Source organism: Melanostigma gelatinosum, assembly GCF_949748355.1.
Source record: "Melanostigma gelatinosum genome assembly, chromosome: 7".
In the NCBI taxonomy this organism is placed as follows: Eukaryota; Metazoa; Chordata; class Actinopteri; order Perciformes; family Zoarcidae; genus Melanostigma; species Melanostigma gelatinosum.
Window position 1 is genome coordinate 9,631,938 of NC_136640.1, and position 72,089 is coordinate 9,704,026.

At 43.2% G+C, this 72,089-nt stretch overlaps 3 protein-coding genes across 3 annotated transcripts; 2 read left to right on the plus strand and 1 right to left on the minus strand.

The window, feature by feature from the left end:
* The first annotated feature begins 1,106 nt into the window (after positions 1 to 1,106).
* Positions 1,107 to 7,598, plus strand: ctsc (cathepsin C). Its single transcript, XM_079271213.1, has 8 exons — positions 1,107 to 1,395; positions 2,067 to 2,212; positions 2,870 to 3,024; positions 3,806 to 3,961; positions 4,582 to 4,700; positions 5,852 to 5,983; positions 6,171 to 6,403; positions 6,573 to 7,598. Exons 1-8 carry the CDS (start codon positions 1,236 to 1,238, stop codon positions 6,837 to 6,839), a joined length of 1,368 nt encoding a protein of 455 aa, XP_079127339.1. The 5' UTR covers positions 1,107 to 1,235; the 3' UTR covers positions 6,840 to 7,598.
* A 776-nt stretch (positions 7,599 to 8,374) lies between these two features.
* On the plus strand, positions 8,375 to 14,208 carry rab38a (RAB38a, member RAS oncogene family). Its single transcript, XM_079271410.1, has 3 exons — positions 8,375 to 8,618; positions 10,826 to 11,106; positions 13,942 to 14,208. The coding sequence occupies exons 1-3, from the start codon at positions 8,417 to 8,419 to the stop codon at positions 14,095 to 14,097; spliced, it is 639 nt and encodes a 212-aa protein (XP_079127536.1). The 5' UTR covers positions 8,375 to 8,416; the 3' UTR covers positions 14,098 to 14,208.
* A 19,818-nt stretch (positions 14,209 to 34,026) lies between these two features.
* fzd4 (frizzled class receptor 4) lies at positions 34,027 to 42,779 on the minus strand. The gene is made up of 6 exons (XM_079272247.1): positions 42,120 to 42,779; positions 38,982 to 39,119; positions 38,408 to 38,794; positions 38,033 to 38,178; positions 37,295 to 37,542; positions 34,027 to 37,144 (listed from the first exon to the last, which is right to left on the minus strand). The coding sequence occupies exons 1-6, from the start codon at positions 42,381 to 42,383 to the stop codon at positions 36,726 to 36,728; spliced, it is 1,602 nt and encodes a 533-aa protein (XP_079128373.1). The 5' UTR covers positions 42,384 to 42,779; the 3' UTR covers positions 34,027 to 36,725.
* Positions 42,780 to 72,089: the final 29,310 nt, after the last annotated feature.

The window sequence follows — 72,089 nt, forward strand, 5'->3', positions numbered from 1 at the left end:
AAAAGGGATTCCTACCCAGAACGTACTCTCAAGCATAAATATTAAAGAACGCATATTAGTGTAACAGTAAAGAAATATGATAAATATAGTCACAATATTTGTTTTTTATTATGTATTTATTTTTCTAACGTTAAAATATATAGTTATGGTGTCATTTTAAGATTTTTCTTATTTCAGTTTTTGCTCATATCCTTTTCAACTAAAAATATCATAAATGAACAGCAGCAATGCAAAAACATTTTTTTGAATCACATGTTTTTAATTACATGGGATGAGGTCACACAAGCAACACCTATGTTTTTCTGTTTTATTTCCGATGCCTCCCCCACATGAATGTGCTCTCCTGATGACTCCCCACAGCGCCAAATTTACTCAGCTCTTTCTCGCGTCTACTGCGCATGCCCACAGCTGCTGGGTCTTCACAGACGATGAAAAACGAAACCAAAAAAGCGAAGGACAGACAAACGACGAGAGGTGTCCTGCTGCGTTGTTCCTTGTTCGCTGAAAACCTACGTATCTTTGTATGACAGACCGGAAGAGGGATAGATAGATCGATAGATAGATAGAGAGATAGATGTAAACTTTATTTATCCCCAGGGGGAAATTCGTTTGTAGCAGCAGCAATTGACAGAGTAAAATAAAATATAACATATGGAATGCACAATATCTACAGTACAATAAAATACCAGAGCAGATATTGAATTGAAGGAATAGATTAATAAAAAAAAATAAGCTGGAATAGAAATAGAAATGCACAGTATATACCATGAATATAGTGGTATTAATTAAATAAAATTAGCAACTAGTAAACTAAACTAAACAACCTGGACAGTAGGGCCAGGATCACCAACAACAAGCAACAGTCACGATAAAGTATATATAAGAGCATACACGTGTATACATAACATACATAAGCAGATGTGTCGGAAATACTCTTGATAATACCCAAAAGTAGTCAACGTTATGTGAGCTTTAAAGACAACGTTAGCTAGCCGGCTACATTGCTAGCTACGTGTGCGCATGCGCGGTGTGCTATTGGGCGTAACGTATTTATCTTGACCGTAGAAGTTGAACTGTCTATCTTTGTAAAAAGTTAGCATAAATTGGCAGGCAGAGGACTTGTGGGGGGAGTAACAGAGAAGTTCACGTGGGACAGGTGGCGCAGGAAACAACAATCAGGGTCTGGCAGCAGTTGTTTCGTGTGTTTAAGCAGCTAAACTGAGCTGTGTGTGAAGATGAGGCTGAACGGAGTGCTCGTGTGCTTGTTCCTGCTTTGGGTGGAAGGGTCTGTGGGCGACACACCAGCCAACTGCACGTTTGAGGACCTGCAGGGGACATGGGTGTTTCAGGTGTCCAAAGGAGGCCACGACAAGTCTATCAACTGCTCCGCTGAAGGTAAAAACTCCCATTAAACAAGTCGCACTTAGGACTCGTTAGACATGATGGAAGAAATCAGGTGACATCTTAGGGCGATTCAATAATCACTTCCTCTTTTCGTGACGAAGTTTGGTTTGAACCACCTGCGTTGGAAAGTAATTTGTCTTTCTTTTAATTAACGTTACCAGTTTTTAATACACAAAGTTACTCTTGTTGCTGACATAGTGTGAGTATTTACTGCTGCCAGTGGTAATAGTGTGTGAGTATTTACTGCTGCCAGTGGTAATAGTGTGTGAGTATTTACTGCTGCCAGTGGTAATAGTGTGTGAGTATTTACTGCTGCCAGTGGTAATAGTGTGTGAGTATTTGCTGCTGCCAGTGGTAATAGTGTGTGAGTATTTACTGCTGCCAGTGGTAACAATGTGTTTTTAAGTGTGACCTGCAGATGACAACTAGCAATAAGCTAACTCTCTCTTACAATACAATGAATGTAAAAGAATCCCAACCCTTCATGTCATTTGTGAATCTGCATCAATTTAGACATTAAATTATGTTTTTATTGCACCAGGAGTGATACTTCTAGTAGGCCTCACTGCTCACATTGTTGAGGACTGATGGTTGGAACTTTAATCTACAGGTTTAATTAGTCCCGGCAGATAAACTCGTGTACATTTTGTGTTCCTCCTCAGCTACAGGCAAGAGCTCGCTGACTGTGACCCTGGAGAAGCTGTCTGTAGCCACAGATGAGCTGGGCAACAGCGGCTTCTTCACCCTCATCTACAACCAGGGCTTTGAAGTGGTCATTAATGGGTACAAGTGGTTCGCCTTCTTCAAGGTATGACAGGCATGTACACGATTTAGTTTAAATGAGGGATGATTTCAGTATTTAGTCATGGTAATCCTGCATAAACTACACATTTGCTGGGTGGGTGAAACAGTTTTCAGCAGGCTAGTTCATATCACATACTTGTATTATGCCCCTTACTGTAAACCAGCTGATCACAAACTATGTACTCAAAGTACATCGTTCAACACTCCCTGACATTAACAGTTAATCACTTAATTTCTCCTCATCTGACATGGTATCTGGAAAAACATGCATATCTGCAAGTCACCTAGGCCTCTTTGACTGTAGATATACTGAAGTTCAGTCTTTCAGTCATGTGTTATTGTACGTCACTCACATGACTCTGAGATAAGGGAAGAGTCTTCTAGCCAATGTTGTGGGTCATCCATGTCTAGTTCAACTTTCCTATTTCCTAAAATTGATTCCTCTTAATGTCGCAATATGAGAAGAAAGGAGAGACTTCACATAATTCCTTCTCTCATTTATAAGCCAATGATTGTCTGAATAATGTACTGGAAATATCTGGCTTTATATGGAATACTCTATTGCTTTGATTAATCCTGAGTGTTTGTATTTGCATGAAACTACTTTGCTAAATTGTATTGGATCACAAGCCCTCATCTGATTGCCTCACTACACGCTCAGTACACCGACGATGGCCATAAGGTGACCAGCCTCTGTGACCAGACCCTGCCAGGGTGGGTCCATGATGTCCTGGGACACAACTGGGCCTGTTTCGTGGGGAAGAAAGTGAAATCGGTACCACCCCGACTAGATTACAAACCATTCCTCAGCAACAGGTATGTACATGATGATGGCTCGGTACGTTCCTCGACCTGTAAAGTGGCCAAACGCACGCTAACAAGCGAGATATCAGTGGTACATGGGGGGGGGGGGGGAAGAGAGAGAGAGAGAGAGAGACTCTGGGTGCAGGCGGTGTTGCTGATCTGTGCTTTCAGTGTACTGTGCAGTTTTGACTTCTGATTTAATCTCCACTTTCATTTCCTCCCTCGGTCCTCTGATGTGAACTGAGTTAGCCTCACTCACCCGCGGGAATCTTTGCAAATTGCCTGATCGCTGAGAAATCTGATATGTTTGAAGCACACTTTGGTGAACAGGCGTGACAAAAATAATAACTGAGTTTATAGCAACATAAAGCTGCTGCTCTCTCTTTGGTTCCAGTTGGCTTTAAACCAGGTTACAGTTTATTGTAGTTTAAACCATGAAGTATATCTGAACAAAACCTCTTTTCTCTCAGCACCAGAGTGATTTAATTATTTGTATCCACCGTGTTGTCTGAGCTACCCACCAAAATGGTAACAGTTTTATTTACGATTTTAATATATTTCTTAAATGCGTTTGCATCATAAAAGTAATCAAATATTTAGTCTTTTGAACGTTCACCCAGCTTCCTCCTAAACATTGATTAAACTAGTATTTGCATAATGAGAAGAACTCACTCTCTTGGCGTATGCAAGCGTGTCTTAAAGTCGACACTAACCCTTTCCTTCCGATTTGTGTGGCAGACGAGCCTTTTTTTATTAAAAAGCAACCTCACGCGTGTCCTCATTCACCCTCCAGCCTGCTCCACCAGCTGTACAAACACAACATGGACTTCATTGAGGCCATCAACTCTGTGCAGAAGTCCTGGAAGGCTTCTCCCTACCCAGAGCACGAGACGTACACTCTGAAGGAGCTGCACTACCGATCAGGAGGCCCCGCCTCCCGGATCCCTGTGTGAGTATTTACTTATTTCCCATACTACTCAATTTAAATGGCTTTATTGGCATGACTGTATCATTTTATAGTTAAACGTATTCAAATTAAATAAATGCTGGTTGGAACAATACAAACTGGAAATAATATGTAACTAACAAAAACAAGGTGCAGGAGTCTCACTTTAAAAACATATGAAAGCTCAGAAATGAGTCATTTGTGCTCCTAAATACATTTTGTCCATGTATCCCGCTCGGCTCTGTCCTGTTCATTAGGTTAGAAGGTTTATGAAACTGCTTCTATATGAACAGTATCTGTTCAAAGTAGCTCAAAGTATTCTTCTTCTGGTTTTTACGGGGTTTGGCCTCCAGCCTATTTGTGCATTACCAAAGTCTGTTGGCTACCTTTTGCACCATCAATCTGTGCAAAATCAACACATACTTGAACCAACAAGAGAAGGGAGGCCGGCACAATCGACATCTGCTTGAACTTCTCCAATCAGTTAAAACCTACCTTACGGTGGCGCTACATGCAATTTATTTCTATAGTATTAGGCTTTCTGTAAATTGTCATTGCAAAATGTCTTACAGAAAATTCCCTTGTGATTCAAATGTGATTTTTATTTCATTTTTTTACTTTAGGCGCGTTCGCCCAATGCCTGTGAAAGCTTACGACGTCAAGGTGGCGGCGGCTCTACCTGAGCACTGGGATTGGAGGAACGTTGACGGCGTTAACTTCGTCAGCCCTGTGCGAAACCAAGGTGCCGTTTGATTGCGGTCCTGTGCGCGCATGATCTTAGAGCTTCAAAGGACTTGCAGGAGGCAGACAAAGCCGTACCACTTGAGCAGCTGTCTGTAAGGGCAGACGCTGAACAGCAGCGCTCCGTTGCGTCCGGCTTGGCAGGCCGGGTCTCCTTCCTGCTCGCCTCCTGTGTCTCTGCACAGCCCTGTGTGTGTGTGAGTGGAGAGATTATGCGTGCTGAGTAGTTTGAGTGTCTGAGAGGGCCTCTGTAGTGCTGGGTTTAAGGATCTGGAGAGGGCTGCAGAGTTTCAATGGAAGCCCTCTAAGCCACTGTGCAGTGCTGCGGGGCTTATTTTTGCTTCAGTGTTCCAGTCAGAAAAAATTGCTGTGATTATTTCCTACCAAGCCAGTTACACCTGCAGCTTCCCTGTAAGAGTCCCTGTTGGTTGCAGACGTCCTGAGAGAGCTCTGACTTAAGTGAGCTGTGGGTCCAACATGACAAACTTCTTATCTCTGAAACTGATTAAATCCTAAATTATAAGACCGCAAAGTGTTCCCACTAGCACAGATCTTTAATTTAAATAGTTGTAGCACCGTCTTGCTCTTAGGAGACGTTACGTTTTGGACCCAAATGAAAACTGTTCTGTCACCCTGACTTGACTCATTACTACAATTAAACCTCCCTGTGAATCCCCACCGCCTCTCTTCTCTGACCTGATTTGTTTCCGCAGAGCATTTTATTAAGAACCTGGTGCCTCACACTATTAATGGTAACAAGTGTCTCTGTGCCTTGCTCATTATTATGCATTACAACTGATGCAGATGAGTGTACTGGGGCAGGAACTTTACCTCTCCACTTTAAATAAACTGCTGTAATTTATTATTGAACAAATGTGCTTAATGATTAATCAGGGTTTTAGTTCAGGGGTGTTGCAGCAAATTACATGTGCAGGTGCACCGACGGTATCTGAAGCTGGCGTTGCTTGACAATGTCAGAGTTGACATTATGGTAATTATGTAGTAGTGTTGCGGCATTGCCTTATATTGAAATTACTGCCAATGTTCTGTCAACTTCATTTACATGCACGAGGACAGACTATGCACTCTAGAACAGGTAACGTGTGCAGCTTCTCAAGGTTCTAGTTGTAACTCTGTGATGTTGTGTTTCAGCGTCGTGTGGAAGCTGCTACTCCTTTGCCTCAATGGGAATGTTGGAAGCTCGGGTTCGAATCCTCACAAACAACAGCGAGACGCCCATCCTCAGCCCCCAACAAGTGGTCTCCTGTTCTGAATACTCTCAAGGTAAAATAACTCACTATAAAAGCTTGTTTTCAGACCATATCCGTTAATTCTTCAATCTTGGACCACAAAACACAATTTCACCTCGTTAGAAAGTCATGAAATCCTCCCAACAGTCCTTTATTTAGTTTAATGACATTTGCCGACCTATTGAATACACCAGATTTAACCGCCATCTCTCCTCTTTAAGGTTGCGATGGTGGCTTCCCTTACCTGATTGGCAAGTATGTACAGGATTTCGGCATTGTGGACGAGTCGTGCTTTCCGTACACTGCGACGGACTCTCCGTGCGGCGTTCCTCAAAACTGCCGCCGCATGTACGCCGCGGAATACAGCTACGTCGGTGGATTCTATGGCGGCTGCAGTGAGATGGCCATGATGTTGGAACTGGTCAAGAATGGACCAATGGGAGTGGCCTTTGAGGTAAAACAGCTGCTCACTGGTTGCCTGCCTGCTATCTCTTTACAGTCTGTGTTCGCGAAACAATTGAGGTTGTTGCTCTCTCGTAGAGTTTTAAGACCCGCCTTCTTCATGGGTACAGCTTGTATTCGATGTGATCAATTCAAAGTAACTCGTCCCCGTCCTTCCTCAGGTCTACCCCGACTTCATGCACTATAAGGGGGGCATCTACCACCACACGGGCCTCGCAGACCCCTTCAATCCCTTCGAGCTGACCAACCATGCCGTGCTGTTGGTGGGCTACGGCCGCTGCCGCAAGACCGGACAGAAGTACTGGATTGTCAAGAACAGCTGGAGCGCAGGCTGGGGCGAGGACGGCTATTTCCGAATCCGCCGGGGCAGCGACGAGTGTGCCATCGAGAGCATCGCTGTCACAGCCAATCCCATCCCCAAACTGTAGAGGCTGTAAACCAGGGGTCTCAAACTCCCGGCCCGCATGCCGAATCCGGCACTTTTTATTTTTTTAATTTTTTTTATTAAAGTTAGACTTGATAATAAAAATATCCCCATAGTTGAAATTATGAGATAGAAAGTCAAAATTATGAGATTGAAAGTCAAAATGATGAGATACTTAAACAGTCATAGAAGCAGCTCTTTGGCTGGTTACTGTACATTTAACATGGAAATGTATTGTGAGTACATTGAAGACTACTTTAAACTGTGAATGCAGAGTTATCTAACAATATGTTACGAGTAGTTACATTTACAACCGGCCCTTTGTGGGCGACCATGATGCTGATGTGGCCCGGAGTGAAAGTGAGTTTGAGACCCCTGGTGTAAACCAAGGAGGAGAGGAATGTGTTGCTCTTTTGATGACATGCATTCAGCACGTCGGCCTACAATGTTGCTTACATTTTAAACTGTTTCTGGATTTAAACAATCACTGATTAGCTGCCTATGAATCATTTAAAGTCACGCTGTAGCTGCCAACTCAAATTCTGGATGAAAATGCATCCGTACAGAATGTGACGCGTTTGCGTGCCGGGTGCAGGGCCTTGGTTCGTTGTCTCAGGGAAGCAACAGCGGAGAGTTGTAATATATTCTGTCCTTGCATCAACTTGAAACCGTCACTGCCATATCTTTCTGTGAAGCACTTTGTATGAAGCTCCCTGTGGAGCTTTTAAAGGGAATTCTTAATCAATAAAGGGATGAAACTCACTGCAGCGCCTCTTATTCTTTTCAACAGAATGAATGCGTTTCAAGATGACTTTTCTGTGTGAAAAAGATGGAACACTATTTTATAGCAGTCTTTTTATTTTATTGTGTTTTGGCTTCAGCAAAAACTACTACGCACAAAAACAAAATGAGGTTACATGGAAGTGAAACGGTACAACTCGACTGCATAAGGGGTTGAAGGAATGATTCAAGCAAATGGTTGATTTACTCAAACGGGAGGAAACTGCCTTCAGGCCTTTAACAGAAATCTGAGGTTTCAGGCAACAAACTGTTAGGTTTAGGAACGCGCATGGTTTGAATTAAAAACAACCCTTATCTGCTAGAAGACCCTGAAGGCAAACTTCTTGTGTGCTTGATTTACTGGCACATGGGTGAATGTTTAATTTTCTGACTTTCACTGATGAATAAACTTCCTTAGTTACTTTCCAACTACTGTAATTGAGTACATTTGAGGCACTTTTGGGTGAGCATTTCCATTAAATGCTACAGTTTTAATTTAATCTAAAAGTCTTTCACTGCTTACTTAATACTGAGAGTTTATCCTCTCCTGTTTTAAAATACTCCCAGGCAGCTCCCCCGCGTGCGTCACAGGGTCTAGGCGTCTCTGCGCCACTTCCCTCTGTGAACCAGGGCGTACCTCACCCCCCCCCCCCCCCCCCCCCCCCTCCCCTCTTCTCTCCGCCACTTTCCCAACTCTCGTCGGTCCTCTCCGCGCTGTCCTGTGCTGCTTCTCTCCTTTCATCCCCCGGCCCTCTCCCATTACGGTGGATTCATGCTCAGCTCTCGCCTTCCTCGGTCGCCATGCAGAACAACCACAATAAGGAGCATCTCTATAAGATTCTTGTAATCGGGGACCTCGGGGTCGGCAAGACCAGCATCATCAAGCGGTATGTCCATCACAACTTCAGCCCCAACTACCGAGCCACCATCGGGGTGGACTTCGCACTGAAAGTCCTCAACTGGGACCAGGAGACGGTGCGCCTACAGCTGTGGGACATTGCAGGTACAGTCCAACTTTTACGCACGAATTAATAACGGCTTATTTAATGTCTTTAAAATACATGTATTTTTATATGACTTACTGCCCAATAATACATGGATCATGGTGTATTTGTCAATTTTTTCAGAACTTTTAGTTTTTTTTTTTTTTTTTTAGATGAAGCTGAAAATGGAATGCACTTTGGTAGACAGATTATATTGGCAGTTAAATAAATCCACTCGGTCGATGGTAAATAGTCTTTTTAGTGAAATTAGCTTAAGGCTACGTTTTGAAGTTCATTGTGACCAGCTATAGTCCTGAGAGAAAATGTTTGTAATTATGTGTTTTTTGCCCTTGCCCTGAACGTCACTTGATTGAATTGATCTGCTAAATAATTACATAAAGTGGTGGTTATGAAAATCACCTTTTCCATCCTCAATGAATGCCATTTTTAGATAAGAGACAAAACTTTCCAAACAATATGAAATATGTATCAGAGGTCAGCTGCTCAAGTGAAAAATATAGATGTTTTCCTTCAGGAAACGCAACAAGTTGCTTCAAGTCAAATATGGAGGATGGAAACTTGATTACTATATTGTAAAGTAAATGTGTATTTTAGATCCACCGATAGTTTGAGGTTCCTGATAAAATGACAACCATGCAGGGAAGGAGCATGAGACCATGTCGTCACAGTTGGAGTTATCCAGGGTTAATATTGCTCACTCATGTACCAGCTGACCTGCTGACATTACTCACTTCAAATCATTTGGCAACTACATTTCTGCATTTACATGTTTCTCTTTAATTACACTCACAAGACAGGAGCAGTCCGTTCGATAATAAAGTAGAGAATTCCTTCTGTGAAAAGGAGGAGTTCTAATCTCAGTATTTAAATGCTTTGATTGTCTTTGGGGGAACACAGAAATAAGGTAGCCAAACAAACCTAAAGGCCACAGCAGTCTCATCTCACGTGAGTGTGGGCTGAGGTTTAGAAGAATCCTCTGAGCTGCTGCTCTCTCCCCTCCTGTGCGCCCTCTCCAGTAAGCACAAGCAGTCATGTGTCTCAAACTCATGTGAGGGAGATTTGAGGCCCAAGCTCTTGTATACAGAAAAGCTTTTATTGAGCGCTAAGGATGAGTGTCTCCCTCTGTGAAAACTGCTAGAAGGCTTTATTGTTCAGCCTTTTTGAAATCTCATCGATATACATGTTGAGCTGTGGAAGTCAGTGGCTGCAGAAGCCATTGGCAATCCTGACATTAGGTAACCTTAAAGGCCTTCAATACCTACCCCTCTATTCAGCTTCTTACTATGACCTCACGCTTTTCTGCCACTTAGTTAAACTGTTAAATGAACCAGTTTTGGTCATTTTACAGGACACATTTCTGTGTTCCTTCTTTCAGTTTGAGGTTGGAAAGACTCAGTTTTAAAAAGGTGCGGTCATGTAAACCTATGCACCAATCAGCATTCGGTCAAATCTGATCAAACTACACCCACATACTGGGTGTAGTGATCTGATCCACCTGTGCAGGAGAGCAGGTGAAGAGCAAATGTTCCTTTGGGCCTCATCACAGTAGCATGGAAATGAATATCAACCCCTTTCTTCTTCACTGCGATGCTTTGGGAAGGATCAGCTGAGGGTTTAGGTTCAGTCCTCAGTGTGACAATGTTTGGTACCGATGGTGCTCTAGCACACGTTATGGATGGGAAAAATCAGCGTGGATACAACATTCCTACAGAGCTTATCGAATTAATTTTACCCTCAGGAATTTCGACAGTTCACAGGCAAGCGCACACACACACACACACACACACACACTAACACGAAAGACTCCACTCCTCCTCCAATCATGCCTCTATCCGTGTCTCCATCTTATCTCTCTCTTTCTGCAGCACTTTTACCAGTAAAACATGCATGTCATTTTGTGTGTATCCGTGTTTGTGGTTGCGAGAGTGGGTGAGGTGTGTCGGGAATGCTTGCACGGTAGCACACATGAGACGGGAGTGTGATGAAATGAGTTCATCGGATGATTCATGCCTCTGTGTCGGTTTGTTGCTGAGGTGACACAGCATCACTTGCAGCTTTTTCCGTGCCAGCATGCATTTAAAGGGGTGAAAAATACCAAGATGTGCTTCAAGAAAGTATAACATGTTTCTGCAGCTTTACACCAAAATGCTAATCCTTTTCTTTGTGTGTGTCTACGTCTGTGTCCTTGTCCGTCTGTGCTTTCTAGGTCAGGAGAGGTTTGGCAACATGACCCGCGTGTACTACCGCGAGGCCATGGGCGCCTTTATTGTGTTTGACGTCACAAGGCCTGCCTCCTTTGAGGCCATCACCAAATGGAAGGAGGACTTGGATTCCAAACTGACACTTGCCAATGGGAAACCTGTTGCCACTGTGCTTTTGGCTAATAAATGCGACCAGGGCCGGGACGTACTGACCAACAATGGAATAAAGATGGAGCAGTTCTGCCAGGAGAACGGCTTTGTGGGATGGTACGAGACGTCCGCTAAGGTGAGAAAGCTGGGACACACACACATATAAAATACAAAGCAGTGACATAGCCACAGCATTGTGGTGCTGTGGATAAACAGAGTAGCTTTCAACAGGAGCTCTTAGGCTCAAGCAGGCGTGTCCTTCCTGTTCAAATGTCCGTGAGAAGCATCCGACTCCCGACCAGCTTGACTATATCAGACCCAGCACCTGATCACCCTGTGGAGACGCTACCACAGAGGCACATTCAGGATGTGAAGAAATCCTTTAAAAGTGTTGAATTGAACAGACTCAGGATCTGCTGCAGTCAATTAGCTGTGCTGAGTCTCACAGCAGACATTCCTGCAATGTTATTCCAGGTCACCTGCGCTCGCATTAGCTTCTTCTGGCTTCCAGACAGCATGTCCAGGAATGTTGAGGGAATATATCAGTCCACTGCTTTCTTCTGAGTCACACAGGTATTAAAGGGATAGTTCTGCGTTTATTCGCTTCCTTTCCGAGAGTAAGATGAGAAGATGGAAACCACTCGCATATCTTTTTGTTAACTATGAAGCTGGAGCCAGGAGACGGTCAGCTTGGCTTGGCAAAAAAACTGGGAGTAGGAGGAAATATGAAACTCTAAAACTTAAAAACTTTGATAAACTAAAGTGCAGTATTGTTACTTGTTGATGCAGACAGGAATGAAATAATGTGGTGAGTGAATCCTGATCGTGAGACGAGCTCAGGATTCACCCACCCACACTAAGTCACCAAGACACCAACACAAGCTCTGACAGCAGCTAATGAAGAGAAGGCATCTCACAGCTGGGTGTTAAGGGAGGAAAATAGACCGAGACGTGCACTCACACACTGTTGCAGTACTGAATTTGTATGTACTTTACAAACAGTACAGTCAAATTTGACCAACATGGAAACACTCTCAATTACAGTGCTGTACATAAAAGTATGAATTGACTTACTCTTGTTTTGTTTCGTCCCATTCTCTGGATGTTTGGAAATACCGTGAGGCAATTTCTTTAAATTTGGCACAAACATCCTCCTGTTCTTGGTCAAAACGTGTTTTTGGGCCACAACTTATGAATTCATATGCTTTTTATGAATTATGAATTTCACGCGAATGCTAACACACAGACACGGAGGTAAACTGCAACATTACTCATTGTTGGAGGCATACATGGTAATTCCAGTTAGAATTGAGAGGCTTCACTTAAAAGCACCGCCACCAGTCATGTGACATTTGTTCAAGTTGTAGATGGTCACAGAGTGTGAGCTGGAATGTGAAGAATTCTACTGGTTGCAGTGTGTTAACTGTGGAGTCTGAAGCCCGCACAGGCATTTTGTTTTGTGTTTGTTTTCATAAAAACCTGCCAAGTCATCCTATTTGTAATCGTAAACATGAAGAGCAGTAGACCATAAATATTTCACGACATGCATCTTGATGCCTCAAGTGTCATTTTCCCAAGAAAAGTTTACTTTTTTAGCTGATTGAGTGTATCGAGAGTCTGTACGCATGCACATGTTCTGCATGCACAATAATGCACAGGGAATTGAGTGAAGTTGGCACAGTGCAGAGCAGGTGTTTTTGTTGTCTTTTGTAGCAGATCTAACAGTAAGTATGATAGATCACGACATGGCACAGGGAGCTGCTGCAGTGCCTACTGAGCACACTGTTAGATCATTTGAATATTCAGTATTTCTACTGCTACTGCATCACACACTGTAATGACTTCATAAATGATTATCCCGGTAGACACATTTTGTAATTATATAATTGCAACTGGTTCCAGACCGTTGTTGCAATTCATGTCCTTCTCTGCACCCTGCTTCCTGTCTGTGCCCAATTAAGGCAAAATTCACCAAAAATAACCTTTCATGATGGCATGTGGAAAAAATGCCAAATGACTGTGTAAAGTTGTACCTAATTTAAATTTACAATATGGATAGAGTAGAATCGAATGAGCTGCACAGACAAAAATCATACTGTTGTTGCACTGTTTACTGAAAACGTTCCATCAACTGTATTTAGTTGACACCACTTTCATTCTTGTCAAGTTTACATCAAATCAAAGCTACTCAGCTGACAGAAAACACACTTTTTCACATTATTCAGCACCTCATGCTTTATATTTGTGAGCTTCAGATTGCTGATTAATTAATCAAAATGTTCAATTTGGGTTTGAATATTTATCCCTACAGTTTGCAAGTGCCTGCGTAGATTTAACACATTAGTATTTTTATTTGACAGTAGCGTCTTTGCTGCTGTGAGAATGTAATCGTGTCGTGTTCATATTGTCTGCAAAGGCATTAAGATTGTTACATCAAAGTTCAAAGTTCAAAGTAGCTTTTATTGTCAATTCTTGCATGTCAGGACATAAGGAATCGAAATAACGTTTCCCACTCTCCCACGGTCGACATACATCAGAAATACCTAACTATTCATGGTTACTTTCTGTTTTCTTACACTCCAATGCTATTGTTGTTGAGATTCAACACATTGTAGTGTACTTGTTTGATCACTCATCGCATTGTGTTTGTATGCAAATGAGGGATGAGGTTGTATTGTCATTTGTCACTGCCTGAGCTACAGAGACCACTGGCAGCAGCTGGGAAGATATTCATGTAAAAGTACCTTCTCACAACATGGCTGCTGGCTGGTGCCTCATCCGTCCACTCGGTCTAGTCACCGTCCATTCGGTTCACTCACCTGCTCGCACAGGTTGTTGTTTTTTTAGCAGCACTTGTTTTATTCCTTTTGTAAAAATGTTTGCATTTATCAATTTCTCTTGCCTCCTCCTCTCTTTTCTTGCCCACCATCTCTCCTTCTATTTGTTCCTTCCACTTTTTCCTCTCGTTCAGGAAAACATCAACATCGATGAAGCGGCTAAATGCTTGGTGAAACACATCATTGCCAGTGAGAATGACATGCTCCAATCAGAAGTCCCGGACACCATCACCCCCCAGTTAGAGAACGACAAAGGCGGGACATGCTCCTCCTGCTTCAGGTCCCAGTAACGACAGCCGGATGTCCTTTTGTATCTCATGACACACAAAGTTGAGTTTGTCTGTGAGCAGGAGACTGAGGGAGAGGTGCTTTGGCTGTTTGTTTGTTTTTTAGGAAGCATTTACTGGTGCCAACTCTTTCCCAGTCTCGTAGCTCGGATGGGGGGGGGGGGGGGGGGGGGGGGTGCTTAGAGGATGACAGACAGGCAGCTGGCTCAAGAAATGAAGACAGAAAGAGAGGAATAGAGATGGCTGCAGCTGTGTGCGCTTGTCAAAGGCAAAGTCACCTTCTGGACGACTTCAAGTCTTGACAGTTAATGAACACATGCAGAAAAAGATTGCAGCAAATCACAGTATATCTGTAAAAGGGTCCATAGAGGGAATCTCTATTTGTTATCTCCTTCCCTCCTTCTCTTGCCCCACTCTGTGTCTGAGTTTGTCTCTGCTTGTTTCTCTCTCCTCAGCCCTCCCTAGTTTTTCACACGTCATTCTGGTCGAATAAACAGGCGGAAAGCACATTTATGTGTCGTTTTCCTCCAGATATTGAAATTCACTCTCAGTCCTGATAAGACTACAGCTGTGTTATTCGCTGTGGTTTCTTCCGATTTGGTTTCATTTAATTTTATTTGGTAATTTTTATGGCACTGTCTTTTCTTGTCTTACCTCATGTGCCAGCTCAATAATGTATAGCGGATTATGTTGATAATTAAAGTGCCTTTTCTAAACCATTTTATTCAATGTCTTCAATAGATGTATTCACTGCATATTGTATTTATGAGTGCACCTAAAGGTGTGTAGAATGACCTCACTTTTCATCACGGAGGTAGGCTTCCACTCATTTCCATGGCAACACATTCAAAATACTATGCCAAACGTGTGTTTCAAAGAACGACTCCTTAAAGCAACAAAAAAGTATATTGTTCCATTAAATGGTTTTATATTAAATCTGAATTCCACTGTTCAATATTTGTAATTATGGAATAAATGCATTTATATATAATATGAAGCTGAATATATGAAGCTGCAGATCCTCAACTCAGAGAAGCAGCTGACCAACCACTTCCTGTAGGACAAAGTCTGACACACACACTCACATGTAGCAGGGAAAGAAAAAAGGAGAGAGAGAGAGAGAGAGAGGGGAACCATAACAAGCGACTATAATCACAAGACTTCTCAGTCATACATTATAAGGAGGAAATAAGCTGCACGTGATTTCAGGATGAATCACAAAGCTTTCTCTGTCTCACCCACACACAAACTCGCACATGAACATTTTGCATGAACATTGAAAGGTTACAAGCACTGAGTGTGGTCGCAGTGGTACTATATGGTCGATAAACATTGAGAGTGGTGCTGGAAGCATCAGATACACAAACAAATGTCCTCGTGATTACAATTGAGGATTTGTTTACACTTGCATTGGTGACGCAGTATGGGGCGTGATATTGTTTGTACATTTTTGCCACCAAGACCAGCCTCTGCATTCTTTAGATTCAGGCAGATTTAGATGATGGCAATTATACGCCTGTTGTATAAATTGAGTGGTTTGTTTGATTTTTCATAAGGTCATTCAAATGTCAATGTAAATGAGTCATTCCCTTTGAAAGTAGAAGTTTGTGTCGACTCTAAACCCAGCATTTGATTCTATGTTCGTAGCAATGTAACAGGCTTATTTATTGGTCAACCCTATCACTGCTCGGCTTCAGCATCCTGAAACAAATTGCTTCAATCATCATGTTGGAGGTTGCGGTTCTTCTCACCTACAAAAAAAGAAAGGAGTTATTTCAGGTTGCTATCATTTCTATTTTGTGTCTTTTCAGCCCTATGATAAACTTAAAAAAACAGATGCAAAATGCACCACAAGCTGGGCTAAAACGCACAACTCTGACCATCGCCTGACTGAGCAGAAAGGTTGTTCAGACAGCAAAGATCTGCCCACCAAAGACTGCTGGGAGAGCTAGAACGAGCACAGGTCTGTGTCTAAGCTCCCACACTGTAACTCTACTCAGCACTAAATGAGCCACAGAACAGGAGATGAGGTGTTTGAGATGTTACTGCACAAAGGTGTAAGATGGAGAGCAACACAGGCAGCGTGTAGCCAGGTCCTCCTTGTACACGTGTTGAAGTTCGACTACTTTGTTACAGTCACACTAGGATTTAGCTGTCATTTTGTTTCGTTTTTTTGCAACACTATATTGCCGATGAGAGGAATCGTAGCTGTAGTTTCACCTGATTAACATTACTGTCAGACAAAAGAAATATCTTTTAACCTTTTGAGAGAAAACACAGCTCTTAGATCTTAATGCAATTCCTAAGCCACACGATCTGCTTCCTCGTGTTTGAGCAGGACCCATTATCAAAGGAGAGGGAGATGAATGCCATCATTTATTGTTACAGTTAGCTGAAACATCCCCGAAGAGCTCAGTGGATTGTTTTTTAAATGGTTTCCTTTCAAGCCCTGGTAAAGTTAGACTTTTATTCAACAACAGCATTTTAAATAGTCATTTTCAGTAAACTGGCTGCTATTAATCCGCACATAAAACAGCAGGTTGTCGCATCAGTTCAGGATCACACAGTTAGAGAGGCATGCTGAAATGTACACAAACAACAAACAGCTGAGTATGCAATTAGATCAGTGCCTGGTTTGAAACCTTGGCATCGTCCCCTAAGACGCACATTTGATCTGTTATTGACACTCTTACACGGATCACCAGTGACTGACAGAGCCTGCTTTTTGTTTGAACAGGCTGTCTGTGTACGAGGTGACACAGTGATTTGGTGATTAGCACCGTCGACACACCGCAAGGAAAAGTCACACACTGACTGTGCTGAGTTTTTTTCATTGTCTTCCACATAGGTTTCCCCTTATAGTACTCCAGTTTCCTCCAAAGCTCCATGGCCATCAAAGTCAGGTAGAATGCCTACAGGTATGTGTATCAGAGACCTTTTTGTGGTGTTTTTTGGGGGTGTTTCTCTCGTGCATAATGGGAGAAGCCCAGGCTTCCATCATGCAGAAAACAAGATGTGAGAGAGAAAACAACAAATACATTCAAGGCTATTTGTTTCCCTATCTAGTGGAGTGATGTGTGTGATGTGTCTTGTGCCATGGGGTATACTATTTCTGCATTCATTTCAGAAATGCTAAATAATAGTATGATTTATACTAAAATGAAATGCAGCGCACATACTGAGTGCATTTTAAGAGGCAATAGCGATATGTAAAAATAAGTGTATTATGTCTTCATGTCTCCTCTGAGGGACATTTTACTCTGTGCTACACATGTTATGCGTCAGCTTGCTTCAGCAGAATTTACTGCCCAGATTGCTGTCAGTATGTCAGCAGCTCTGCATCCCAGCCTGTGACAGGATCAGCACCTTGGACAGCGAGTGTGACACGCTTAAAGTGCAGAATGTAAAAAATGGGACTGTTGATTTTTTACTACATCACGCGTTATAGCTTATTGTCCTTTTAATTGCTGTTTTTCATGGACTGACACCAATGTGCATGATGCCACATGCCCTCTGCAGAAACAATATGGTTATATTTGTGTCACATTATCATACAATTACACCCAATATGTCCAATTCTTTCCAATATGACCCTCTTTCCACGGGGACAAAAGGAGGTAAGAAATGTCAACGTAATTTATGTCAGCATGGATTTAATGGTTTCCACTTCATAACAAGCTCAGGAAGTTGATTGCTGCTGCATCGTGTATGCCCGTGGGATTATTTTGGCCAAGGCCACTGCATTTGTGTGTGTGTGTGTGTGTGTGTGTGTGTGTGTGTGTGGCGGCAGCATGTTTGCTAGCTCTCTTTGCCTTGGCAGGGAAAAAACCTAGGTGGGATATTGGTCAGCAATGCCCTTCCCCTCTGTGCCAACTGTCTCTCCTCTAGTGGATGTGTACAGAACACCATGTGTACAGAATATCCATGTTAATGTGACCTTGTGCTGAGTGTGATGTGTCCTGTGGGTCAGGGTGTGTCCACGAGTGTGTGTTTTATTTTACACACATTCAAAATATCTGCATGGATTTGTACTCTGGAGTCACTTTGAGTGTCCGTGGTGTTGTGGAATATTTCTTAAACTATTCGGGAGAAAAGTGTAAAGTGTTTTCAAATCTATCTCAAATAAAACAGAGTCTTGATGAAGGATCAAAGTTGTCAATTTATTTGCTTGCAAGCAAAAGAGAGAGAGCAGTTCTCAACAGACACGTATCGCAGAGTCTTGTGAGGAGTACCCTAAAATCATCTTCATGCATGCTACCTTTATACCCACAGACAAGAGAAAGCAGCTGAAACAGGCAAGGGGAAGAATGATGGAAGACAGACATGTGTCTGGTGTATTCCCTGCAACAATAAAAGTAGGCCTGGTTCTATGTCGAGGTTATATATGGCCTGCAATTGTCTTCTCCTGTGCTCTTTGATCTATGTGGATGTTTATGTTAAGACAGAGGTTTATGATACAGCAGGCGCTGTCCGTCTGAGGAGAACTAAGCAGAGCAGAATAAAAACATTTTTTCCTATTACAGTGGATTCAGTTCGACAGTTGTGGTCCTCTCTGTGGTGCCTTACAGCGCTATCTAGCAGTGCATACCAGCACTGCACACCAACAAACACCCCCCCCCCCCCCCCCACGTAATCCAGCTACACAAACACATCAACATCCACTAGAAAAGTAGTGCTCTGCAAAATTATAAATCAACGTAATACGACTGTAATACTTCAATATTTTCTAAAGTGTGCTTAGCGTTTAACGCTGGGCTTTTGTCTCTGATAACTCAAAAGAAATCCTCAAAGGAAGGATAGGACTTTCTGGACACATTTAAGGGTGCCAGACGGAGTGCAAGGAAGCACGGATGTCGGTGTGTTGGGAGGTAGACTGCATCGATGGATGGATGGCTGGAGAGATGGAGGACACGGGGGTGGGCGGATGAGAGGTAAGTTGCCAGGCAGCGTGGGAGTTTGAGGGCATGTTCAAGAGTTGTGTCTATGTGCGTGTATGCATGTGTGTGTGTGTGTGTGTGTCTTCTCTCCATGTGGGCGAGCGAGCATGGGACCGAGTGATTGCTCACATGGATGCAGTTGTCATGGCAACAGAGGATGTCGTTTTGTTCCGCAAGATCTCAGCTGTCCCAGAATCCTACAGACGTCTCTCTTTTCTCATCTGTCTCTGTCTTCTTTTGTCTATTTATCCTGTTGTCATGATTTCCTCGTACCAAAACACTCACTCCTCTTACTGCCTCCCCCCTCCTCTGTTTTCTACCTCTCTCTCTCTCTCTCTCTCCCCTGTTATTCTCCAGATCCCGCGCTCTCTCTACCTTTTGCCCCGTTTCCCTGCAATCTCCAATCCCCCTCCTCCTCCTCCTCCTCCTCCTCCTCCTCCTCCTCCTCCTCCTCCTCCTATTCTATCTCACTCCTCCTCTCCTACACGGCTGTAACAGATATAAATAGAGGTAATAAATTGCAGTGAGGCTGCCAGGGTGTATATTTTTGTGTGTTAATTTTTTCACTCTAATGACCTGCAAAGACTGGTGGGATATCCCTACATAGGGAGCTGTAATTCACCACACCTCCCTCCCTCAGCCTCTCTCTGACTCACATGATACACACACGGCCCATTAATCTGCTGCTTTGGCACTTAACCATCAAAACACAGATGCTGCTTAACTCTGTGAGGCTTGTGACCCTCAGGCATTTTAAGCATCTCACCAGTGCTAGAGTTTGTACCAAAGCTAAATAAATTATCATCAAAGTTCAACACATATCAGCAACAACTTTGTAAAAAGCACTGAAGTGACACAATTATGCCGTAAATCCTCCATCTCTCTGATTTGTATGCACCAAGGCATGATAGATACATGCATATATTTTTGGATTTTGATATCATATGGCTGTGGATTGTACAGTCATTTAATGCTGTTTTAATATCACATGGTGATAACTCACCATGTAGCTAGTGTCTGTGGTTGTTTGTGGATGCATGTGATGTGTTTCTATAGCCTCTGACTAAAACCAGTGCGTAACCCTGACCCACTGCTCCTGGTTATGGTAACACCAGCAGCACTGAAAACGGATTAGAGCTTTATCAATGTCAATGCTTCACATCACATCAAGGAAAATGCCCTCTTTCCATCTGGCGCCATGTTTACATTTGCATCCAGTCAGCTGACACCCTTATCCAGATCACAATGCAGTGAAAGTGAATGTCTAGAGTCTCATAATAGTGCAGCTATAACATGTTGACATCCGGTCATTCACTCTGAATGCCTAAACTGACATTTAACGAAGCAGTCACTAATTACATTCAGAAATCTTGTGAAAGCGAAACAATGTGCCTGCTTGTCTCACCTTTACCATTTCCCTATGCCCCAGCCTTTGCTTTACTCTCTCTCACACACACACACACACACACACACACACACACACACACACACACACACACACACACACACACACACACACACACACACACACACACACACACACACACACACAATATGGAATGTGATTTATAGCATGTATTAGCAACAACCTCCATCCCTGGGAGAGGCAATAAGAGAAAAACCGGACAAACACCTGAGACCACCTGAGACCTGACACCGTAGAAATGAGGGAGAGAAACGACAGAATACAAAGAAGAGACAGAAGAGAAAAATGTGGAATTTGTGAAAAGAAATATAATGATGTTGACTGTGATGTTGAACACGTTCTCCAAGACGATGAAAGAAAAAAGACCTGGGGATATCACATGCGGTATACTCTTTGCAGTATTGGGCAAGTAGGATTATTGGAGTAGCTGGTGCATGAAAACCTGCCAAAGAGACTGCTCAGAGTTTTTTCTTTTACCCGACTCAATATTTTCCGCATACTGCTTCGCTTGGTACTGACCTAAAACCCAGGCTCACCAACCGCGTCTAGCAACTGACACTGTAACCGGAGATGATCTCCAAAAAGGGCTGAGCAGCTCAATTAACTGCTAAATTATGGCTCCATACTTGGTGTTGTATTGCTCTTCTCTTCTGGCTCTTTGGTAAGTAACCAAATGAGCTCAATTCCCAAAATGTCCACCAACAAACCCAATAGAAGTCATTTGATTTGTGCTATTTTTCATATACAATCTTACACATTGTGGCTTACCTGGGAATATGATATTGTATTTTATCTGTTGTATTGAACTATTTGGTGCCTGAGGAAACTGCAAATCTCACATTAAATACTATCTGATAAATTAACAGTAACAGTTCAATCAGGCATCATTGGATGAATTAATTAAAAAGGCTAGCCCTGACGGAAACAAACAGAAATATAAAAAACACGAAATGAACACCAAACTAAATGCGTAACTGCAATGAAAGCAGTGAAAAGAGGAGTCTGAGAGAAGAGTGTGAGCAACTCTGGAGGAACCGTGAAAGCGAGGCGTGATGAGGAGATGAAGAGGGCATGAGAGAATATCGTTAGAGAGAGGCTGGTTGAGCTCTGAGAGTCGCAGCATGCCCAGGGCGGCCTCTCCACACATCTGTCTGTTCATCCCCTGGGGGGGGGGGTTGCAATAGCAGACGCAACAGGGTGAGTGTGCGCTCACCTCTCCCACAGGAACATCTGTCTCCTCACACAGGCCATATGCCTCGTAACACAAGCCCTTTCCCGTCTCCATCCCCCCTGTCTCACTTTCATGTCTCTTTCTCTTTCTGTCCCCATCTTGCTGTCTTTGATGGAGGGCCGGGGGCTGGCAGACGCTCCTGCTGCACAGCTTCATGGCCACACGGTCTGCTTCTGGTACTGTCCTTTACAAACCAACTCCCACTTACACACACACAGATGCCCTCAGTGGAGATATCGATTTGCTGTCAAGAAATAGCAACGCTGAATATACCCACGTCTGACATCACCAGGTTCAGTTTTGTGTTAAAATAGATTGATTTCACTGGAGGTGTGGGAATGGACATGCATGACTGGATATCAACACACAGTACACTTATTATATATTATACTGTTGCATATTGTGGCATTGGTCAGTGCGCTGTAGGCCAGCATGTCTTTACCATTTCCAAAAGTATCAATTACAGTCAGTTATGAAAACAGTTTAGTGTGGATTACAGAGCCTGCTGTACTTTTATTATTGGTTCTTGCTGTCATTCCTGTGGTGAACTAAATGAAGATGACGTCACATCCATTTTTCACAGCACAGTTAGAAAAAGAGCTCGACAACAGAGCCTTTTTTTTTTTATCAATCTCAAACATCAACGTCAAGTTTCACAGTCCCTTAGAATTAAAGATCCAAGGCCTCTTTTAAGACTCAACATTTAAAATCACACAAGGCGAAAATAACACAATAGCTTGCAAATACTCTCTTTTTAACAGCATAAAGACATCTAACATTCTAACTATAAACTAAACAGATATGATCTTAACACCAGTGAGTGAAGCACTTATATTTGACACAAATTAAGTACGTTGATGTTTGTTGATATTCTGTCTTTACTCTGTATGTTGTAAGTGTATTCTGTGAGTTTTGAAAAACAATCTGTTGACCCAAAAGCTCCTCCACTATAAAGTTCCTAAATAGTGTCAGATGCGAGGGAAGACTTAAATTAATAGTTTGCAGTTTTGTTGGCAATTTCGAAACAGCGCAAATTGCACAGGGCATTGCTATATATGCCTATTTACGGATGACACTGTCATGGGTTGTGGTCAAGTTTAACAGTGTTAGCTACACCCTGGCAAAGGTTAAAAAAGGTTGCATCTACCCTCACACTGATTTAATGCACCACCCGGCTGCCACGCCAAGTGACCCAAATCAAACACACCTAATGATGTGCAGTTAGTGTTCCACTCAACTGGGTGGCCTCTGAGTAAGTTGGGCTGGGAAAAATAGGGTTGGGCTGGTAGGTCAAATGTCAGCTGCTTTTGTCAACATTTCGTGGAGTTTGGAAAATATTGTGAAAACAACATTAGCAAAAAGTAATTTTATGGTCAAAAACTCAGTAAAGTTGTTTTATCCATTTACTCATATTGTTGACTCATTTAAATGATTTGATTGACGAGTTGTATTCAGTCGTGGATCATATGTATCTATTTTTATATCTTTGGTTATTTGATGCAGATATGAAGCTTTGTATGCTTCTGTGTTTTCTATTGCGCATGTAATGGTTTTACTGTTTTACATGTTTGGTTTTTTTTGATGAGGTTATGATTTTGGCTGTTTTTATGCAATTGGGTGGGATTTTCCTTGTGATTGAACTTTCAGTCCGATCCGGCACCGCTGTGCGCAAGCATGGGCGCAAACAAACGACCAGGGTGCTGGGTGTGGCTGTGCTCATGGTGGCGCTTTCTAGCTTTATTGTCACTTACTCGCGCTCTTTCAGCTACTTCTCGGGTACCCTGCTGCAGCTGTGACTGCTGAACGCCAATTAAATAGGCTCGCAATTTGGAATTTGACTTAGGAGCGCAACGGGACAAGATGATTGGTCAAATGACCCAACACTTGGCAGATTGTGTACTTCAAACAGGCGAGTACAGATGAACAAACTCTTCAAAAGAGAGCGTCAACAAGCACGCTTCATGCGTCTGTGCACCACAGGTGCTCCTACAACTGTGCAGCCTCATTACTGTTTGTGGGCTGCAGCCGCTGTGACGTATATTGCTGTTGCGCCTGTGTTGCTCTGTTACACGGATGATTGTGGACGAGGTAATTTGGTTTATGTTACACCCGCCGTGGCTATAATAATCTTTTTTTTCTTTTTAATTCGTTGTTGTGCAATTGGTTTGTCCTCTTTTCTGAGAAGCAAATATTATTATAATTAAAAGCTCTCTGCATATAGGCTGCAAAGTGCCCGGTTTTAGAAAATGAGTTCAACTTTCTGTCTGGAAATAAGGGCCTGATGCAGGCATACGATTTGAGTTTTAAAGTTTTAAATCAGTCTGAACTTTGGTGGTATACAAGTTTGTTTGTTCTACTTAGAATATCTTCTTGGCCTTGCGGGACATAAATGAGCACATACATCTCTTATATCTCAGGAAATCAATCGAAGCCACGTTCCTGTCTGAAAGGGGATTTAGACTGGGAGTCGACAACAGATGGGTCACACTGCCCAGCGTGTGTGTGTGTGTGTGTGTGTGTGTGTGTGTGTGTGTGTGTGTGTGTGTGTGTGTGTGTGTGTGTGTGTGTGTGTGTGTGTGTGTGTGTGTGTGTGTGTGTGTGTGTGTGTGTGTGTGTGTGTGTGTGTGTGTGTGTGTGTGTGTGTGTGTGTGTGTGTGTGTGTGTGTGTGTGTGTGTGTGTGTGTGAGAGAGCTGTGTTCAGTCTCTCTTTCTCAGTCACAGCTCTGTCGCTCCACCTGTGTCTTTGGTGCCATTTCCCTGTGGACTCAATGGGAGTAGAGGGATGGAGAGGATGACCAGGAAAGAGGCTAAGGTGAAAGGAGAGAAGATGAGTACATGTGGGGATTACAAATGCGCAACAAAATGGAAGGCGATGGTGAAGGAGAGTGGTCTGTTGAAAGGGGGGGGGGGGGGCTGCTGCAGAGTTAAAGAGGAAACTGAAGCTGAGGAGGGAAGAGTATACGGAGAAGTAAGACAAGGAAAGGGAAACACCTTTGCTGCGTTACAACCAACAATACAAGACTTGTACTGTCGAACATCATGCTGGCAACAGGACATTTTTTTTAACCGTTGCCAGTGTGTGGGAACGTGAAGTTAGTCGTGAGGGTGACCTTTCTACCATTGAAATGAAATGGCTTGGGAACCTGAATGCACTCAGCAAATTTCATTTCAATCTTAACTTGACGGTGACACTGAAGCAAAGCCCAAAGTGCAAGTGTGCTCATTCGATTGCACTAAAAACGAACACTCATCCTCTTATGGATAACATCAGCAAATGTAAAGGAAATGTGGGCAAACCTTTTTATTAACAGAACAATTTACGGATGAGTCACTGTAATAGTTACTTTTCAAGCAAACATGCTGAACAATGTTTCAGCTTCTGAAATGTGAGGATTTGTTGCTTTTCTCTGTTTTATATCATCGTAATCTGAATATCTTTGTGTTTTGGAGTGTTCATCTGTCGAATTATGACAGCATTTTTTTCTATTTTCTGACAGTTTACAGACAAAATGATACATTTCGAAAATAGTCATCAGAATAATTGACAATGAGAATAATTGTCAGCTGCTCTAATTGATACATTTTCTCATGGACTGAAGGGGCTACTGATTGTCTGACATCGCCATATTTTGTCCTCACTATGATGTAGGGGACAAGACAAATGTAAAAGACAGACGTGAAGTGAAAAGAGAGGGAAAAGTAACTTGTTGTGCATGTTAATAGCTGTTGTAGTGTGTCATTGTGTGTGTGTATCTCTGTGGACCGACCCGGGAAGCGAGAACGTGGATTTTCTTGACATTTCAGTTCTACTATCATTGAAGCATTGTCTGACATTTAAACGGACCATTGATTCCTGCAGACCGCTGCGCAGACATTGCTGTAAAATAAGACTGATCACCCGCCTCGGTGTGTACGGGTGATCGTGCATGTATGAAAGCATTATGTATGTATTCCCAAGTTTCGAGGAAAGATAATATTTGCTCAACGTTTGCGCGGTGAAGGATGATGGCTAAGGGAACAGGGCAGAGCAGAATAGATGACGCTTAGCGGAATGTTGAACTTAACAACATGAACTGGCTCAGGGAATTTGGTGTATCATTTCTCTGGAAGCAAAAAAAGAGCGAACGGTGAAGTGGGATATTAATCACCAGTCTCAATGTGCTACTCCTGGACTTTCCGGAACACATAGTTTATTAGTGCAATTACTGCCAGAACTCCTTTGGCTGGTGATCAACTCTGTAGTTGTTAAATGAGACCCGAAGGCATACGTTGTGGACATTAGCATGGATCATTGGGGAAAAAAAGAAAAGTGCAGCGCTGCATACTGATCACCCTTTGGTGGTGAGTCAGCTCAGACAGCAGGGAGGCTGCCCACCAGGACCAAGCCTCAACTTTAGATGTAATGAGCATCTTAATGTCTGAGAAGATTTAATCGTGCATTTCTGGAAGACACTGATTCTGTAGAGGAGACGTAAACCTGGGTGATAAGATGTTGTGCAAATATAACAGATGTCCAACAATAACATAAAAATAAAACATTTCCTTACAGTCGCAGACTACGTTAAATCCGAGCCTGTAGACGGCACACAGCCAGTTAGGCCTCATTATCATACCTCATATTGTATAATTGTAAATTCATATGGTAGGTTTAATGTAAATGTATGCGTTAGCTAATTATTATGTACTTTCCCTTAAGCAATAAAATAAACCACAGAAGTGTTCGTGTGAGGTTTTATTCGATTACATAGAACCAGAGCGCTGTCTGCTTCAAGGGCATTTTATTTATTATCACCTCATCAGTGGGCCAGGGACACTACCTGATTGAGAGGAGAGCTAGGAGGCAGAGCAGACTAGCATACAGTATATTAGTGAGCGTTTCTTCTGAGAAAAATCCGAAGCCAAATGTTACACTTGCATCAGTTGCCATTTTGTGTCTGAGGGTTTTTCAGTCGTCCATTTCATGGGCTAGCTGGTCAAAGTGAGTGACTGGCAGGGTTTTAGAAATACTGTGCTCAAGAGTCTGAAGTCCCCCAGTGCAACCTAACCCTCCCAAGGAAAGGTTTGTGTTGGCCAAAACAAAAACGGTATCTAAAAACTTTCTTTCTCCACATTGATGATGTTATTTAAAGTGTTTATCTACCCTTCGTAACTGTCTAAATGCTGTTTCATAGCTCTCCCAACAATGCCGTGAATATGATTCTGGTGGAAAAATGTGAAAATCCTTCAGGCCTATTTCAATGTGTTTTGGGCCTAGAGCAGCCAAATTTAACATTTCTAAATGTAATAAAAGCTGAATTTAGGCCTAAAAACACATCATGCATAATGTGTCATTAAAACATCCTGAAACAATATTGAGGACATGAACTTGGAAGCTTCCACCCTGGTCAAAGGAAGTTGGACTTGATGTTACAGGACACTATAATGTCTAGTTGCCTCAGCAGATGTGTGCTAGCTGATGTCATGGTGTTAAATCTTGGGTCCTCTCCTAGGTGGACTACAGTAAGTGGTCACAGCAGGGATTTCTCTCTAGGACAGAGTATTCAATCATTTTAGAAAGTGCTGTTGCATTGGAGCCTGAAACCCTCTCCTCCTCTCACAGCTCCGCGGTGGCATCAGTGAGGGATGACGGCGCACTGAAGCGCTCACCTGTGTTGTGATATTCCTCTGCAGTCATCGGGGGGATGGAGTTTGTTGTCAGACACAGGGCTGAGCCAGTGGCTGTCTTGGCTTGAACACATGCCACAGCGTGTGGAAGGAAACTAATTGTTCCAGCAGGTGTCCACCCGTCCTGCACATCTAGCCGGTATAAGCTGCATTGGATTGGACAGGTCTCTGCAGTACACTATCTGCCTAAATATAAATGATTGTATAATATATCTGAGATTCATATTTGCAGCAGCGTCTGTCACTACTATGCATGTGGCTTTTCCCCTGATGGCCCAGCGCTCCATGAGAGATGCTCTTATTTGGCAGTATGGTTCTTTGGTCATTCCCCCAATCCCAAAGCAAAGCTGTTTCATTTATAGTCGACATGAAAACAGCAGGTATGCATCCATATTTACAGTGCTGTAGTATTTGGTGCGCTTCATTAGAGCTTGAAAAGGAGGAAATGATTGATTGTCCAGTTAGCACATTGATTGTTTTCTCTACTTTATCCTACAGATACTGGGCACATGCCTTTTGGGGGTAACATAATTCGGGTCCAGTTTGTGCACAACCCCTCTGAACTCCTCATCTTTTACAGCTGTAGGTCTGCAACTAAATACAAACACGGTAGTCTCCTTCCTTTGTGTTCTGCTCATTCTCCTTTCATTTCCTGCTGAGTTGCCACCGTCCCACAGCATTATCGCCACTGACAGTAAAAGGAGAGATTAGCCACAGTGGCCCACCAGGTTTCTGGCTTAATGTAGCATATTTCTGGTATTTTTTCTGGCCTGCTAATAAGAATGTTGGCGGCTGTGATATTTGCAGAAAAGCTGTGCATGATAGCTGTGAACATGATTGTTTAGAAATAACCTGTGAGCAAACAATTTCTCATTATGTGTGATGTACTGTAACCACATTATAGTGTAACTGCTTTATGCTACCTCCGGGCCAAAGCTTAATGAATACTTACAAAAGAAAACACATGTACACACACTCTCAAATGCACGCAGTTCTAATGACGTGCGTGTGTGTGTGTGGTTGTACAGAAGTTGCTGTGCTTTATTTATTTATTTATTTAATCATTTTTTCTTCATTTAATCTAGTTTTGTAGCTGCCGCAAATGCTTTCTCTGCTTTTCCCGAGGCAGTTTTTGTGACATACTTATCCTCTTGGATATGTGCCACAGGTTAAAAATAAGTCCATCAAGTGTCCCCAATCCTAAACCCATCACTTGGTCTTCATGTGTTGTGGTTGACTGGGTCACATGGGGTAAGTAATGATGGATGGGCATCGAGAGGATTTCGTTTTTCAATTCTTTATCGATCCCTTTACAAATCTGCTTGATCAATTGTTGGCTTTTAGAGAAAGTACACGTAGTTGATTTATTTGCTTTTCTCCAGACTAATTGGATGTAAACCTTTCATCAATGCTCATACTGAGGCTGCAAATGGATGATGACGCCGCAGTAAAACCAATACCGGACCACCGCTGACAGTTTCCTTACAATGTATCGCTGCAGAAAGTGTTTTGTATTGTCGTTATGTTCCTCATTCCACTGCTCATGTAGCTTATTCGTTGAATTGGGAGTACAACAAATTAGATGAAGTTAGTTCTTTGCAAGTTGTGAATAATTTGCGATGACTCTAGTAATTCTGGTTAGAGAGCACACACTCTTTGAAACGGCTCATATGTTTATTTGTCATGTGGCTGATAATATATTAAAGAAAGAGATACTATCATTGACCCGCCAGCTCGGCCTCTCTTCCTCCCCTGCTCTGTCTCTTTCCTTTTATTTGCCCTACATTTATCTTTCTTATCTGATGACTTTTGGTGTGTGTCTGCCACTTAATTTCCATATCGGTGTGACAGGGGTGCAGCTGTGGTGTGTTGGACCGGTTCTAATAAGCAGGGCACAGTGAGTCCTGGATCATAGGCTTTAGCTAATTGTCTCATTGCTATGCAGGCGTCCACAGTTAAAAACTGGCAGTACAAAGTCACTGACCCAGGGGAACAAACGCACATAACGTGCCGACATGCCATGCAGACACACGAGCCAGTCGAACATATATATATATATATGTCTGCACACAAATCCATCGGCTAACTGTTTAATCTAAGAGCGAATCATCGAGTGATGGGATATCTGGATTTGTGATATTAGCGTGGCTTTAGGGACACAATTTAGTTCAGATGTTCTTTGTCACCACATTGACTTTGGTGACTTGTCCTGTAGCGCCACCAGCAGGTTGACATGTGTGTGTTTTAGTGAAATGACAGCTGTGGGAGGAATTGCCAAGAAATCTGGTGCGTGCGACATTCCTACTGCACTCAGGATGAATTCTAATAACTTTGGTGATCAGTTAATTGGCAAATATTAGCACGCTAACGCGCTTAACTAAGATGGTGTACATGGTCAACATTATTTCGGCCAAATGGCAGCATGTTAGCAGCTACCTTTAGTGCCGCTATCTTAAGACTCAATATTGAAAACAGCCCAACATTTAAGAAAGGTAAAGCTGTCGCGTATCTATCGTAACAATGACAACACTTGACTTACAGGGTGAGGTTGATGGAAGCAGTGATGAGACCATCTGACTTGTTTCTGTTCAAACCACAAACCAGCCGAACAAGAAGAAAACATGGCATGAACAAACTGACCTACCAGCAGCAGGTCTTTCTATTCAATCTATTTCTGCGCCCTCTAAGCACAGACGCAGAGGAAACGACAGGAAACAAACCCAGACGGGCTCTTGGAGATTGAGGAAAACAATGGAATCATTCATGTTTCGCTTGTTAGACTCTTCCCTCCATCTTCTTCTGACTTTTCTCCATCACCACTTTCACTCCCTCATTCGCTCTGTATGTCTGTGCGAGTGAGGCAGGGATAGCTGAAGCGGCTGTATTGACCGGTTGACATTTCTAAAGTTGACAAATGTCCTGCTGAAATAACACGGAATAACTCAGCCTTCCTCCCACACGGTACCACATTTATCCATTGTAACACGTTTGCTTCTCCTCCAACAGTACAGCCTGTAAATTGCACCCCTGAGTGCACTTTATGTACCTTATGAGATAGATGAACATATATTATTTCTTATTCGTGGTCATATATTTTGTATGTAAAAGACGTAAAGGCCCTGCACACCCATCGTTCACCCCCACTGTGTTACCTAATTAGACCTCTTTTTAGCACTGTGTGGGTGTGTACAAACTGCATGATTGACATTTCCCTCACCTTTCTGCTGGTGCTGTTGCACCTAGTTGGACAACTTTTATCATCTTATTAGTACGTAGGTTATGACGACGTTACTGTGCGTAATAACCAGCATGGCTCCATCCATCATACACCTGACTGGAGGTCTAATCAGCTCCAGTAATTCAAAACACCTGTTTTTCAATTATAACATTTAATATGATCAGTAAGAAGCAGCGACAGCTGATGAGTACTGCTTTTTAATGTTTTGATGTAATTTATTATCACGCTGCAGTCTGTCGGGCTGAGCTCCTGCGCACACACACACACACACACACACCTACACGCACACACACGTCGCAAGCAGATAGGCCGCTATGGTGAAGTGAAGGAGACACGAGTTGACGGCAACTATACGCTTGTTCCTCCATGTGCAACAAAATATTTGCGAGTAAAAAGCCGATGTCATTCTTCATAAACTTCAATGTTATGTATTTTATTGATGACTTTACATAGTGACTTTGTTGTTGTAAACATAATTCTATAAATGGTTTTAAAAGCAATTATCTCGTCATGTAGAGAAGCAGAGTATTGATAAAAGCAGCTCCTAGTTGTACTCGGTTGTGAGCAGAGGGCTGTTTAGTTGGTTGCAATCTGCAACACACCAGTAGAAGCCACAACATCTGACACACTTGAGGAAATGTACTAAATTCCATGCAAAACAATACATTTTATTTGCAATAAATGAGTTTGATCTCTAAATCAGCGCCGAGATGTCAGAAAGTCATAAGCAAAATGCTAAAAATGTGGTTTTGTTATCACAGATTCATTATTGAAAGAAGCAGATTGATTTTCTCTTCTGTCCAATGAGTAGAGATCGCAGTACAAAGGCTTCCAAAAGAAGTGTTAGATATATGTGAGTGTCTGTGCTAAATTAGTATTTATCAGATACATTTCATTACAGAGCATAAAACTAGGATATTTGGGAATGTGACGGTGTGGTCTGAGTGACATCTAGTGGAGACAACACGGCACTGTTGCATTGTGGTGTAACTGTGATAACGGTAGCACAGTTCACACATCAACATCCATTTGTCATGTGTTAAGTGCAGGTTTATGAGGTTCAGTCCAATGTTGTTGGGATTGAAAGTTGATGAGATATTATGACTGTGTGGCATATATGTGGAGAATGTTTCCTTTGAAGCACTCAGCACATTTAGTCACTTTCCCACAGTCCAGCAAACCTTCAATGCATGCAGACCTTTCTATGCAAAGCCAGCGAACACCTGACTGGCCTCAGTCATGTTCCAATGTTGTTCCACCTTATCAAAACATAATACCTAATGTGCAGTAGAGGCAGTAAAGATCACATATTTTACATTACAATAATATGTACCTTGAATATGCAGTACATGTGCCTGCCATGAAATAAATCCAGTCCTTTACACCCCATGCCATGTACAAAGAGCTCTCTGTTTCAGCTCCATGTGACTAATTCTCAAATCTCTCGCTTGGCTGGGATTTTGGCTTTCAGTCTCAACTCCTTAGCTTGTTTGGCCGAAGAACTGGGATTTACAAATCCTTCTTGGACCAAATTGGCTCTCGGGCCACGAAGACTATGTCATCCAGAATCCCTAGTGGTGGCACTAACTCAGAACTATTCAGACAGAGGAGACGCTGAGCAGAATGGGGAAAACGATTACAGAGAGGGAACAGCTGCAGCATTCTGCTGATGGAGTATGACAGATTTCCCTTTCCCTCGCACACAATCCTTCTCACTTTGTCGCTCTTCTCTATTTTTGTCTCCATATTTTCTTTTTCTTTCACTTCTTTTCTTTGTCACGGGTTTTCTCTATCTCGTTGTCTGTATTTCAGCAGGTCTCCCACTCTATCTCTCTTACTTTTGTATTCTGATCTCTCCCCCCCCCCCCCCCCCCCCCCCCCACCACACACACACACACACACATGGGAACCCAACTCTGAAAATACATTCCCAGGAATATTAGTCCAAGGAATTTTAATCGGGTCTTTTCACATTTCAGCTTCTTAAAAAAAGAATACTAACGTGCTGTTCGGTACCAGAGTGGAACAAAGTGTGTGTTACTGAGTGTGTGTGTGTGTGTGTGCGTCTGAACTGGTTGTGTCACCGCAAGAGTGGAAATCCAGAGGTTTTATTGTAAAATCTGACATTTGTGGGTAAGAATTAAAGGGAGAACTGTATTTCACTGGTATCTTTAATCAGCATTTAGGGGGAGCTGTTAGCTGTTAAAAGACTTGTAAGTGTCACAAGTTACTGCATCCCGGAATAACCACAGAAACGTGCAAAACTGCAACCTAGAGTGAGAAGCCTGGCGATTACATGACCTGTGGCATTCAGTTACGTGCTTTGACACACACTGCTACGCACACACACTCTGGTATGCCGAAACCACCATTTAGGGTATGAATTTCACTGCGCTGAATTCCTTTAGCTCCTCCTCTCTCTGTATTTGTGTGAATGTGTCAGTTTGTGAACATGCAGCACTGCATGTGTGCACGCTTGTTTGTGCGTGTGTGTGCGCGTGTTAGTAGAGCCACATCTGGAAACAATAGAGCCGTAGATGCTGTCACTTTCACTTTACCTCATGCTTTTGAGTTTGTCTTTAAACAAACACTCAATTCACTCACAGTAAATTACAGGAAGGCAATCTGAGCTGCAGACTTAGATATTTGGTCTCTCTCTCTCTCTCGCTCTCTCGCTCTCGCTCTCTCTCTCGCGCACACATGCATGCCCAGAATTCATTCGTGTCTCCAGATGCAATTTTACCCCATGCGCTGGTAAATTAGTCTTGCATTCATTGTGTAATTGTAAAAAAACAAATTACAACAAATTTTGAAGTGAGAGGTGTGCGTGTTTCTGTGTGTACTGTAAGTGAGCGTGTGTGTGTGTGTTGCAGAGGTTGTAAGTTCATATCTGATGAGATGTGATTGATGGTACAGTGATGTTTACAGTGTAATCACTGTTTCCACTGCAGATTCATGACAAATTTAGCGATTATGGAGCATTTCTTATCCTAACCCAAAGTATCTGCTAAAAAGAAATGCAAGAGAAATCAAAACATAGTTGCTGCCGTATCGACGTGTGGAGTGAGTCACCTCCTGATGAAGCACCAACGCTTCATTTATCTTATCAGACAAAAGGTGGCAGCATTGTTCAAACCATTAAGGGAACACAACTGAGAGGAAAGGAGTTTCAGATGCAACAGGACCCAGAAAATAAGTGATTCATTTGTTCACACTTTTAGAAGGCATGGAGATGTCGATACAAGACACACTTTTCTGACTTTACTTAACAGAATATATTTAGCTTTTGAATTGTTGGTCAAAGATATCAAACAGTCAGAAAAGCAGAACAGGCATTTTGACACAAATCTGCAAATTACTCATAATAAAAACAATCATTGGTTATTTCTATTGTGCCCAGTTGAAGCACGTACTAAAAAAAATTGCATTCCACGTATTGGAAACCAAAAAGTATTTATTCATCTTCTGATACAAAAGCGTTTTTTAAATAACAAACAATTTTTACATTTTTTTTGTCACTTTGTTTTTTTTTTACAATGATAAATTAGCAAATTCTTTACAATACATTGATGACATCATCAACACAATTGAGAGTTTTCTACACAGAGGAGCAGTCTCGACCTTAAAGGCTACGATCGGGGTCGGTGAACTGCCCCCGACATTGATGCACATCTGGGCAAAAAGCATTTACAATCCTGTGTTACCAGTGGTTCTCAATCTTCAGTCGGCCGTGCGGCACACGCTCTGCTGCAAGGCACAAAGGTTCAGCGATTGCTTGGTAATGTCACCTGAAGCTCCGCGTGAGCATACCGGAGGAGACGGCCGAAACATTTCCACGCTTTCAGAGGGAAACTGCATTCGTTCGGAGCGGAGGTGGTCCGAGGTTCATTGAATTCACTTTCACTCAATGTAATGTTTGTTTGACTTTGGGAATTTAATAAGTGTGTCATGGATGCGTGTTTGAGAAACACTGGTTCTAGGTTTTCACCAAAACCACCAAAAGTATCTTTGAATGTAATAAGGGTTACATTTAGCTTTTGGGAAAAAGGCAGCCCATACTTCAAAGTTATTTTCTGTCCCGTTCTAAACATTATGTTAAAAATACCTGTGACGGGCGCCGTGAGGCACGATCTGGTTTCAGATGACACGCGGGGGGGCAAAGCTCCAAGTCATTCAAGCCCTTATACATTTTAAACAGCCTACTTAAAGTAGAAGGTGTAACGTGACACACACACCCGCATAGTATACATTCAAAGACTCACTGAAACGCTAGAGCTTTGCTAGATAAGATTGTCAGGCAAATATATACGCTGCACAGGAGCAGTTGCAGAATTTGGTAAGTGCAGCAGTAAGACCAGGAATAAGGTATTGTAATTAAAGCTTATAGTACGGTCTACAAGCAGTTACTGAGGGGGACTGCAGGATTTCAAATGTTGAGAGATGAAATTCTGAAATGTAATCTTTTGCCAGGACGACTTGATTGTCTGGGAAACGAGCCATGATGGAGCAGACGAGGTTAAAGAGAAACAGGCATGCAGGGATGAGAGCATCGCACAGACGGACACTAATTAATAGGGACAACTTCCTCGTGCTTCTGTGATTTCCTTATTGAACTGAAAGGATTTTAAAAAGAAACTGAGCGACGAGTGCAAACAGCCGGCAAGGAGACAGTTTTTGCAGATATGGGCGAGTGGTGGTTACCGTAGTGATCATAACTGCCGGTGGATGAGATTAGTGGGAACTACCTGCTATATGTGCCTGTGAAAGGCTCTTTGTTATTTCATCATGTGTCTCTTGGCAAGTGATTGTCTAACAACCTCCTAATTCTTTAACGTGCCTCTGGTCCGATGTTTGGAGAGGAGGGCAGAGGGAATTCATTCAATTTCCCTGGATTTCAAGAGCATGTGCAGTGCAGGGTTCCCACAAAGACTGCACACACCATTGGAAGTCAGCTGAGCTTTTCATAGACTGCTGAGGTAAAACACACAGGCCTACATTTCCCAGACGCCTTACCGCTTCCACATGTATGGGTCAATAAAAGGCACGGCTGGGGTTCTCCCAGGATTCATTGCACCTAAATGCACAACGCACGCTAAAAGAAATAATCTCGCCTTATTTTCTTTGTCTGCGCTTGCCCTCGCAACGTTTGTTCGAAAATATATTGTGAATTTAACCGCATTAGTTCTTTTCCTGCAGCTGTTAAAGGCTCTCATCACTGCCCTCCTTGGTAATCCACTCGTGACAAGTACAGACACTTCACATATTGTACACAACCATAGTGCATTATTACAGCTTAGAGCTGGTTTCCCAAAAAATTCTGAGCGATAAAATCAGCTGCTCTTTTATATATTGTACAAAAAAGTAAAAACTTTCAAAAATGTATAATGTTGTTCAAATGTAAACACATGACAGATTTAAGGCCATATTTAATATGTTTTCAGCCGATTTCAATGACTCTCGGTCTGGCAGTTCATTTGAGTTCTCCCACGTGGACGTGAAAACCCCACCGGACCTCAAGTTGTCAGATGCTTTTGGGAAACGGTGACCTACACCTGTATAATGTCTGCACCCGGACCCTCCAGTGTAAAATTCTAAATATCAAAAGACCCTAACAAAGACACAACGGCATGAGGGTTACTGTGTCCAGCAGGTTCAGTCTCTTCTGCTGAGCGCTCTGGAGAAAAGAGAGGCAGAGAGGTAGACATGGTGCGCCACAGCTTATTGGTGTGTCCGATCTGCATATATTGATGCTTCTGTTCTGCCCTTTCGATCTCTCTTCCTCCATTATTCGCTTTCTCCATCTCTCTGGCAAAGGAAGTCTAACAGAGGTAGAGAGGCTGCTGTTGCTACTTAAGTACGACCCAATCCTCCACTTCTCTCCTCCTTAACCCCCCCCCCCCTGGTAGAGGCAGTCGGAGGGGGGTGAGGCATGCTTGCAGACTCTCGGCGAGCTTTTATGATGCCGTTCCATCCAGTGGCTTCCTTGAGAATCTCCCTCTCACCACTTGTCTGTCCTCTCCATCTTTAGTTTGGCAGAGTGAGTTTCTGTAAGTGACAGTGAAGCAGGTAGAAGTCCATTCCTGTCCGTTGTCTCTCTCTCTCTCTCTCTCTCTCTCTCTCTCTCTCTCTCTCTCCTCACACTACCGTCTCGTTGCCTTTCCCCGGTTTGATCCAGCCCTCGCCCGGTGCCCTCTTGCCCCCCCGGCTCGCCCTGCTATCCCTGAGCAGGCGGGCAGAGCAGCGCTGCCAGGTGTGGAGGGTTTTTGCAGACCAGATCCACATACCTGATGTGATGCCTACGAGCAGTGACATGAAGATCCGAAGCATCTCTGATGCCACGTATGAGTCCCGGGTGCTGGCCCTGAACTCCCCCCAGTGAGAGAGCTGGTAGAGGTAACAGCCAATGACGGTGGACGCTGGGACAGTGTAGAGGACCGAAAACACTCCGATCTTCACCATTAAACGCTCCAGCTTGTCTGTTTTGGCACCGTCCTTCTGCAGATTGGAGCGGATCTTGAAGAGAGCCACTAGGCCAGCACAGATGAACAGAGTGCCTGACGTTCAGAGAGGGAAACAACAGTCACATAAGGACCACCAGAAAGAGAAAGCACGATGCCAGTTGCATTACGCATTCAAATAACTTGTTTTTTTAACGAGTAAAAGGTCAAATCCTGCACAAAAAAACTGATTGACGTTGTAATTACCTATTAGAAGGTATGTGGCCAGTGGTGCCACCACAAAGCCTGTGAGTGCCTCCTGCTGCTGGTTGCCAACATAGCAGAGTCCAGTTAGGTCGTCTGCGTCCACCAGCCGCATTATGAGGATGACGATGGTTTTAACGGCCGGGATGGCCCAGGCCGCTATGTGGAAGTAGGAGCTGTGCATTTCTATAGCCTCATGGCCCCACTTCAGTCCAGCAGCCAAGAACCAAGTGAGGGTCAGGATCACCCACCTGAAAGAGAGAGAGAGAGAGAGAAGAGCCTAAAACACTGCTCATAAGTACAGTTATCAGTTTGTCTTTCTGAACTGGCGTTCATATTGGTAGTTGATAACAGTCATGTGTGTTGTAAACAAGATTCAAAAGCAAAATTGGGCTACTGTTTACTGAGTCAACTGGTTCTTGCAGTCTGCTGCTCTTCCAAAAGGAACGAGGACAAAGGGAAAAGGAAGAAAAAGCGCTGTGACAGCAACTCTATTGCAGCACACACTCAGAAAGTGACTTTTTTAAATTCATTTTTTTATACAAAGGCTGCCTCCAGGAATCCATCTAGTACAGAGGTTATGAGACAGGATAGTTGGCCTTTAAAGAAAACAGGATGCAAGGCTCGTGTTCAAATTGTTCCACCAAAGTCCATTCACAACAGCTGATGACAATAGGACAAAGACTTGAACGATTGATACGATAAGGTGTGTGTGTGTTGGGGTGTGTGTGTGGTACTAACCAGAGGGAGGAAGCCATGCCAAAGAAGTAGAGCAGGAGGAAGACGATAGCACAGCCGGTGCTCTTTAACCCTTCTTGTACTAGGATTGGTACTGCGGTGGCATCCAGGTCACAGGAAACACGCTCCCTCCCCAAAGTCAATCGCACCTGCAGGACGGAAAGTGACAGCGGAAAAAGAATACAGAGATTTTATTCGGCAGAAAAAAAGACATTCTCCTTACATATTCACACAATAGTATATCCTATATTTAGTACTATACTCTAAATTACATTTGATGTATTGCTTTCATTGCACTGTTTTTTGATAGATTCTTTTTTCATTCCTTCTCACCAAACAAATTGAACTCAATGGGGGAAATATAATCCGTTCACTTACCAGGAAGGCCACGCTGTACAGATTACAGCACATAGAGAGGAAGATGATGGGCCGCTCAGGATACGAGAAGCGCTGTGAATCCAACAGAAAGGTCAGGACCGTCAGAGTGGTCGACAGGAAGCACAGCACGGCCCACACCGCCATCCACGCGTCTGTGAAGACTTTGGCCCCCCGGCGGTAGAGCCCGCTGTCATAGCCACACTGCAGAGTACAGCTTTCAGTCTGTTTCAACCAGGTGTACTGGTCAGGTGCAGATCCCAGTGCCTGACAGTCCTCCAGGTTGGGGGGATGGCGGACGGGCTGGTAGGGCGGGTCCTCGTCCCCCGGGCCTTCCATGCACATGTGGTTGTGGTCGTTTTGAGGTGGGAAAAGGCTGCAGTTGAGCACCTGGAGCACGATGGGAAATGGCATTTATGTTACTTATTACGGCCGTGATATTTTTTGTGCTCATTTACATTTAAAAAACAATTGTCCTTGAAGATAGCCTTTGGTTTTGTACATCCCATTTTCCATACCACTCAACCGCATCCTGATATCTTCACATGCAGGGTGTTCTTGTGATGATGTGACTCACCTCAGGCCAAATGAAGCCAAACTCATGGAGCACCGGGAGGCATTTCCTCTTGACAGACAGACACATGCTACCGCACGGACCAATGGGGATGGGAACCTTGTCGGTGCACATTGGCACATAGACTGAGCACAGGAAGAACTGGGGGAAAAATGGAGATTTAAAAAAAAATCACAAGTTGAAACATTTAGCTCTTGTTTACATTTGTTACTAAAATCTGTGTTCTTCACACAGTAAATAGCGACTGCAGAAAAATGTCATTATGTTGTGTGTGTGTGCATATATTCAAATCAGCAAAAAAAGAGAAACAAACTGAGTGAAAAACAACTGTATACCAAAACCAATTCTAAGTGGGTGCAACATGTATCCAATAGTATGTCATAATTCAGTGCATAGCTTTGTTCCAGTGACGTTAAAGCAAACTGTCATGCCGACGGTAAATCGTGTAAATTGGGGAGTAATTGTTAAAGAAGTGGAAACAGTGCTGCCAGTACCCTGCGGGCCACTCTTTCTACATCCCGTATTACAACAGGATTACAGCTGGTAGGTGGCGACACCTACTCCTCTCACATGTGGATCCTCCATCTACTTCCATATCCCACTCACCACTGTTGCGTTCTCTCTGCCTCTGCTTTCAATCCGTTGCATCATCTCTTCTAGTGGTGGGTCTCTATTTTTACTTCTAATAAGAAACTCCTCAACTTGAGTCAAGACACCACGGCCGACTCCAACCTGCTCCAAGGTTGAACACACAACTCTACATCTTTAAAAAAACCAATCTTCGGACTTGATAACACGAAGGGCATGTGCCATGTAATGCTCCATAATCCCCCTTAATCCAAGGCTCAGTTTTCTCTGTCCCATGGCAGTGGTTTTGAAATAGATATCTAAATCAGAGTTATAAAGATAGTGAGCAGTCTTAAGTCACATGACTCCTTGAGGTGGTAGTGATGTGAAGGAGTAAGTAGTCTGGGGTTACAAAAGGGTTGCAATTTAAGGTGCTTTCATGCCTTTACAGGAGATTTTATTTGAAGCCGGAGTGTAAAAATTGTGCCAGATTCATGATATGAAAATACACCGACGCAGAAAGCACATCTTACCTCGAGGTAAAGGAAACAAACACACGCTCCAGGATCTTGGACGGGCTGACTTAAATACTTGTTAGAGTGGGAGGGTTTGCTACCATTTTTCATTTCGGAAATACCAACATTTTTAACCGGCTATAACGGGAACAAAATGTTTTGGGCTCGTGGTCTCGATCCAGTGATGGAGAAATCGCAGCTTGAAATCAGCCCTTGAACAGAGCCCAAATGAAACATGAATCCAGGAATGGTGTCACGGTTGGGAGATAATTACACACAGAAACCTTATAAAACTCTTTATTTGCTAAGTAAATGGACTAATTAAATATATTGAATCAGTGAGCTACTTTTCTGACAGCTGCAGGCTAATAATTCTTACAAATTTGCAAAAACAAACAGAGTTGCTTTTGATAAGGCTAAACCATGCTACATACCTCCTTGCTCCTTGTGTAACTGACTGCGGGGGAAGTATGTGAGGTCAAAATAAGTTCTAGGCAGCGGGAACTTCCTTCAAACTTGATTTGTTTCACTGTTCTCTGATCAGTAACTGGGTTGTAGCAGCGTCATCTCTGCAAATAGAGCAGACGGGCCGATCTGAAAGCAGTATAACGTTTCTCAACGCAAATAGAGATTCTTTGTTCCCAAACGGAACCCTGCATATTGGAGTTGTCCCGAGTAATTTGCTGTTCGAGTAAACAGAGTAACAAAGTTGCCCCCGGGTGTGAGAGGGAGCCACGGTTTTGTCTGTGTGATTGTACGCGTTTCAAATTCACAAAGAGTTCATAAAAGCAGCAGATATTAATACCACAGCAGATATTTCTCACAGGGAATTACACCGACGGTAATGTAACACATTCTGGGTGTTTCCCCCGACCGTTGGTAACCTGAGCGTTGTCACTTCACTGCTAAAAGCTGCTCCGGTTACTTGTCAGGAAGCCTCCCATTAGAGCAAATGACAGGGGATACGGTTTCTCTTTCCCCCCTCTTCAGTGTGCGATAGAGAGAGAGAGGGGGGGGGGGGGCAGCTAATCTTATGTTACAATTTTCAGCTGAAGGAGCGCAATTTGGTTCATGCTGCAGTTGCTCCTTGCTCTGTCTGGCTGTCTCTCTCTCACACACATGTCTCTTAGGCACTGTATCAATTTAGAATGTTAAAATATCCTTTTGCGTCTATTCACAAACACCTTTTAGGCACAAAAGATCACTGACAACTTAGGAAGTGATAGACAGGACTGTGGCCACATCCTTAAAATAATGACGCAAAAGAGCATCAGGGGAAATGTTTGTTTGTGTTTCAGATGTCTGGGTACGATCACGTGTGTGAAGCATCTCCAAATAAAGAGATGTAATACACGCAATTTCATAAAAAGTTGACTCCATTCATCGACAATTTGATCTCTGCTGTGTGTCTTTCCAATAACAGTCTCAAATCTTAAAGACGAGGGTGACGACCAATCTCATTTTTTTTCCTTGCATGGTGCATCAGGCAAACAAGCAGCATTTGTCTTAGGACACTGAGGGCACCATTGTTAGCAAGAAGACAGTACAGTATCGGCCTATAGCACTGAAGACTCAGCTGTTGCTGTGTGGGGCATGAACTCAGAATGTCAACAGACAGAGGGGGCATTTTCATTGAAATTAGCATGACAGCCTGGCACAACAGGAGGGGAGGAAGGAAGGAAGGCAGGAAGGAAGGAAGGAAGGCAGGAAGGCAGGGACCCCTCCACTTATTTGAACTCACTGGAATCCAACCTATATTATGCTCCTCATTATCACCGGCACCATCAGTCTGAACAGTTCACTGTTGCTGGTAGCTCCCTGTCATGCGCTCTGGGACACCACACTCTGTTCCCCTCTCTCTCCACACACACACACACACACACACACACACACACACACACACACACACACAAATATAGCAGACTACCTCGACACAGCCATGCCTTCTTGTTTTTTTTTAAAGTCCAGGATCAGTGTTCCTAAATGTGTGCACCAGCCTCAGTGTGCGCCGTCTATTCTAGTCAAACATCCGCATGCATGTGTCCCATCATCCCGGTACCTTGAGTTGACTGGAGCAGCCGTACTGTATGAGCGGAGTGAACGTGGTCAGCTGCAGCTCGGCGTCTGACTGCAGCACGTTGCCGACCAGATTGGGCATTTTGGTAACGTTGTAACCGAGACCTTGGCACATGCTGATCCTAATCGGGTCGCAGGTCATTTCCTCCACCTCGTCGCCGAAAGCCTCGACCACGCAGAGCGGACCGACCAGCCCGGACAGGACGAGCAGTGCTGCCCCGCTGAACGACAACATAATCCCGGGCATGGTCACCGCAACGCGGAGCGGCGGCCCCCTGTGAATGTTGGCACCGTTATTAATAACCTCCTCTGACCCAACGTTCAGTGAGGTCGCCCAGGAGCCCGCAGCGCGTGTTTAGGCTATAGTCCAGCAGGACCTGGAGCGCGTGTAGTCCGTGCGTTTTTTGGAGGCTATCGTATCCAACTACAAGCCATTCAGTAGATCAAAATATCCCGAAAGCAGCAGTGAATCACTGCGAGATCTGTGCGCAATCAAAAGTGTTTTCAGTAAAACAAAACGTGCGCATCTGCAGTTAAAAAAGAAATCCCACATTTGGATAAATCCCGCAGTCCTTCTTGCGTTGTTTCCCGTTAATAGCTCCGTGTGGAGAAGCGCAGCGCAGCGACGAGATACAGCGGTCTGTTTTTGCGCCTGCTGCCTGCAAGCGTCCAGCTCTAAACTTTATTGTGTCTGCGAGGGGAGACTGTTTTGCCCGTCCAGAGGAGAGTCGACCAATCCGTGCGCGGGAGTTGGGTTTCCCTGTCCAACCCCTGACCAGGAGGGCGGGATCCAGGAGAAAAATAGAAGAGCCAGCCTCGTGTCATCCCCTTCCCAGTCTCCCCTTCTCTCCTCTCCTTTCCTTCAGCCTTTTCTCTTCTTCTGTCTTCTTGATCTTCTTTCATCCTATTCTGTCCTTTCCTCACTGTGCTCCCTCCTCTCCTCTCCTCACTTCCTGCAAAGAAAATCAGCCAGCATTCCCCAACTAATTCCGACAATATCCAGAACCTGTATTTATACTGGCAGATGTGGCTTACATTTGTATTTATTGGCTGTATTTTTAGAAAATAGTCGTCTAAAATGTTGATTTTTCAGTGTGAGTGTGTTTTCATTTTATATTTAAAGTCTCGAATGGTCTTTGAAGCCCGTCTGGAACTTCACCACAGGTTCCACTCTCCCTCTCTAAAGGCCTGTCAGCTGTAAGTGCTTGTGACATTGTGATTGAAAGTAGGGCCTTAAGTGATGCTGAAGCATTGGAAATCTGTTTTGCATTGCAATGAATGCACATACTGGACAGGTTTTGTTTGCTCGTAGCAGCCTGGCAGAAGACTTCTCTTTTACAGCATGAAACTTGCAGTGAAGAGTGTTGATTTGGCTTTTCTGTGTTTTGTAAAAGTGGACTTGGATGATGAAGTGCTTGGATGTGTTGCAAACATTTCAAGAGGAGGAAAGCTTAAGGAGTACTTGATTTGTTTTTTCTTCAAGTGATTTACAATTCTGAGGCTGCCACATGTAATCAAGCTCAACTTAAGAGCTCCGCAGACCTTTTCAAATACCACAAATACCATATTCTAATGTCATTTAGCCCAGAGTTTAAATGGACCATTCAAATTAGATTCAAATTCTGACAAACGGAGACTTTAAAGCAAGTTATGTTGTATATTATTTACGTTACTTAACTCAATTTACATACATCCAGAAACAGAGTGTGTATTCTGAAATTAAACAATTTCTCCATGTCTAGAGTCCAGCTGCACGTCAGCATTAGTTACAGAAGTTTCGAGTGTTGAGTCTTTGAAACAACTGAATTTGGCCGAGATCATTTGCATAAATGACATTCCACATGTGATCCACACACACACACACACACACACACACACACTACCACAAAGAGGACTTGCAGCTGGACCCAAAATGTGTGTCTTTTTGAGGTAAAACCCCATCCATCTTATTCTGGCCAATGACACAAGGCAGAGAAACACAAGGAAGCAATACAGAAGGAATTCGAGTCAGACAAGAAAAATAAGCAGGGATGCAGATTAATAAATATTTTTCCATCAGTATTAATACTTTCATGAGCTCTTGTTTCTACACCTGGCATGTTTGTGTCAGGTACTTCTGTAGAGTTACTCTTGATAAATGCTTAAAACATGAAAACATCAGCAGCAGTCTGGTTGGCTGCTCTCGTTGTGCTGCTGTGTTTTCCCTCCTGGATTATACTGTGATGTTTCGGCGAAGCCGGTGTGACAATTGATTGGCAGCAGCAATGAACTCCCCACCCCCGACCCCCATCACACACACACTTCTCTCTGCTCACACACACACACACACACACACACACACATGCGCATACGCACCATCCCCCCCCCTCTGCAGCTCTTTGGCTAAAACTGGGGTCAAGACCTGAAGTAATTAGCACTGAGCTGAAACAATAGAGTGTGCCCCTGAGCTGATGGCTATCAGGGGTGTGGTGTGTTTTTGTGTGTGTGTGTGTGTGTGTTTTTGTGTGTGTGTGTGTGTGTGTGTGTGTGTGTGTTTTTGTGTGTGTGTGTGTGCCCAAAAGAAAGCAGTGACTGAATGGGTAAAAGTAAAATAGAGTAAAAGGAGAACCAAATCAAAGCTGAATATATCAGTTCTTCTTCATCCACTTTTACACACTTTATCAAGTCTGTTCATTAACGCAGTTCATTTTAACAGTGGATGCAGAGTCGGGCCAGCAGAGAGGTAAAGGAGGGTGAGGTTTAAGGAGCTGCAGCAGCACATTATCAGCTCGAGCCACCAGCACACTCCGTCCCCTCTTGTTTACTTTCCCAGTCGAGTGTGAATAGCAGTGGTGAGCAGACAACGTGTTGGAATTGACAGACTAATGACCATCACACTGAGTGGATAATGACCACAGTTACCCTTTAAGGCCATAAAACCACTGAGTTAACAGGCAAACAGGCTTTCCCAGAAGGGGCATTTGGTTGGTAAGCAAAGAAGAGGCAGCTGCAGGTGTTGAATCCATTTGGGGTACATCAAAAGTCACAGATGTATCCAGGAATACAGCGGAAACGGTCTGTTTCTAATAACCTATTTCAGTGCTTCGGTGGTGGTTAACATGAATCCACAAGGAGTTTATTTTGTGGCCATCCTACTTCTAAGCACGACCTCCTCTCTGACCAACCCAGCAATCAGCTGCAGGAGGAAATCAGGCTGCCAATATTCGGGTTACTGCAAGCATAACGTCAACATTTATGCTGACTAGTTAATTGATGGTGACTGTTTGGGAAAACAGTGTCTGCAGGCTGGGCCCTGGACACAGCAAATATCCAAGCAACATGTTTTGGATGGCGGGAAGTGGGAGGTTGAGGAGGGCTGAGGAGTTTTTATTTGAGCATGTCAGTGACTGCAGCGATTGGACCAAATACAATGATAATATGTCATCGTGTTCAGTGTTCCAAAACAGTTTTCCACATCTGTACGGATCTAGAGGATGGAGGGCTGATGCCTTGAGCTCGTTCAACAACATTGTAAGATTTAACACAGGATATGCAGCGTGACGGCTGTGTGAGAATAGTTTTGTTTTGTTTTTTGCAGTCTGGTAAAGCTGATTTCCACTGCTGTAGGCCAAGCAAAAATAGTCAGGGCTCTCAAATTATCTACACCACACAGTTTCCTCCAACACAACATTCACATGATGATTTTGATCTGTTGATGCCAACAGAAAGGACTCGATGGTGTGGTTTTTCCTTCCCAAATAACCCACCCCTGCTAACATTTTGATGCTTTAATGCTTAAGAGCCCTGCCTTTGGAAGACATGTGCACTGGCTGGCCTGGGATCAAACCTCCCCACAGTCTTAACTTCCCTAATCCATGCTCTCCATCACTGCTACCTTTGTTACTTTCATGATAACAAAAAAAAAATGCATGCAGAATTATAGGTACCACTTGAGGTAGACTGGCTGGGCAAATACAATAAGTGAACAGCAAGTTCATTGTTTTATACATGCTTTGTAGTTAAAGAAAAACTTATATCTTGTTTTGGGAATTGAAATATCATCAGCCTGCCTGAAATTAGACCGTGTTGGAATGTTGCTACATTGAGTTATGATTATTAATAATGCAGTCTCTCATTAGCCGGCAGCTGAAATGCTCAGCGACGCTAATATCAGCTATGGACAGGGACTGCGTCTGTCCTCAATGATTTAATACCAGCTGTTCAGAATTAATTCAGATTTCATCACTCACTCCCTCTATTTTTGGCATGACTATTTAATATCGCACATTCATTTTGCCACATGAAAAACATTCTGTCGTTTATATTTAGTCTTAAGGATAAATAAATCTACTGATCTGTATCACATGAAACGGTTCTGGAAACACTAAATACATTTGCAGTTGAAGTACAAAGTGCAACTCTATTCAGAGGAAACTATTTCCTTACGTGTGGAGTACGGCTGGCCTTCTTCTCTTTGAATTAATTCATTAACACGGTTCGGTTGACCACAGCCCTGTTGAGGAACTGTGGGAATGTAACCGGTCTAACCTTTCAGCTTGGCAGGCAGAGTGAAAGGCAGTACCCCGAGGACGGAAGGAGAGACACAAGTGTGTATCAGTCACCAGATAGAATCTTTCAGCTCGATTCCAAATCCCTTAGTCCTTGAAGTGTGGTATTAATAGGACTGCCAACTCCTTGGAATGGTGTCAGTGTGGATAACTGCTGATATTCCGCATGCAGGAGTGCGTGTCTGGAGCTGTGTGGCTTTACTTCCAGGAATTTGGTACTTTTCAAGCATCTGTGTATGAGAATGCAGGTGTTTGGATGAGTGGGGGGGGGGGGGGGCAGCGTGGATGCTGATCCCGTTATGGGGGTTGGGGGAATTTGATAGAAAAGAGTGGGGGGTTCCTACAGGTGATCTGTCCCCTCTGGGGCCGCAGGCTCACGTTACCCTGCTGGAGAGCGCCACACACAACGCCCCTCTCCCGCTCTCACTGCATCTCTGACCTCTCTCACTGCCTCTCCCGCCTTGCCTTTTTAAAGCGGTCAGTCATCTGCTCCTCTTCTGTCTCCATCTGTTGTCGTGCAGCTGGCAGAGTCCAAATTGCAAACTGGGAGTTACATTATCCCATAATTGCCTTTTTATTAATGTCAAAAAGAAATGGAGTAATTCAAAAGGTTAGAGCCTAGACATTGATGTCTTACTCTCCAGACGGAAGTCTGGCTGTTCTGCTCGTCATCTCATTGGACCACTGGGTCTGCTTAAGCAGCTGATCCTCTTACAACAGTTCGTATGACATCTTACGAAAATGTCTTTGTTGTTTTTTGTGCGTTCGCCTACAAATGTCCAGCAAAACAAGCAAACCGCGCAGAACCTGTTGAGGAAAAGATCACGGACTGGGGTGAAATAGCTACGGGGGACAAACGGCACTCTTCTGGGTGAAAGTCCTGTGTTGACCCCCTCCTTATGCAGACTTTGTCGCTCTTTATGCTGCGTCATCGGGCTGCCTCAGACAGTCAGTAGTATAAAGACGTAGTTTAAAGAGCGACAAAGATACTTCAAACTACGAACAGCGAATGAGAACAATAAGTATGTATTTTTACTTTGACAGTAAATCGGTTTCATCATGAATGCTGTATACATTTCTTCAACTTTCTTCAACTTCAAGTAATTGTATTGCTCTTCTATGTGTTTTCAATACTGTAGTTTATACCATCACATTACATTGGATTCGTCACTTAAGCTTAATTTGTAGAAACATCACATTGAGGCCTTATCCTCTATCTAGGGATACCACAGAAAAATACCAAGAAAAGCCTTCCTGTTAACTTCAGACCTGGCTCTGATTGTTTCTCTCTCTTTCTCTCTTAACCATGAACAGGGAATAGTAGGTCATCATGTGCACTTAATATTGGATAAGTAGATAATAAAAATCATCTGGCCGACTTGTTTTTGTTTTATTTGCTCGTTTGCTTGTGGTTGCACCACTTACACACTGTAAAAGCATATTTATGAATGGGCTCAGCCTATTTTAAGGAGCATCTTGATGTCTTTAAGTTCAGTCTTTGTCTTTCTTTTTTTAAACCACAGGCTTGTGGAAAAACAAATCTCCCAAATTGCTTGTTTTCAAATGTTTTTAATCTCTTCAGCATAGTGGCATGAGCATCATTGAGAAGGAAGTGTCTCGTCTATTCAATCCTGATTCTAACAGGCACTTTTTTTGAGCGGTGACTTTGGCCCAAGGCGGCTTGCTCTGGCCTGTTCGGTGACAAGCAACAGAGTGCTGATAGATGGTTCCTGTCCGTGGCTGTAAATCTGACTCTTGTTGGAGAGTTAACCCCTGTAACCCTGCTTCTCCATAACGGCAGTCTCTCTTCACGCAGCCTAGGGCAGACGATTAACTTTTCCCAGAAATCCGACGAGCAGGTGGTAGCGGTCCAGTTGGGAAGCGGGGACGGACTCGCTCGCCATCGGAAAAAAAATTGTCCCCATTGCTGTATATGACTGCGTGGGTGAGAACTTGGCTCGCAGAAGGAAAAATAGCAAAATCAAGTCATCTCCCATCCATCGAACATCTGGACCGCCAGCTGGAGGCAGCTTCCTGTGATTATAGAAATCAGTCAGGTTTAACAGATGCAGAAAAAAAAAAAAAGTATCTCAGCATCGCACATCAGCTCAGAGGTCAACCGAGAAGACTGCGCTTAAAAATAACGAGGGCGCTGTTGAATGTGTTCTTTGTGCCGTGACTATGTCCTGTTGCAGTCATCATTCATAATTCATCAGAAGGGAACTATATCATGTAAAAGCTCAATTACGATAACCTTCACATACATGCACACACATTCATACCCACAGAGCATTAGGGAGTAGTTCTCCTCCTCCTCCTGACCTTCTGCAGACACAGCTGTTTCTCCTCTCTGACTGGCGACTGGGATGAGTTTTATTAATGTGCTGAAACTAAGTAACCAGATCATATGGATCTCTGTAGCCCTGCTCACAGACTGATTTATCTCCCTGCTCGCAGCGGTTGCGTGTGGGTGGGTGTACTGTGCATGCATTCACTCTGTGCCTGAACTGTATTTCATATCGGAATTCTGCAGTGAATTACGGGGGAGCCTTCAGCGTTGCCTCACAAGGATTAGTGACATACCTCAACAAACATACATTTGTTTGACAAGGAAATGAGTGGACATAACATTTCGAGACACCCAATCTGCTCTTAGAACCTGTTCTTTAAGTGGTAGTAATGCAAACGTATATCTGCTGTCTGGAAATAATGTGATCATTTTCATAGTATGGGGGTTTTCTGGCAAGTTTGAGTGGCCGTTACGGTGTGCATATTTAACTAAGTGTGCTTCCATCATCCATGTTTTGCTGTGCATTGCACAAAGCCAAGACACTGAAACCTTTCATAAAAAGCCTTTATAATTGACTTGTAGGATTATCACTTGACAGACAACTTCTTCGAACCACTCTAGCGTGTGTGTGTGTGTGTGTGTGTGCGTGCGTGTCCTTGGACCATAATTCAGCCATGGAGTCTGCAGGATCACCGTGACACCATCGGATGAGAATGTAGAGCTCGCACGTAGACGTGCATTATGCATGTGTTGCGTTTCACTGGAACATTGACGTTTTTTGAGTCCTGACAAAATGTATCGAGGACGTGATAAGAACGTGTACCGTGTATGTATGCGTGTGCGTTTTACTGTCGACGAAGTGGAAATGTTGTATCAACTGCTGCGTTGAAAATGTGAAGCGCCGGCGTCCCACATGCAGCTGTGCTTTAAGAGAGATAGAAAGAGAGGATGATTTACTGCACACAGAGAAGGGAGGTGGGCGCTCTGTTTTTCCAACACAGTCAGAGGTATGTAGAGAGGAAAGAGGGAGCTTTAGAGATGTAAAGTTTGACAGAGATGGGACTGTGTGCTCGCGGGGAGATAACGGGAGAAGGCAAAACAGGTTTTCGTCAAATCTCCATCTGATTTTGACTGACAGAGTAACTGTTACCTTCAAAAAGTCCAAAGTGAATCATTGTTTTTCCTTGTTGTGTTCCCTGCGAGCGAGCGGCTTTCTACTGCAAACACGCCGTCATCCGTTTCTCCTTCAGTTTGTTATTCATAGACCTCTGCGCTGACTTCCTTGGCACCTGTCTCTTCCCCGTCTTGTTGCTCCGCTCCCTGAAATAGAACTCATGTCTCCAGAGGAAAAGTAAACACTGGCCCTTGCCGTTTATGAGAGCCGCTCCTCATAATTCCATTTCGTGTTAAAAGACTTCATTTTGCCGCTCCACCTCGAGTTTATCTGATCAGCTGCTATTGCAAAATTACATTTGTGGAATTACTTGACGTACTGGGGCTTTAGTGGCGTTATCATTGAGCTGGGTCACACTTTTAAACCAAGAAGAAAGGTGCGAGCTGTTATAAAGGGGTCCATGAAGCCAATGCAACTGCGGACCACGCGATGTCCCGGGGCAATGACAAGGACAAGGCCATCGCTCAATGGGGCTGAAACAGCTGGTTTAATAAATGTTTGTTTGTATGCTTAGGCATGGCGCCCTGCTGCAGTGCACACTGCCAAGATCTGCCCCAGCCTTGGTCCACAAGTGCTATGAAGTCCAAGTTTACACTATTGTCAAATCATTTTGCAGCTCATTCACCTGTCATTCAAGTTAAAAAAGCTTTTTTTCGGTTATGTTCTCTGCAAAAGACATAAATGGCCAAAAAACATAATGTTCTGTAGAAAGAAACTCCTGAACCATCCACGGCATGAGTATATTTTTTATCTACAAAATAGAATTCCATGATAATATGAGGAGAAGGATGTGTGATTTATGATTAAATATAAAAAGGAATTATACAAAAGTAATTAGTGCATTCAGTTATTGCATTAAATATGAACCAGGTTAGTGTTCAGGTTTTGCCAGCCCAGACCTGCAGAGCCCAGCAGCAGGAGCTGCTCAGTGCTCCTGAAAACTGGCAGCCTGCATGGTGTCCTATGACTTCATCACTGACACAGTGTTCCTGAGTGTCTGGTAGAGAGACGTACTGTGGCGTAGAAACCTAAAACCACAAGAGGGACCAGTCCAAATATTTAAAGTGGGTGTTAATATCAGGTTTTCCATCGGGGTGATTGTTTATGTTAACTAGATAACCGTTGTACTTACTATTGTAAATGTCAATACTCTGAATATGTCAGTGTGTGTGTGTGTGCGTCTTTGATGTGTACAGTGTACACTGTCTCATGAAACTGAAGTGTACACAAGGAGTGAAGGGAGTGGGCCTTTCCACACAAAACCGAAATCAAACGCACACACACACAACTATGGTGTAACGGCACACAGAAGTCACGGTTTGGTTCCTAACCGGTTTAGAATCCATATCTTTTCATTTATTTTGAGCAGACAGTGGTGCAGGTGTCAAACACAGACAAAATCCTCTTGCTGAGGACTGAGGTAGCGTTTTGTCCATTGGAAACTTTGGTAAAACGTTACAATTTGAATTCTTAAAAACAACAAACATTTCAAACATTCCTGTATTACACTGTACGAACACTTTCCCAAAAGCTAAAAGGTCACCACACACACACACACACACACACACACACACACACACACACACACAGATATGTGTTCTGTCTGGTGGACTCAGCCCCCGGCCTCAGTTTACCGCTCTCACATACACCAACACTTTTCATTCAACAATCAGATTCCTGTTTTCATGCCGCTCATTCAGAGAGTCTGGACAAGAATAACCTTGAAACAATGCACATGCATCACACACACACACCTGAAATAGTCCTACGTTTTCATCTCAACTTGATTTAGATGATAAAACTTGTCGAATTACAAAATTTCGTTTTTTCCGAGCGGAGTTGTTTGTTGATGGTTACTGGGCCTGTCTGCACATGTAATGTCTGTGTTTACAGTATAAGCTGATGTGGGTGTTTTAGGTTTGATACGCAATGTTCACACTTGTACGTCATCCAGCATATGGTGTGTGTGTGAAAATGCTTTATACAAATGGCTTATTCACATTTGTTGCATCAGTGGGCGCCCGCCGTAGCATTCTCACCATACCAGATCCGCTCAGCCCAATGTGGTTTGACTTCTGTGTGTGTGTGTGTGTGTGTGTGTGTGTTTATGTGTCCATGTGTCCCATCTTTGTCTCACGACTACTAGATTTACCACAGACAGCGGCTGACAGACATGATCAACATGCACTGACTGAATCAGTCCTACACACACACACGCACACGCACGCACACACACGCACACACACACACACACACACACAGACAGACCAGAAGACAAATGGACCTTGCTGACACACAGACAGAGATGTGGACAAGCTGCTTTTCCGTTTGAATGCTCAGCCAAACCTCAAGCCACAATTACACTTGTCCCTGTCTGTTTGACTGCAGCAGAGATGGAGCTCTGGGTATTCACTGCGCAGCGAGCGGCGGGATGATGACGTGAGACAGCAGGGGTGTGACACTTGGTTTGTATTTGCACGCTATTCTTTAAAAGTCATTCTTGGTTTAACAATAAACAGAAGACAAGGCGGTTTTGTAGCAGTATTTTGTGCTTTCGTAACTAACTAAGATTCTGCTTCTGTATGTTCTGTATGCCGCTTCTGGTGCTGGACATATTTTGCAAGATTCAGTGCTTTATAGACCAAAGTGCAAAAATGAAACTAACATGACTTGAATCTTTGACATTTTCCTTCTTTCCCCTCCCATGTATGACACATTGAGGAGGCTCTGTGGAATGTGTTAGGCATTTTTCACGGACATGGTTTATAGCGCTGCTGACTTCTTCTGGCGTTTCCTGCAATTGATTGCAAACATTTTTACAGGAACATAACGCAGGTGAAAATGTTGGATGGACGCATACAAATTCACAAAAAGTCATTTTCAGAACTTGTGTCTCAAGTGCAATGAAGAGTATGTGAGCGAAAAGGGTCCAATAGTTCATGCTGGATTTAGAAGATACTGCCTTGAATCTGGAAAATGAGTTTTAACATACTTTTTCCATTTCAGGTAGCCGCATAACTGTTGAAAAAATAAGCAGTCTGACTTACCAAAGAATGATGAGGACATGATGTTAACTTCCCGCAAGTTATTTGTTATTATTATGATGTAAATGTCAAGATGTCTGCCAGCTTATTTCTACAATATATAGATTATGTTACTACTCGATGATCACTAATATTTCCACGAGCTGACATTTTGGGCCAATGGAAGAACTATAATATGTGAATACACATTTATAAAAACACATTTTTACAGTTTACATATTGTAAAAGCTTTTATCATGGTTCTCAAATGTCAGGAATTATTCTTCTCCCGTCAGCCCCCTCTCCTTCTTTCTCTCTTTTTTTTTTCCTCTTGCCATTTTGGTGTGTGACCCTTGACCCTAATGAGGTCATTTGTGGCACATTGTCATCTTGTTTTCCTGGCTGCTGTCAACGGCCCCCCTGAATTTATGTTTTTCCACTTCCCTTCTTTTCCTTCCAAGGGGAAAAAAAGTGTTCAACTATGTGCATTTCAGGATGTAAAGTTTTCAGTTTGAAAACTCTCAGTAGACATTCAAGGATGAATCTGTGTGTGTGTGTGTGTGTGTTTGGTTGCTGTGTGTGTGAACACGTCCAGAGGGGATGTTTGGCCACAGATGTAAAAGTCATTCCTGTGTTGTTTCTCTCCGCACAACTTATTCCTTCTTTCTTAAGCTTTTCTCTCTCCTCTCCTTTTTCTCCCCATTTCACTCTCCCTTTGTTCCTTCTCTGCTTTTCTGTAGATGTTTTACATGTTCACCTCTTACCATTACCACCCCCACGCATTCACATATTTCTCAGTTTGCTCTTTTTATTTCCACTCTTTGTTCCTTCTTTTTCCTTAATTCTGTCTTTTTTGTCTCTATGTCTCCCTACGGCCCACTTTCTATACCTCCATCTCTGTTTTTTTCTCTTTCTTCTCAGCTCTCCGCTCTCCAAGGCCTAGTGTAAGTGTACCTGGCTGAGTTTTTTATTGCGCTGTCAGGGGGTTGGGGACGACTAATTTCACCCATAAAAGCAGCTCGGAACAAGAAAAAAGGGGCGGCAGATGGGGTTTGGGCACTGGGGGCAAATTTATTGGAATAGTTTGTTTTTTTAAACTGAACAGCTATTATTTTCCCTCTCCTCTTTCTCTTGATCTTTCCATCGTGGCAGCAGCATTTAGCTTTGGCTCTGTTAGTTACAACTGAACACACTCACACTGCACACAGGCAGAAACTTGACACATGCTTTTGTATTATTACTGTACGAATACTAAGATACATCAATACATACAGGGATGCAAAGCCTTTCAGTATTAATGTGCGCACACACAAACACCACACGGTCTGTGAGCGGGGTGGTACTTGTGGGCTGCTGTGTTTGTTTGTCTTGCTGAGTGCTACTGCTACCACAGACCACAGTGCATTTAGCAAGGCTGTAGCCATTTTGTCTGACTGCGATTTGGCAGATGGCCTGCAATTCTCAACTCAACACAAGGAGATGTATGTGTGTGTGTGTGTGTGTGTGTGTGTGTGTTCCATTTGCCTGGTTCCCACAGCATAGGCCAGCCATAGGCTGAGCTCCCAAAGGAACGCCACACCCAAAAAACAAGCTGTTTAAATGGAACACGGTATTGTTAATTGTATCCGATACACACCATGTCTTGATTTATATGTGTCGGTTTAGTCCCATGAATCTATTCAAGGCTGCTACTGTGATGGCTCCTTTTTGTTTTCTCCCTTTCCGCTACACACAAAGCTCCAATATGTCAGCATACAAACTCAGATACTAGTTTACCGTAACATTGTTTTCAGTACTGCAATATGAGAATAAATGTTACAATATTCTTCAGAAACATAGTATCCTTAGTAAGGGTTTCATAACCATGGTTTCAAGTGCACTGCTCAAATGTTGCAATTGATCATTTCCAAGTGGCCGGATGAACTAGACCTCCAACATTTTGAAACTGAGCTGGAGAATGAGGCCAATTAGGAAGGTACTCAACTATGAAGTGGCATACCTGACAAAAAGTCAAGGCAACAATCAACTGGAAGTAGACGGCCTCTCCAAAGTGTTACAAGATTAACGGCATCTTGAAACCCATCATTTCTACCGCTATAAGGATGCAGCTGCTTGGAGTTCAACAACTTCTCCAAATAAAACGGTGAAATCGGCAAGAACACATCATTTGTTAACTCCGGTTTAGTTGGTTTAAGCACAAAGCTGACTTAGTTAGGGACAGACTCATGTTTGGGTTAAAGAATACCTCATGATTAAGGTTAGGGAGACAATGTGGTTTTGGGGGAAATGACTACTCTGTGAAAGTTAGGGGTCCTTCGTCGCCATGATAACAGTATTAACCCTGACCTCCTCACAGTCTCAGTGGAACAGCTCGAGGGCTTTGTCGCTATCGACGGTAAACATCACATTTTATTTTTTTGGCCTGAAACGATTCTATTCTATTTCTCTCGGGAGGACAATCTTCAAGATTCGGGCAGTGCATCAAAGGAGTTATTCTGTCTGTCACAGATAGGTTGTGCGTGGCATGGAGGAGTTTAGGAGGATGCAAATCATTCGGTGACAGAAAAAGAAAGGAAGTCGTCCAAACACAACAGCAATCGCCTCCTCCAATGTGATGGCATTGTTGTTGGCAACATAAAAGACTCTTTGCCCCAACAATTCTGGTTAGCATCAAGTAGAAGTCTTACAAAGTCAGTTCATTTTAAGGTATGATTAAAGCAGCACTAAATCTCATCTATAAGAAAGTTAAGAAAATTTAAAAACAAGAACTCTATCACACACTCATGGGTTGTTGTTTTGTGATCAAAATAATTTTTCCGAAATGGTAAAATGTGCATGCCAGTTGCACCAGGAATGAAAACAATGCCGTCCAACCATTATATTTCTTTCTGAGGGTGTTTATGTTTACCTAAAGGCCTGTTTTGAACAAACACAGCTCTGTGTACCCCCTACTATTGGTAACCATAAAAAAATCCATGATGAAATGATGAGTGGGGGAGAGAGAAAGAAAGCCGTAGATGCCAGTGCACTGCGTGAACAGCCACCCAGAAGCAGGAGTGCTGTTCTCAGTGAGTGTGCATGCAGGCACCGGTGTGTGTTTGGGCGGCCAGGAGGTGGTTAAGGAGAAACACATTCTTTGTTTCTTGGCGTACAAACAAGCACATGCGCTTACCTTTCTGCAAGAGTATCTTGTCTTTTGTGTAGCTGATTAGTAACTTTATGTTGTTGCGGTTCGTGGGAATAACTTCACAGCTCTCTCTGGCTGGTGCGCGATCGTGTGCAAATAAATGAATGCACTTTACTGAATATGTGTTGGTTTGAGTCTGCACAAACTCAAGCCTAATGTGCTTGTGTATGTTTTGCCCCGTTTGTGTGTTGATGGTTCGCAGACTCATTCGGACGCAGAGGAGACACAGGGCCTCTCAAAGCATCCAGGGGCTTCCTTTTGTGTTAATACTGTAGTAACAGCATCATGAGTCTGTTCTCTGATTCGATTTTTACTTCTTTCTATATATATTGTTTTGTTGCTCTCTCTCTCTCACTTTGCTTTAAAATAGTTTAAGAAACAAACTCTGCCTGTGTCTGCTTATGAAAACCCTCTCAGAGCACAATAATACGCTTTCTCTACTTACAAAGTATTTCTTTGAAGAATGGAAAGTAAAGCTTTATTTTATCCTACGGCAAATTACTTTGAAGCCTGCAAGGGCAAAGCCTACTGTGTGTGTGTTTATGTGTGTGTGTGTGTGTGTGTGTGTGCGTGTGTGCGTGTGTGTGTGTGCGTGTTTGGGGGTGGGGGTGAAAGGGGATATCTTTTGCTGCATAGAGGTTTCAGGAAATGCCGCTATAGGAGCCTGATGTAGCTGTAGGGTTTTACTTTGTACACACACACACACACACACACACACACACACACACACACACACACACACACACGGTTTGACGGGCCAGTGTTTTATGGTCACCAGTTGGCTCAAGTTCTTTTTCCTTTACATATGCCACTTGTAAGTGTGTGTGTGTGTGTGTGTGTGTGTGCGCGTGTGTGTGTGTGTGCGTATGTGTGTGCGCCTATGACGTAATTAGAAGCAATTAGCTGTGGCATTGCGAAGCTTGTTAGGGGCCTGCTGATGGATTGGAAACATCCAGGCAAACACACTTCTTCAGATACATCTTCCTCTCTGTAACGATCACTCGCTGTGTGCATGTGTGAGCTTGGATAAAAGTGTGCCTCGTTTCAGGCATCTTTGTATGGCTGCTTGTGTGTGTGTGTGTGTGTGTGTGTGTGTGTGTGTGTGTGTGTGTGTGTGCACATTTGTTCACTTTTGTGTGGTCATAAGTGGATTTGATTTCAAAGGTATGTCTTAGGCCCATTTGAATCATTAAGTGTGATTAGTGGAAAGGGAAGGAGGCCTCCTACCTTCTCTTTACCCACAGAGAGAAGATGTGCTGTACTACCAGCTGTGCCTTGCCAACAAATGGAAACAACTCTCTCTTTCTCTTGCGCTCTTGTTTGGGCTTTCTGTCTCTTGTTTCTGTCTCTTTCAAACATCTGTGGCGTGTCCACTAATGCAGACACATTTCAAAAGTTTCTGTCCACACTTAATGTTTTTATTATATATATATTTTTTTATTTATTATAATTTGTGCTCCACACTGAAATGTGTTGAGTGATCTCTGGGCTCTGAGAACTGCAATCACGAGTATTGACTGCAGAAGCCGAGACATTATGTCAAAACCACTGCAATGTATGATTGACTATGTATTAAAGGACAATATCACAGAAAGAGACAGGGGCAATAGAGTTAGGTCTGTGCAGTGCTGTACATTTACGAAAAGGTCCTTTTTGTTCAGCCCCACAACACCCAGGACATTATGGTGTCCATGTTGTAAAATCTGTCTTAACAAGTGAAAGAAGGAGACACATATTTATGTGTAGCTTCCACAGAAGTTGCATTTTTAAATGACATTTCTGATACACCCTAGTGTTTGCAAAGAAAGTGAAAGCAGAAGAAGCAAACCCTCGATTCTTCGGCATTGCCTAAAATCATTGTACTGTCTCTCTATGATTGACAGTCTAAATCTCACTTGTTGCATATGCACCCATGATGGATGGAATATTTTAACAGTGTGGTGGTTTTGGTGCATGTTTTCGTTGCTCCCCCCAAGTCGTACTGACTTTCCCTTCTCCGTCTCACCTCAGTACGTTGCCATAAATCTACAGGCTGGGAAGCTGTCCAGCTGGCTCTCCCTCCTTCTCTGGATGGAATGACTTATTTGTTCCATAATGACCCTCTGAGACCTTCTTCTCTGTCTCTCTTTGTCTTTTTGTCACTCACCCAGACTTTCCAACTGATGAACAAAATGTCCTGCCCTTTGTCTTTACGCTCATCTTGTACCTCATTTTTCACTAAAAGCATGTCTGCAGCTGCATGTTTTTAGCATTACAAGGTGTATACAAACATACAAACGCAGAAACACAATGCACAGAAACACAATAACTCTGACATACACTCCACATGCACACACACAAACTCCACCGCTGAACTCTGCCAGCTCTCTACCAGGAGAGCAATTACATCCAACGTTGTCTTAAGTGGAAAATAATCACAACAAACAGAAAGTAACCATGACTGCCAGCCCTACCGCCATCCCACCATCTGCTCGTACAGACTGTGTGCGTACGTGTATAGTTGTGTTCATGTGGGTTTCTTGTTCTCACCTTAGGAGCCAAAGGGAGCATTACAGGGCCGCTCGAACCCTGCAAGTCTTTGGCTACGTGCCCACATCTCTAGTTTTTCAATCTAATTTATTCAAGACTTAATATTCTCTTGTTTTTTTCCCTGTAGTACATTTGAGGTCGTTGTAATTCTTGTTTGATGTGTGTTGTCAATGTCTTTTCTACTTGCATCTGCTTCCGTAAACTGTTCCCTCCAGTGGGCCAAGTGGCTGGCTCTTTTCTTTCTTTGCTTCTTTCTTTTGCAACATGCTAATGTAACAGAGTTGTTTTCTCAAGCCACATGATGGTGAATTTCATCCAGCTCATTTGGCGGCATGATGAAGTTTGCATCTTTTGGATGCCTTTTTTTAATGGATTATCCATATCTATATGTTTTGCCATGATATGAAAATGCACTACATTCGATGTTGAAAATGCAAAACTATAAAATGAGATGATTTTTTTTCTGCATCGCTTTCCACTATCATATTTAAACCTGAACATAAGCTGCAATAAGTTGAGTCAGAGTCCAATCTATTTCTGCTACAAAGGAGCGGGTTGCAAAGTTGTGTCAGACTCTACTTCTTTTCCACTCTTGCCTTTTCCCTCCTGTGTGTTATCTCACTGCCTGGTGTTTGTTTTAGGTAACAGTCGTCTCTTCTCAGCGCTTATCCCACACCACACACCACAAGTAATAGTTGTTTTAAGACGCTATCTGGGTGCACTTAGGCCCGTGTGTTTCTGCCGTGTCTGTGTGCATGTATGTATTTCTGCTGTGGAAGTGTGTGTGTTTATGTGTCAACAGCCGCAGAATTGCACTCCCAAATTAGTCTGTGGTTTGTCTGAGTTTTGGAAAATAGCTTTCTTTAGCAGCTGAAAGATGTGGTGGAATGGTGAAGATTGTGTGTGTGTGTGTGTGTGTGTGTGTGTGTGTGTGTGTGCGTTTGCCTGCTAGCCTTCTATGTTAACCTGATCCTAAGCTCGTGTAAAACTGTGAACGCTGGGAAATCAGGCAAGCAATGAGGTCATACAATGCTTTGGGCCAAATTCTCCTATCAATTACACACACACACACGCACACACACAGACACACACACACACACACACACACACACACATACAGTCTCTGTATTTTTCCCTGCACCCTCGCTCTCTCCCTACGAGCTGTTCGTTTCATCTTGTTTTATCTTTACCATTTCTTGTTTTGGGATTTTGACCGAAAAATCAAACCGAATACTTTTTTGAGTTTTGTGCGTTTGCAGTAAACAGGGTATTGTTGCTGTGAGGGCAGCTATCAGTATGCTTCTGGTAATATAGAGTAAAGAGAAAACAGGCAGAAGATGCAAATGAGCTGCTAAAACTGTAAAACGTTCACCTGGTTTTTAACATTCAAACGAAACACTGACTAATCACAATGCAAGCCAAAAACAATGAGCCTGGTTTTCTTTCATCACGAAATACTGCGAGGCTCCCATCATTCTGTAAATGTGTGTGGCATTTATTAAGGAGTATGAGCGATTTGTATCCGTCAACTAGAGCAACTTTGTTTGTTTACTCATAAAGAGAAAGAAGCAGGGGAGGCGAGAAAGAAGCAGGGGAGGCGTGAGTGGGAAAAAAGTGAGTTTTATTGCATGTTCAGCAGGCCCAAACAGATTTCTGCATTTTACAGCCGAGTAATGAGGCAGGAGCAGCGGTGCTTATCCTGCTGACTTGTTTGTGTGTGCATGAGAGAAAAATGAGGATTGTAGCGCAAGGGCGCTGTTACTGTGTGTGTGTGTGTGTGTGTGTACATGTGTTCCAGTAGTATCTCATGGCTGCTTCATCTGGTCTTCATTTGGCTATAAATGTTTGGCTGCTTCTATATATTACTGTCTTCCTGTGTGTGTGTGTGTGTGTGTGTGTGTGTGTGTGTGTGTGTGTGTGTGTGTGTGTGTGTGTGTGTGTGTGTGTGTGTGTGTGTGTGTGTGTGTGTGTGTGTGTGTGTGTGTGTGTGTGTGTGTGTGTGTGAGAGAGAGAGTGTGTGCATTAATATGCAAAATATAATCAGAGTTATCGCAACTGGCTCATCTTTACAGATGGCTCCTGTTCTACCTGAGATCATGAGGTTGTCCATGAAAGTCACGATGGGCATCTTTTGGATGTGGCTTGCCAGTACTGCCCCTTATGAACTGAAGTGTCCATGCACTCATTGTCCAACTTGAAAGTGGTCAGCCTCATTGCCAGAATCCCAAACAAGGGTTTCTCTTCCAAAATGATGAAGAAATAGTTTGAGCTCTGTTGAGTTTTTTTCAGCCAACTGTCACCGAGGAAGTTCATCCTCCGTGCCACCATCAGTAGGCCTAGAGTTGTCTCCTGAGCCTTTCACAATGTTTATACTTGTACAGAGTGCCATTTGGCCCGGGGCGGATTTTCCTCTGGCCTTCTGGAGAAAGTTGTTGACTTCCTGCCAGCTTGGTTCCTCTACTCTGAAGGAGAAAGTTGGTTCAGCTGGTTTGATGAGTTTCTCCATCTCCTCAAGGCGATCCTCCCTTCTGGGTCACTGTGGACTTGATGAAGGTGCTCCTCTACTTCATCTTTTATTGCTCTTAACTCTCCTGATCTTATGTCGCCCAGGGGTTTCAACAGACATTTGATGGTGTATTTTCAGACCCCTTTTGTCTTTGCATAGCTTCCCATATCTGCAGACCCAGGATAAATCACTTAGCTGGTCCCAGGTCTGAGTTGAGTGGCTTCTGCAGGTTTTCAAATGGCCACCTGCCTTCTTAGATGTTTTGTCGATTTTAAGCCCATGATATCTCTGGGGGGCTCGACGGTAGAATCAGCATCCTGGTACTACACCTGCTGTCCATCACTCAACTCTATGATGTTGTTGTTCGCCCATCACCAGGTTTGGCTCTGCCTCCACTCATTCAGCATCATCCAAATCCACCGGGATGCCGCCCCTGCCTGCTTGGTGAAGTTTGCTTCCAGCCGTTTGCAAGCCGGTACAATCCCAAGCAGTCTGCCCATGCGAAGCATGGAGAAGATGAATATAATTCTGATGAGTCTGAGGTACAGCTCCTGATTTAACAAACATCTTGTCTGATGTATATGTCCATGTTAATGTAGCAGAGGTTGAATATGCTTGGAACACTATCGGTGTACATATGCATGGTTACTACAGTTAGTCTTTTGGACAAGCCTTAAACTCACAATAACAGTTCTAACAAGCTGTAAACTGAACATTGACTTATCACCTTTGAAGTTGATATTCCAAACTTGGCAGCATGCAGATTACACATCCAGCAGGTTTAGAGCAACATTAATAGTCATTTGGAGTTTGTGTCCACCTGGCGAATGTATTCACTCCCCTTTCAGTTCTGCTTTTGGTCTTCACCAGCTTTGGAGCGAACTAAGGCTCTATCTATATGCGTCACTTGGGTCATTTTTATTCGAGCTTTTTCCACTGAAAACAGCTGCCTGCTGCAGCCGATACTGATATTTAGTACCCTTGGACATGCTCACAAACTGACTGTTAAGATTTACAGGCTAACCAAAAAAAGCGCCAGGCAGCTGGCAAACGTTAATTCCATCTCAGTTGCTCTGTGGCACAGGCTGTGTTTCTCGACCCGTAAGCATTGACGATGCATATTTGAATCCTGTTTGCTGGAACGCAATTGGTTGATTTCAATAGAGTAAAGCATTTGAAATGTGTGAGTGCGTGCGTCTGAATATTTCATGGCTTGTGTAGAAAGTTTGAGTGCGCTCATTTCTATTTCACCTCCACGCTACACACACACACACACACACACACACACACACACACACACACACACACACACACACACACACACACACTTGCAGAACAGAGGACGGGTTCTCAGGCTCTGTAGTAATTTGGGGTCAGAGTTTGGGCCCCTCGTCAATCAGTAGGTCATTAGAGCTCTTTAATGACCCCCTCCTCCTCCTTCTCCTCTTCTCCTTCATTCCCCTCCACCTCATCTTTTTGTCCCCTGACTGCATGATATCCTCCAAACCTTCTTGTCTTCCACCCCTCATCCCAGTCTCAAATTCTCCATTTGATTAATCTCATATTTTAGTCTTTATCTTCTCTCTAAGAGTTAATACACATGTCTTTTCTCCCACATTACCCATAATCTTTTCCTCTCTACTTGTTTTTTCTCCTCCCTCCTTCCCATATCTCCTCCAGGGGAAGTGATCTGGCTCAGGTTGTAGGTCTGCACTATTTCACATGTCCAGGCGTTCAATTCTCTGCATTCGCTCAGATAACATAAAAAACTATTTTTTAAAATCTCTCAGAGCTTCTCTGTTTTTCTTCCGTCCTTCTGACTTCCTGTCTCTGTCTCTTCTCCTCTTCCTCCGTCTTTCCCTTCTCCCTTCTCCTTTTTCAACCCCCTTCATTTCTTTCCCTCACAACCTCTCCCTTCTTCTCTTCCTCCAATCCTTACTCAGTCATTCCTCTTTGACAATTAATGATTTGTCAGCCGATCAGATCCATCCATTATGTATGTGTCAAACAGAGAGGTCTTTATCATTTGTCAAATGACATCGCACACCAAGTGAACTCCCAAAACACGACAACTATTCTTGGATTAACTGATTTTAAATGATTAAAAAAATGTACTTGATGCAACCTGAAGAAGAATGTGCCGCATGGAAAACATGTTGGCTTAACTTGTTTGCATTTGTTTTTTTGTCCAGCTTTCCAAGCTGCTGCTGATTATCTCAAATTGACTCTTTCGTCTCTCTTTCCAAAGTATCACAGATAATTAAGAGGTTAAGTTTATACAATTTTACAATTTAAATCTGAGTTTTGTTTTTTAAAATGCTTAGTGACTAAATGCTTAATGACTAAAAATCTGGGTGGGACTCTCTGGCACAGCACTTAACTGATTTGAATCCTACTTGAAGGGCCGAGAATACTTTGTGTCTGTAGCTGATTACACATCAGAGCTGACTAAAATGACATGTGGTGTTCCCCAAGGTTCAATACTGGGGCCTCCTCTGTTCAACATCTACATGCTTCCACTAGCTCAGATTATGGAAAACAACAAAGTGTGTTATCATAATTATGCAGACGACACACAAATCTACATAACTATGTCACCAGGGGACTATAATCCCATACAGGGGCTGGGTAACTGCATTGAACAAATCAACAACTGGATGTGCCAGAATTGTCTTCAATTAAACAAAGATAAAACAGAAGTAATTGTTTTTGGTACCAAGGACGAACAATTGAAAATCACCGCTCAGCTTCAGTCACTGATGTTAAAACCCACAAACCAAGCCAGAAATCTAGGTGTAGTTATGGATTCAGACCTCAACCTGAACAGCCATATCAAGACAATTAGAAAATCAGCCTACTATCACCTGAAGAATATATCAAGGATTAGAGGACTTATGTCTCAACAGGATGTGTAAAACTTGTCCACGCATTTATCTTCAGCAGACTGGACTACTGTAACGGTGTGTTTACAGGTCTCTGTAAAAAATCCGTCAGAAAGCTGCAGCTCGAGTCCTCACTAAGACCAGGAGGGTGGATCATATCACCCTAGTTCTGAGGTCTTTGCACTGGCTTCCTGTCCAACAAAGAATTGACTTTAAAATCCTGCTGTTGGTTTACAAAGCACTGAATGGTTTAGGGCCAAAATACATCTCTGATCTGCTGCTACCTTACGAACCATCCCGACCCCTCAGGTCGTCTGGGACCGGTCTACTTTCTGTTCCCAGAGTCAGAACTAAACATGGAGAAGCAGCGTTCAGTTTTTCTGCTCCACATATCTGGAACAAAGTCCCAGAAAGCTGCAGGTCTGCTGAGACCCTCAGCTCATTTAAATCAAGATTGAAGACTTTTCTGTTTGCTGCTGCCTTTAATTGAACCACATTCAATTAATATATTAATCAATTTCCTGCATTTCTGCATTTCACTACTGCATTTTATTTCTTACACTGTTTCTTTAATTGTTTTTAAATCTCCTTTTCTTTTGCCTTGTGTTTTGATGCTTTTAATGGTTTTATGTGAAGCACTTTGAATTACCTTGTTGTTGAAATGTGCTATACAAATAAACTTGCCTTGCCTTGCCTTGCCTTGCCTAGTGTCATTGTAGGAAGTGGTGTGCTCTTTATATTGCAAGGCAGAAAGTAAGGGTTTGAAGGGCGAGGAGGTAGATGGGCATGCATTGATCTTAGTGTGCTCTTAACTACGTGTTTTAGTTGCCTGATCCACACAGTATTTAACCACTTTAACCTCTTTTCTTATCCTTAACTATACAGTTGCCATGCATAGATGTATAAAAAAGTTGGCTGGTAAGTTATAACAATGATCTTCTAGTCTTGATGTGCAATAAATGGGCTATTTGTGCCCTGGTCTGACCTTCCAGGCAATACAATTAGGGTTAGGGCCATAGCTGAAGAAGACAGGATCTACATGGAAGCCAATAGCTGTATGGGAATCTCATTTCATGGCACATTTCATACATAGTAGACTTCGGTACACAGCAATAGTTTAAGCAATTGAGCGAAACGTTTCTCATCTTGTATGACGAGTAAGCTGGTCTGAACATCTCAGTGAACGTGCTTGTTGACTAAAAGGGGATATTCTCAATTAAAATAGTATTTTTAGTGTTACCAACTGTGTCTCCGTTGCTTGAAACATATTTATGATGTTATAAATCAGTGTGCACTGAGGCCTGTACAGGCTGGATTATGTATTAATGTTTTATTTTCATTATATGGCTGTTGCAGCCTCCAAATTAACCCCATAACTGTCTCAACAGTTATAAAGATGGAGTACAGTAAAAAGACCAGTGTGTGTGTCCATATGTGTGCTGAATAAGCACCGCTTGTATTCTAAAAGCCCCACTCCCGTCTCTCCGCGGCATGTGGAAGTAATATCAGCCCGAATGTGTTCCTCATTAAAGCAGCGGCAGCAGCACGTATGAACATGGTCAGGATACACAGACAAATTAGCCCATTTCCCCCAACACGCACACTTAAACACACACTCTTTCATGCACGCATACACACATTCATACATAAACACCAAAACACATGTTAGCTCATTCAAGTCTTTATGAGCACATGCCTGCTTATTACACACACTATAATTATCACCATTTCAGCTTTGTGTTACTCAGTGTTCTGTGTTTCGTTTTAGCAGACAAATCCATGACGCGAGGCTGCAGAAATGTGTGACTGAATGTCAAGGAATGCGCTGCAGGTTGTGCTGATTGTTTGTGTTTGCATGTGTGTGGGTGTTTGTGAGTATGTGTGTATGGCATGGGGGTCATGCAGAGCAAGGCACAGAAGACATGGTGCAAGAAAGATGAGGAGAATCACACTGCTTCAGCTCTGCTTATTTCCCTGCTGCGTGCGTGTGTGTGTGTGCGTGCGTGTGTGTTCAAGCGGAAGGGTTTGGCTTCCGGCATCCTGATTGGGCAAAATCTCAGGAAAAAACCCTCTAGTCTCAGTCTCATTCACGGTTGTCACACTTTTTCATAAACATGCTACTAAACATCACATGATTTGTACTTTTGCAGACAGAGTACAGTGCTTGAATTTCTGTATGTATTTTGTTATAGATGTGTGTGTGTGTGTGAGAGAGAGAGAGCGAGAGAGAGTGATGTCACTGTCAAGATTTATAACTTGTATTAACTGTATATAAAGACTGAAATCTGAGTGACATTTGTTAAACATTGGCGATTGTATCGTTTTATGGGTTTCTCATAAAATGTAGATATTTTAACAGATTCGTCGAGGCAGTCATGCACATACCATATACTGTATGTGCCTTCATACCATTAAACCTGGCACCAGCTCACACACTCAGGGTTGGACCCGCCCCATTCACTGTTGATCCTGGTACTGACCTACTCAGCGTGCGGGATGTTTGTTTGGACATTTCTTTTTACATATAAATGTGAAAAAACAACAAGGTAATCAATCAAAGCAACTTTTGGATCCGGCCCAGAGCAGGGCAACAGCTGTGATTTGAAAGTGAACTGAAACTCACTCAGTTAAGCATGAAGTGCTGATCGTAACGCCACTGTTGTTGTTCAGTGAAGCCTAATATGCTAACAGGTTGAACCTGCTACAGACAGAGACGGACTGTGAGAACGAGATGCAAGGACATAAAGATAGAATTAGAGAATGATTGAGTCCAAAAGAGAGACACGGCAAGAAAGAGAGAGTGTGAATTACAATACGGACGGATAAAAACTGGATGATTGCTGCTGGTGAAGAGAAGGGTTTCAACGGGTGTAAATAATCCTGTTCGTTCCACCCATTTCATTTAATCTTGTTTAATTTCTTCCACCTGTCCTTACCTGAACCTGCATTAAGAGATGGTCTACTTCTGCTTACATCCTGCTTGTGTCCCATACGTGAGTCGACAGGCCATTACACGTTTGGTGTTAACTTTGATTTAAGTCTCTGCTGTCGTTGCAGAGTTCTTCTTCTGTGACAGTGAACAGCTGAAAACAACTTGGCTATTTTGAAACCGCTGAATGTGCGAGGTAGTAAAAGATAGTTGAATGCCACATTAACATTTGCTAAATAGGTCTATTTGCTAATAGCTAACTGTGCCAACTTGACCATTAAAGAGTTAATGGTCAAGTTACCTCTTCTCCTCTACTTTGAGTCCTCTAAAGGGGACAGGATAAAACATAACTCCAAACCTAAATTGGGAAACGAATACATGTCATCATGGTATATGCTGATTAACACGGCAGCAACCTGTTATTTCAGTGTTTTGTACTTACAGGGGTAATCCACAGTTATATGTCCTCTGTGGCTCTGGAGGGAAGCTTTGACAAGTCTGACAAAATAACCCCAATGATGTCATCAGGGTTATTTTACCTTGGGTTTGGAGGCTATACACTGATAACAGAAAGCCTGTGTTTCAAACTGGAGGTGTGTAGTTTGAAAAATGAGTGTCAAACAAAAGGATACTATTAGTTGCATTGTGGGAAATGAAGGATCGTTCCTTGATCCATGCAAGCAACTAAAATTCCGGATATCACTACCTCCACTGCATTTATTTGATCTATTTTTTCCCTTTTTTTTTTAAATGTCTGTTGTGAGTCTGCCAACTTCATGGACATCAGCGCTCTGCTGCTGTATCGCTAAGTAACTGGAAAAGCTCCTAACTCATTTCCACCGAGCTCCCTTTACTGTGCAGATGTAGAATCAACTATTTGAAGAGGATAGGAAAAGCATATGTGAGTATTGATCTTATTTGGATTTGGTTGTAACAATGGGATATATATATATATATATATATATATAGCAGACAAAGAGAGGGGGTTTGGGGAAAGACAGTACTATCGCTCCTCTGAGAGTGCCCTGCCCCCATACAGACAAACACACACACACACACATGCACAGAGGTGGTAGGGGGTTAATGGTGAGAGCAGGAGCTCTGGGGGCTACATTCAGTCTGCCTGGTTTCCTACGTTTAATCACATTTAGGAAACAGGCCTAAATCCCCTTTTCCTTCCTCCATATCTCAGTCTCGCTCTCTGTCTGACTTGCTTTTATCTTTCCTTTTTCACTTCCCTCTTTTTTGGCTGATATTCGCGATCTGGAAAAGCTGGTTTAATCTAAATTTCTGAGTTTCTCTTGTCTTGTGGCATTATTTTACCCCTTTTCTTTTCTCTTCTTTCCTTTCCATCATTTTCCACCACAGTTTTCACTCACCTTTACCACAAGCTATTTATTTTTTTTACTTTTCATTAATTTTCTGCCTCGTATAGTTTTTACTGAACCTCTTATGTCTCTCTACAAACTGGTACGTGTCATCTCGTGAAAAAAAGTGTGCACGTTTGTGTGTAATGCACAACAATGCAAAGGACCACGTCTCCTCCCCTTTGGACAGTCTGTTGTATTAAATACAATGCACAACTCTTGGCAGTGATACCTTAGCCTGCTTCCTCATAGTCTCCTTGTGTCTGTAGGTAGGGGGCGGATGGTATGTGTGCGCCTTTGTGTTTTATGTGTGTGAACAGATACCTGAAGCTGATATGAATTGTATACCTTACGGTTACTGTTTAAGAAGAGAGACGCGATAGACAAGTTCACAGGCAAAACCAATAGAAGGCAAGGACTAGTAGACATGACGGAGCTCAATAATTGTGAATAAGTACACAGAAAAGGGAGGAGGGGTGGCAGGTTTTATAGCCACGACTGCCTAACCGAGTTAATGATCAAACAGACTCTGGAGCTGAGTCTCACTCACTCTCTATCTAACGAGACAGGGGCACTCAGCCCAGACTAATGGTGCCTTTCTCCTTCCTCTTTTGTCTTCCCCTTCTTCTTTTTATGAGTCTGTTAGCTGCTTAATTAGTGGCGAAGGAGAACGAGAGTTTCAGGGAGGGAGGACAAGAAAGAGCGTAAGAGAGCGAGAGATCACAGTGATCATTAACTGACAGACTAGAGCTATTAAACTTGTCGCTGCTCCACCCTATCCTTTCCTGTCCCCCTCCTTTCGGCCATCCTTTCTCTCATGCTCTTCCTTTGTGACATGTGCTGTGTTTGTATACGCACATGGAGTCAGGTTGTTGGGAAATTCAAGTTAAGGCATGAAATCAGTTCTGCAATAATCTGGTTTTCTGTAAAACTCCCTTTGACGTGCAGCTGCTGACCTCACCCGTTACATATGTTTGAAGCAAAACTGACACAAGTGATATATGACACGGCAGGCTTTTTCTCTAGTCAGCTGTGGATTCGACTTTTCAGTAGCACGGCTACTATAAGTAAGGATGTTTTCTTGGATCCCAATCAAATGCTTTCACTGTTCAAAGACCTTTCTCCGGCTAAAGACTTGGTCAAGCAAACGCACTCTTGTGTAAACCTTGTTTGACACCTGTATACGCTGTGTATACACAGTACATAGCAGAAATGTAGGCGTGATTTAAAAAAGGGTTCAGAAACAGCCAACAATAATGTATTTACTTAAGTGCACAGTTTTTAGTCTTTAGTTTCTTATCATTATTCAAGTGACTTTCATTCATTCAAACATGCAGAAATCGGTGTGTTTTTTTCATTTTCATACCTTAATTATCGCTCAAGTCATTTAAGAACGCTGTGAAACATGAACAAGCTGATGCCCATTTTCAGTGTATAGCAGTTCATTTGTCCTGTCCATGTTACTGGAGTCACTGAGTCATATGACAGCTCGACATGATTATAATTGGGCTGAAGTTGCTCCACAGGTTACCATCTGAGTCAGGCTGATTATGGCTGGGGAGCGTTGGGGCACTTGACTGTATTCTGGCAGCGGAGGATGAAATGTGAGCCAGCTTTGGCTCGTATATGTCGGCCAGACCTGGGCTAGGGTTTGAGGATGTGGAATTGGAGAAATCTGGGTTGAGAATTGTCTCAGGTTAGCAGCATTCGTTCTTGCTGGGTGCAGTATATTGGTATTTCAAATCGGATCAATGTACACGGTGGGCACTCCATGCTAATTCTGCCATGTCATTTAGCACAAGCTAGCTTGAGAATGGACAGCTGCGGCACTGAAACAAAAATAACCTGGCCGCACTCTGTTTTTCACATACGGTGTGATTTCCTAAAAGTATATGCCAAGAGGGGCTATGTGTTGGCTGCAGGTGGGTCCACATCAGTGCTGACTGCTGGATGTACTAATGAGCCGGACAAAGAGTGTCATCTGGGTCTGTGGTCAGAGTTTAAGAACCTGGATGACAAGCCAGTACATAGAACTGATTTAAGAGTAAATTATTTTGGGGAAACGACGCTCTCATGATGCAGACTGTTCCATTCACTTCCTCTCCAGCCTTCATCCTCTCATCTCTTTCTCCCTTTACTTTTCCGCTCTGCAGGATACCAATTGGCCAGACCACCTGTTGCTGTTGGCGACGGGGCCCTGACAGGAGAATGTGATTGGACGGCAAGGTCGTTAACCTCCGCATACAGAAAGTGGTGAACCCTGGCAGGAGGGGTGATGAGGACACACACCGTCTTAATGAATACACACACATGCACACATGCACACCCCCACTGACACTCACCAATACCCCCACGGACCAAAATTATACACACCCCACGGTCACACAGACAAACACACACATTTAAAGGCACTCTCCCCCTCCCGTCCCCCTCCCCTCCTCCTCTGAAGGAACGTTTAGTAAAACAGCGATCGGCTCTATTGAGGACCAGTCTCTTTTCTCCTCTTCTCTTTGTCCGCGGCTGATTGGCAATTTGTCTGGAGATGAATTAGTTTGCTGGTTCCACAGCAGAGGCTGAATGGAATAAAGGCCCAAAAGGCAAAGAATTAGAGAGCTAGTTAAGAGAGAGGCAGAAGGACAGAAAGAAGAGGGGGAGTCACAGAGTGGACGTGAGGAAGAGAGTGAGAGAGTGCTAATTGAAATGGTGGATATGGCCGTCTGAAGGTTTAGAGCATGGAAGGAGTGCTTCAGGCAATTAAAATGCCTCGCTGCTCCTCTAGTCCTATTGTCATGGGTGGAGGGCTTTTGCATACCTCAAAGCTCTAACGACGTTTTCTGTGGCTCCATAGGGCTCACTTTCACTGTGGCTGAAAGCAAGAGTTTTCATCTAAAGGCTCTGCAGCAAATTATTGAGGGACCTCTTGAAGTTGTCACATGTCGGAGCTAAAATAATATGATAGATTGAAAAGTACACAGACAACTTCAGAATATGAGGTCTTGGTTGGCCTTAAAGTTAAACTGTGTTGATAGCAACACCTGCGACAACGAATAAAATGATAGAATCCAGACAATGTAATATCTGCAAATCAGCAAAATATATATGTGTCTTTACGACCCGTTCTCAAACCCATCCGGTCAAATACCATAGGGGGGTTACATCCAACGTCACAAGTGTTCCTAGGTATACGAGCATGTGATTTTACTGTCACAATACGCTGCCTATACACACACGCACACTTCCGTTGGGATGTCCCCTATTCTGTTATTTTGGCCCGGTTGACAATATAAACCTTCCTGACAGACAAAAGCTCTTCCTGAAAGGCTGTATATGATATCCTCAGTCTCTGTTTCACTCCCATGCACTCTCTCACACACAGACATAACATGTACAAAAACACACGCACACACACACACACACTTCCGCTGGGATGCAGCCCTTTCCTTTGTTTTGTGTCACTTGACACCACAAACCTTCCTCCATTTGCTTAAAGAGACTTACCTGTCACATACAACTAAACAC

Bases quoted from the DNA above. Each gene is read 5' to 3' on its own strand.
- ctsc (XM_079271213.1), top strand. From the start codon at position 1,236: ATGAGGCTGAACGGAGTGCTCGTGTGCTTGTTCCTGCTTTGGGTGGAA. The intron at 4,701-5,851 runs GTGCCGTTTGAT...GTTGTGTTTCAG, and splicing joins CAGCCCTGTGCGAAACCAAG to CGTCGTGTGGAAGCTGCTAC. The intron at 5,984-6,170 runs GTAAAATAACTC...CTCCTCTTTAAG, and splicing joins CTGTTCTGAATACTCTCAAG to GTTGCGATGGTGGCTTCCCT.
- fzd4 (XM_079272247.1), bottom strand. From the start codon at position 42,383: ATGCCCGGGATTATGTTGTCGTTCAGCGGGGCAGCACTGCTCGTCCTG. The intron at 39,120-42,119 runs GTACCGGGATGA...TTTTTCCCCCAG, and splicing joins GCTGCTCCAGTCAACTCAAG to TTCTTCCTGTGCTCAGTCTA. The intron at 38,795-38,981 runs GTGAGTCACATC...ATCGTGCTCCAG, and splicing joins TTGGCTTCATTTGGCCTGAG to GTGCTCAACTGCAGCCTTTT.
- rab38a (XM_079271410.1), top strand. From the start codon at position 8,417: ATGCAGAACAACCACAATAAGGAGCATCTCTATAAGATTCTTGTAATC. The intron at 8,619-10,825 runs GTACAGTCCAAC...TGTGCTTTCTAG, and splicing joins ACAGCTGTGGGACATTGCAG to GTCAGGAGAGGTTTGGCAAC. The intron at 11,107-13,941 runs GTGAGAAAGCTG...CCTCTCGTTCAG, and splicing joins GGTACGAGACGTCCGCTAAG to GAAAACATCAACATCGATGA.